Raw genomic sequence first — 60,948 nt, 5'->3', positions numbered from 1 at the left:
CGAAGTCTTTGGGACGGGGCTAGAACAGTTAAGTATGGGGTAGAGCATTCCGCGAACGCGAGTGGCCTTTTTGGTGATGTTTTGGACGTGTTTATCGAAGGTGAGTCTGCGGCCGATTGTAACGCCAAGGTATTTTGCGTGATTGGACCAGTTCACTGGATGATTGTCGAGTATTAATGGTGGGATGGGTGAAGTATTTGAACGTCCGAAAAGGATACCTACAGTTTTAGTCGGGTTTATTTTGATTCTCCAGCGACGAAACCATGTAGTAGCTAGGTTGAGTTGTTGTTGTAATTGTATGGCTGCGCGTTTCGGGTTTTTGTCGAATGTAAAGAACATTGTTTCGTCAGCGAATAGTGAGAGATGAGCTTTTGGAGTTGTTGGTATATCGTTTATGTACGTCAAGTAGAGAGTAGGAGAGAGGCAGGATCCTTGAGGGACACCTGCGAGTATGTGTCTGATGGACGAGAATGAGTCTTCGATTTTTGTGATGAAAGTGCGGTCAGTGAGAAAGGATTCGATGATTTTAACGATTTCAGTCGGGATGTTGAGTTGAGATAGTTTGTAGAAGAGACCTACGTGCCAGACTCGGTCGAAGGCTTTCTCTACGTCAAGAAAGATGGAAGCGGTGTTTACGTTGTTGTTAAAGTTCTGGCTGAGTTGGTGAGTTGGTGAGTAAGTTTGGTCAGTTGAAGAGTGGTAGAGTGTTCTGGTCTGAAGGCAAATTGTTCTGGGCGGATTTTGTCACGGAGATTGTTTTGCAGGTGAGAGAGGATGATTCGTTCATAAATTTTGGATAGGGAGGAGAGCAAAGCGATTGGTCGGTAACTTTCAGGTAGTTTGTGGTCTTTGCCTGGCTTGGGAATGGAAATTATTATTGCTTTTTTCCAAGCACGTGGAAAGTAACAAATTCTGAGGGAGCAGTTGATAATTTGTGTTAGGGATAGTAGAATGTTATTGGGTAGAAATTTGAGAGCAGTGTTGGTGATGAGGTCATCACCAGGGGCTTTCTTTTTGTGGAGGTTGTTGATGATATTTTGGATTGTGCCAGGAGTGGTAAATAGGTTGGATTTAGTGATTTTAATGTTTTGTAGTGAGTTGAAATGTGCAGTTACTTCAGGGAGGTCGGGAGCCAGGGTTTGGTTGGAATTGAAGTTCGAGAGAGTCGCCTCATGAGACCCATTTGGGCCAGTCAGCGGGTGGAATGCTGGGCGTTTGTTTAGTTTGTATATGGAACCGTCTTGGTGGTCAAGTGAGTTAAGAAAAATGTCCCACTGGTCAGTTTTGTGAGTTTCGAGTAAAGTTCTGATTAGCGAGATTTTGGCGTTAAGTTGACGTTTGGTCGGGTCACGGTTTCTCTGCCATTGACGACGTAGCTGATTTTTTTCCGTTATTACTAGTTTTATGTAGTCGGGTAATTGGAAGGATGAGTTTTTATGTCTAGGGGTAAATACGCTAGCTGCGATCGCGTGTTGTAGATTTTTAGTTAGACTGTCGATTGCCGAATCGATTGACTGTCTGTTGTTGATCGGACGTTCGGTTAGGTTGGCAAGTTTGAGAGGATTGTTTTGTATTTTGTCCAGTTTATGAAGTGGTTAGTAATTGGAGGGGACGATGATACCGGAGTACACATGGTCTCCAGAAGAATAGGGTTGTGGTCAGAAGATAGTTCGTTGAGGTTGTCGATTTGGGTAGGGTACGGTAAACGAACGAGAGCGATGTCGAGTATGTCGGGTCTGTATCGAGAGTTTGTCGGGAAGTGTGTGGTGGATGAGGGAGCTGTAATGGTATAGTCTGATTGTTGAACGTGGTCAAAGAGGACGCGGCCGGCAGCGTTTGTCGAGTGGCTAAACCACAGAAGGTGTTTGGCGTTGAAATCACCTGCCGAAATTTGCCATTCAGCACTTTGGGTTAGCAAATCTAAGTCGCGAGTCGTGAGTGTGGCGCTGGGTGGTTTGTATACCGCTGATATAAGTACTTCGTGGCCATTTATTTGGATAAGGAAGGAAGAGGTTTGAATGAGTGTGTTAAGGGTGGTAGGTTGGTGAATGATGCGTTGGTGAATTAGGACTGCCGTGCCACCGTGAGCAGGCGAGCCACGGATGAGTGGCAGATCGTTCCTGTAAGTGAAATAGTTAGGAATATGAAGTTTGGTAGAAGGGGATAGACGGGTTTCGTTAAGTAAGATTATGTCGGATTTGAGTAGAACTGCGAGGGAACGTAGTTCGTTGAGTTTGTGTTTAATACCGTTGGAGTTCCAAAATAGTATTTTTAAGTTATTCATCTTGAGGTGAGAGTATGGACAGGAATGTTTTGATTGTAGTTTCTATAAGTGTTTTCGGATCTTGATTGTTAGATAGTGCAGTCAGTAGGTTGGTGAGCAGGTTGAGAATCATTGATAAGTTAAATTGTGGGACTGGAGAAACTAAAGAAGTGTGCGCTGATTTAGATGTTGCTGCGGAGTAAGTCATTGCAGAGTTTTGTTGATGGGGAGGTGGTGGTGGTGGAGTGGTCGGGATTGGCTGTGAGGGATGTTTGTTGGACGGAGTTTTGGTTCGGTGATGGAGATACCTGCTGTTTTTGGGCCAAGAATTGTGGGCAGCCTCGAAAGTTTGCCGTGTGTGGACCACCACAGTTGCAGCAAGTCAGAGCTTGTTCGAGGGTTTTGGGGCAGACGTTGGCAGTGTGGTTTCCAGCGCATTTAACACATCGTGGCGGGTGACCACAGTTTCGGGAACCATGGCCAAAGCGTTGACACGAGAAGCACCGGGCAGGGCCGGAGGGTTTTAGAGGTTCAACCGAGATTCCCAAGTAAAATAAATTGGTAAAGAGAAAAATGTCCTTAGCAGTCGGGTTGGCGGCGATGTGCACAAGACATCTTGGCATAGGCTTTTCCGGGGTGCCAAAGCGGCGGACGAATTTGACGGAATAACCCAGGGACTCAAGTTCATTCTTGAGTTCGTCCGGAGTTATGTCGTTCGGAATTCCCTTCAGAACAACCTTGAGGGATCGTTCCTCGGGGAGAGAAAAAGTGTGGAACTCGGTCCCATGTTTCAGTAGGGTGCTTTGGATGAGCTGGAATTGGGTCGCATCGGCGGCCTTTAAGGTTACTCGTTCGCCGGAGGACTTAGCCGACAGGGAGCCCGGTTGCAAGTTGGGTAGAGAGAAGATTGTGGGCGCGACCTTACGCCAGAAAACGGAACTCAAGATGATGGGTGGTGGTCTTGAGATTGGTGGGGATTTGAAAGGAGTTTGGGTGTTGGTTACCGCAGAAAGCAATGTGTCTGTTGAGTGCACGGAAGTTAGCAAGGACAGTAAGCGTTGAGTCGAATCGCTCGAGTCAGAGAAAGAGTCTAAGGTTTCAGAGTCGGATGTTTTTGATGGAGTTGGAGAGGGGGGAGCAGAACGTTGACGTGCAATTTTAAGTGAGTGGTTGGTAGGGGGGTTACCCCCTTTGCGTTTTTTGCCCATGTGTGATGGGCGTGGGTGTGTTTTTTTGTGAGGGGATGCTGTGGCTATGTGAGGGCGCGGCCCCACGACAGCTAAAACGGAAGGACGTCGCTTCCGCGACGGCTTACTTATGGGTGCTGGTGCCCTGTTGGAGAGCGGTGAAAACGGCTGTTTGAGTTGAAGGTTCATGGTGTGAACCGTGGGCGCTGGAGCCCTGTTGGAGAGCAGTGGGAACGGCTGTTTCGAGGTTGTAGGTTCGTGGTGTGAACCGTGGGCGCTGTTGCCCTGTTGAAAGCGGTGAGAACGGCTGTTTAAATGTGGACGGGTTCACTGGTGTGAGCCAGTGGGCGCTGATGCCCTGTTGAGAGCGGTGAGAACGGCTGAATGAAGGAGCTGCCAATGAACGCTGGTTGCGAAGTAGTAGTTGGCTGAAGACGTCTTAACAGGATAACTGTTGGCTGGATATGATTAGTGATTAGTGATGTGATGTGTCGATGGTGTGGAAACGTCCGGTAAATAAGCGGTCTGCCGTACCAACTAGTAAACTGTCCGCTGCCGCCGTGTATAGTACTGTTTACTAGTTGTATGGGAAGTCCTGTAGTTCATTCACTTTTGGGGTTGTTGACTTGGGGAGGGTGTCGTTAGATTCGTCTGACTCTCCCCTATATGTAATTCTTATTGTTTTTGTTGTACTGTTACCTAGTTATTGTCCCTAACGTTAGTTTGTGTGACTTGTGCTAGCATACTGTCCACTGATTGGTGGTTCTGAAAAGGACCGTTTTTATGTGGTGACGGCTACTCCGTTACACGTTTCTGCAATAATAAATATTTTTTCGCTGATTTTTATATTAATCGATGGAGTTTAATCTACCTAATATTTTGATTTACGGTTTATAGGTTTTAAATCCTTTTTGATTTAACTACAGCTCGTCCCGTCTACAATTTGTATTATATTTCAGCACCCGTGGTGGTGGAATTCCGTCCTGTTACTTCAATAATTTATATTTTTTGCTAATTTCTTACCAAAAGATAGTGTATAGTATACTTAAGTTTTGGTGTAAGTTTCATAAGTTTTAATTCATTTTTTAATTAACTACAGCTCGTCCCGTCAAGATATTGACCTAATAACGCGCACCAGTGGCGGTGGAATCACTTCCCGTTTCTGCTATAATTTAGATTTTTTCGTAATTTTTTTACCAAAAGATAGGGTATAATATACTTAAGTTTTGGTGAATGTTTCATAAGTTTTAACTCATTTTTAAATTAATTACAGCTCGTCCCGTCTACACTTTTGACTATATTTTAGCACCTGTGGTGGTCGAATCCCGTCCCGTTTCTTCAATAATAAATATTTTTTGCTGATTTTTTAACAAAATCTACTTAAATTTTTGATATACGTTTCATAATTTTTATATTAGTTGATGTATTTTAATTTACTTTAAATGTTGATATACCTTTTATAAGTTTTAAATCATTTAGGACTTAATTGCAGATCGTCCTGTTCGATATTTTGCCGTAACCTGTAATTCTGTACTGTTTTCACAAGAATACATATTTTTTGTTAATATATTTTTGGTTAATCTATGTATTTAATTTATAATTAAGTAATATATTTATTAATATAATAGTTTTATATTTAAAAATATTAAATATAATATTAGTCGTAATTAGAAAGTATTTTTTTCGCTGGGCATGTTCAGGCAACACTATTTTTGTTATCACATGTGCAATGGAATCGGCCCCGTCCCGTCCCGGGTTTTAGTATTACCCGTTTAAAATATTTTGATTTAAACATCTCAACTCTGTATAAATATAAATATGATGGTAGGGACTCTATGTGTATGACTGGTTTAGTTATTTTTCATAGTTGTATTCACTATTCTATTAAATTCATTATTCGGTAAAATTAGTTGGCAGACCTATTTTTTAGTATTAAGTCATAACTACAAATTACAATATAATGATAAAAGTAATGACTGGGAAAAAAAACAATTTTTTGTGGTGGGGCCACGAATTAAGATATATATCTTAATTCGTGGGTGGGGCTCATCAGTCGGGGAAATATAGGGAAATTTTGATATCAATAATAGGGATATTTAAAAAAATGAGTTGGCATCTCTGAACCCAATCAATGCTAGTTGAACTATAACACCACTACACACAGGTCGGTCGGTGTGTGAGTGAGCACACGAAGTATTTTGGTGACCAGGCACCACAGCCTATTATTCTTTGTTCCCGGCCCGTACGGCGTACACCCATGTTTCAGATCATCAGTATTGCGGTCCTGGTACGGAAATAAAAAAGAGACTAGATCGCGGTGAATAGGATAATCTCATTGGATGCTGCTTGTCGTGATCACGATATTGTGTATGCAACGAGTAAAAATTTAGACGATAGACATAAAGCTGATAAAGTGTTAGAAAATCGTGCTCGGGAGAGATTTTTATCAAAAGATACTCTTAGATAAACCTATGTTTATTAATCCATGATCGTATCGTACAATATGTACCTTTTACTAGAGAAGTAAGAAAAATTGTGTAAATTTAGACGATAGACATAAAGCTGATAAAGTGTTAGAAAATCGTGCTTGGGAGAGATTTTTATCAAAAGATACTCTTAGATAAACCTATGTTTATTAATCCATGATCGTATCGTACAATATGTACCTTTTACTAGAGAAGTAAGAAAAATTGTGTAAATATAATTCAGAATTAATTTATAACAATAAAAGATCTATTATTTAATAATTTGTGTTCATTGCTTGAAATAATTATTTAAATTTAAAGATTTGGTAAAAAAATTTGGTACACGTCAAATATTTTTTGTGCAAGACGAAAATACGTGGACAATCAGTGTGTAATCTCTGTATTGTGTTACACGATAAAATAAAAGTCTTCAAGGGGCACATTCCCGCGAAAGAGCTGGATATGAATATACGAATAAATATTAATGATATTATACAAAACTAGAAAATATGTATCACACTATATGAACCGTTATAGTTATAATTATAATTCAAAATTACATTTTTTAAATGTAAAACTTGAGGAATCACTTTCTCGAAAAGTATTAACATTTCTGAAAATATTTTTATGGGTAAATTATTTGAGGTAATTATATGATATATAAAATAAACTTTTTTATCATAAAATTACACTTAAATATTTTTATCTTCATAATTTTTAAGTTATAATTTTTTTTATGGACAACATGCAAAGGTAAAATTTTAATTTCATATTTCGATACAAAGTACAAAACAATTTTCAAAAGAGTAGTTTCAGTTTAGATTAGCTGAGTTAGATAGTAAGCTAGATAATTTACTATTGTTATTTCGAATAATATACAATTTAAATAATATAATAATAGAATGCAAAAATATTTGTCTCCAAAATCCTGAGCTTGTGGAGAAACAAGAGTTCTTAATGTTTCTTAATTTTATAATAAACTTATCTACACCGTACTAAAATTCAAATACAAAATAAGTGATAGGTCATAATGTACTAATGTAGTATACAAGTAAAGTTTAAAAAAAAAATCTATAATTAAGAATTTTGTTTTAAATAAAAATATAGGGAAAACTAATTTTGTTAATAAATAATAAAGCTGTGCTGTACACAATAATAAAGTAATAAATAAAACACAAATCATCGTTTTAATTATTTTTTCAACGTATTATATTCATTTTTAGATTCTGAGCTCCTTACACAAACTACATTATAATTTGTAAAACTGTGATTTGACCTATTGTGACTTAACTATGTTGTACAGTAGGCTAGACCAGTGTTCTTACATGGTATTGTATATTACAAGTATTGAGTACATTCAATATGAGTACCTTCTCCTATCGTGACAAAAAAAGTAACTAAAATAGATACACTATTTATAAATGGGAGAAAGAATAGAACAAATCCATTAACCAATCTCAACAGAGTTAAAACAACTATTCAGCCGACATTCTCCATCAACACCCCAAGAAAGTATTTACGGGACTTCCATCAACCAACTCGAAATAGGATATAAATATATTATATATATATATAATACATACTCACCTATACTTATTGAATAGAGAGAAGATCCTCGCATTTACTAACGCTTTTATGTTCATCTCACAGTCAAACATATCTTAGAAGAATGCAGAATATACGAACAGACAAGGAGAATAATATTCAGAATCTCTGACAATCTAGCTGAAACATTATACACAGTGCAAACAATGTCTCCGAACTCATACTATTCTTATTTTCCTCGTCTTATGTAAGAATATTAATAATTTTACGTCCAATGACCGTATCCCATAAATACCACAGACAGATTAAAAAACTTAGTTTATTTACAATAGTGAATAACTAAATAAGTCATGGTAAGTAATTAAATACACAAAATATAATCATAACACGAGAACGTGACTGTATCGTGATTTTTGTATTTGTAAATGTCCATCTGTGTATAGGTAAAAAAATCACCAATTGAACATTATTTAATACCAACATAAAAGGTACTTTGAACAAGATCATTATCTAGTACTTATTATCCAGATCAAATATTTCCTGAATGACAAATTATGTTGTTTAATATTTTTTTCGTGAAGAAAGTATAGAATCGTGTTTCAATCATGGTTTTTTTTTCTATAAATGTCAATGAAATTTAGTTCATTGGGTCAAAAAGCTTGATACCTGAATACCTAATTAACGTTATCATGGCTTTTTTATCGTGCCTACTACTTTTTTTTGAGTAGTTAATACGTTTGTGTTATTGTTCATATTAGTCATCCACAACAATACCTTTTTACTGTAGTGTGTTTTTTTGTTATGTTCATCGTAGAATGGCAATGAATTGCTAAGAAAATTGCACCTGAACCAATAAATAGTATCAAATAAAACACGTTGAAGACGCCATAGGCATTTTAAACAGATGTATAATCGTGGCCTAAGATAATATGGCAAGCAAATACCAGTTTTCGACAAAATCAGCTTTAATTTTTTTATGCGACCGTACAACGAATTGCCATAGATGTATAGAAACCGTTATAATATTGCTAGTTGTTTTACTAATTTATTAATCAATACTGGCGTACCGTAGAACGCTCTGAATAGATTCACGGAATATTAAGCTGGTTAAACTAAATCTGAATATTTTAAATATTGCATTATAAATCAGAAAATCGTAGAATTTTTAAAGAATCTATGATTAATAACAAACGATTTTTAAAAGAAGGTGGACGTATGGGTACCGCTCACTGAACACAGTAAAAAAGGTACTGTCGTGGGTTACTCGTAGTGTGTAGTCTCACTTGGAGGTGGTGAACAAGTGTTTTAAGATTCAAGATGAACGATGAAAATGTTTGAGTATTGAACACCAATACACTGAATATTAAATAACGAATTTAACAAAGTTTGAATCATACAGAGTTGACATTTTTAACGTACAACGAAATTCATTGTCGATATGCGATAGGTTATATATTTTTATTTCAGTTTTTTTAAATGGTGTTCTGGACTTCCGCGTCACTTAATATTTTGATGATAAATCTATCTCTAGCTTTACACTTCATATTTTCATATAATGCTCTTACAGCCTGAGCATTTGCACTCTATCTAGTATTTGATTTGGATTTAGGAACTGGACAGTTTTTTTACTAAAGTTTTTTTTTAAATATCCCAGCGATGGGTAGATACGGAGAAAAAATTGTAAAGATCTTGTACACAACCGAAAAATGAAACTGCTTCAATGCAACAATCTACAGCAGATTGTCCAACGATATTTAGCGAATGTGCAATACACGGGATGTAATCAATAAATTAATTGCACTTTTTTATTTCTGCTTGCATACCTGAATAAGTCCCGCTAATGTTGCTAGCGTTGTCATAGCTCTGTTCACGACAGTTTTCTATGTTAATATCATTATCTTTTACAAAGGTCGAGTAAACACGGAGGAAGATATGCACCAGTATGGCTAGTTATACGAATACAAGTAATAAAACGTTCTACTGAACCATCGTTATTTACACATTATATTACATACTAATTGCTAAAACATGATCTCCTTTTTTCACGTCGATTTCCGAGGGTTCTGTAAACATTTCACAATCATCACACATTATGTTTTTATTAGAAAAAATAATAAAATAATAACAATATACTATTTTTCTAATCGGCGAATAAAATAATCAAAGAGATATAAAAGAAAATAATTATGTTTATGTAGATGAAGAGAAGAGACGAGTGAACAGTTGCAACGATGACAGTGACTAATTTTATAATAAATATACATTTATATTAGGATACAACTATAATTTAAAAATGTGTTTGACACGATTATTATTTATGTTCATTATATTTAAAACAATGAATTTATTTTAATTTGTAGTAATATATTATTTTCATTATACATATATATTATATATAAAATATATACAGTGCTCAAACAGGGGTTTTGATATTTAAGATGGCCATTTATGTTTATAAATGGTTTCTTTTGGTTTTGTGAGAATTGTGTAAAATTTGATTTGTATATCGGTTGCAATTAGTTAATCAGGCAGATCAGTTACAGGCATACATTAAATATAATTTTAGTTAGAGATAGATTATTTATCATCAAAGTATTAAGTGACGCGGAAGTCCAGAAAACCATTTGAAAAAACTGACATAATAATATATAACCTATCGCATATCGACAATGCATTTCGTTGTACCTTAAAAATGTCAACTCTGTATGATTCAAACTTTGTTAAATTCGTTTTTAATTATTCAGTGTATTGGTGTTCAAAACTCAAACATTTTCATCGGTCATCTTGAATCTCAATGATTAATTAGGTATTCAGGTATCAAGCTTTTTGACCCAATGAACTAATTTCATTGACATTTATAGAAAAAAAACCATGATTGGAACACGATTCTATACTTTCTTCACGAAAAAAATATGAAACAACATAATTTGTCATTCAGGAAATATTTGATCTGGATAATAAGTACTAAATAATTATCATCACCCATAATGATCTTTTTCAAAGTACCTTTTATGTAGGCATTAAATAATGTTCAATTGGTGATTTTTTTACCTATACACAGATGGACATTAACAAATACAAAAATCACGAAACAGTCACGTTCTCGTGTTATGATTATATTTTGTGTATTTAATTACTTACTATGACTTAGTTAGTTATTCACTATTGTAAATAAACTAAGTTTTATAATCTGTCTGTGGTTTTAAAAATCGTATGTAATTAATCATAGATTCGAATAAACGAACAGACAAGCAGAATATTCAGAATCTCTGACAACCTAGCTGTTCAGACCCAAGCACTAGAGCGCGCCAGATAATTCGGATAAAAAGAACGTTATCGATTCCGGTCACGCCTGCGCCGCTATCACCGGTATACGACTGTCCTGCTCGCGCTATACAGTCGTAGTCGTGTGTTGTTGTCGATACTTGTCGCAGCTGTTACCGACCCGTCTCGTTATTATTCCAATGCGCAATAGTGTGCCTTTAAAAAACCGCGTGTGCCGCCTTTGTCGATTCGCCGTAAAATCGGTGTGTAGCCGTGTCTTTTGTGCCGTCGCCACAATTGTTGGTCCTTAGCGTTACGCGTAGATAACGTCTTCGTGTGTTGTTGTGTCGCCGCCATTAGCGTCCGTTACGCACACGCACGTTTGTTTGTGCTCGGCACCTTCCGCCGCCTTGTTGTTATGTCACAGGCGCGGATAGATGCGCGTCGTTGAAATTCGTGGCTCAGCTTAAATCGTAATTTTACCGGTTCGGTTAATTTTTTAATTCGACATCACCGTGTACACTTGATACCCACGTGTTTGGATACGTCGTACTCATTGTCCACCGTCGGTACGTCGCGTAGTGCAAGTATACACCTCCGTATGGGAACAAGTGCTCCGGTCAACTTCAACCAGGTCAGACGTATCATACCCATACTGTTTATTATTTGATAATTGTTATCAACGCTGATACGCAGTTGTTTGTATTATTAATTTCATGATTTAATTTTTTAATTATTTGTAATTTGTGTAGGACTAACATAGTAATAAGTTATTCTCATGTATTCCAATGAATGAAATCCTATATGTACAATAAATTTATACAGTCCACTATTCAGGATATTTTGTCGTTTCTTATTAATTTTATACATATATATTATTAAGACTCAATCAGGTTTTATTTACCAGCAAATAGTTGAGATACAACCGTGTTCATTTGAATCGGCTATCATGACTAACCATTTGGTCCTTCGGGCCGGATGCTTTGTGTAATTTTAATTAATTAATTTGTCCGTCTTATCTTGCTTGCTCTTTATTCCTTAAAAATCGTGTAATATGGGAAGGCCTAAGCGTCAAGATTTGGACAATGCTGCTGATAGTAAACGGTCGTTAGTTCGTGCTCGTGCATCGCGGGATGCATCGTTGCGGTCAATTAAAAAAATAAATACTATAGCCGAAGAAGTTAAATTAGATGTTGATCGTCGCGCATTATTTGAGGCTCACTATTTGTCATTGAAACGGTTCGTTGATCAATTTGAGTTAGAACAGCAAGCAGTATTAAATGCCCTTGTTGATTTAGATAATGTAGTCGAGTTTGAAAATGTTGATGCTGTTGTCACTGATACTATGGAAGAGGTATGTGCAAACATTCAACTTATTGCTACTGGCTTCCATAGCACTTCTGTTAATGTGACTGCAGATAATAATGTTTCTACTGGTGCACGACAAACAGCACAGGCAATTGTGTTACCAAAAATTGAATTGCCAAAATTTGATGGTAATGTCCTGGGTTGGGTATCGTTTCGTGACATGTTTCAATCACTAGTTCATGACAACCCTGATATTTCTAATATTCAACGTTACCATTTTTTAATTTTAAGTCTGTCCGGTCCAGCACTTACAGTAGTGAAAGCGATCCCTTTGACGGCTGATAATTATATCATAGCTTGGAACGCATTGAAACAGTCGTTTGAAAATCAAAGACTATTAGCTTCGGCACACATTGACAAATTGTTTTCATTTGTGCCATTGAAAAAAGAATCATTGTCGTCACTGTCGTCATTTGTTCATGTATTCACTGAAAATGTCTCTGCTATTAAAGCACTTGGTGTCAAGGACCTAGCTGGTTTTATTTTGTTTCATATTGGTGCTCGTGTAATTGATACAGAGACAAGGCGACTGTTCGAAGCAAGTATTGAACAAAATGCAGTCCCTAATTTAGATATTTTATTACAATTTGTCGCACACAGATGCAAAATTTTAGAAAATGTGGGAACGTCGGTTGGAACTAATGACAAACCTGACAGCACTCTTAAAGGTAGTAGTAAGAAAAACAAAAGTGGCTCCCTTGGCAAAACTTCACTGTCAGTGTCTTCTACATCCACAACATCAAAATGTTTATTTTGTCAACACGAACATCAGATTTATCGTTGCTTTGTATTTAAACGCAAACCAGTTACAGTACGGCGCAAGTTTGTGAGCGATCATAATTTGTGTTTTATATGCTTAAAAACGGGACATAGTGTTGGTTCTTGTACTGCTTCTTTTACATGTAAAAAATGTGAAGGTCGTCATAATACACTGTTACATATAGAAAATGTCGGTACAAAAAATAACAGTGAGACGACACAGAAAGAGAAGTCAGATGTTCAGTCCTCTACGTCCAAACCTGTTGAAAATAACACTGTGTTCGCAGGTACGATAGCGACACAAGCAACTGTAGTGTTAGGTACTGCGGTTGTTCGTATACAAGATGACACAGGTGTTACTCATCAGGTTCGAATTTTATTAGATAGTGGGTCACAGGTTTCGGCCATTACTGCAGGTTGTGCCACCAGACTTGGTCTTAAACGCACCAGGAGTCATGTAGAGGTAGTTGGCCTCTCTCAACAACCGGTGTCCAAGGTAAAAGGTGTTACTCAGTGCGCGTTTTTTCCGCTTCAGTCAGATCAACCACTGTTTAAAGCAAATAATGTTATAATATTGTCCCAAATTACTGGATTAATGCCAATGTGTTCACTCCCTGCTACGGTGCGCACGCGATATCAACACCTAGTACTAGCTGATCCGGAATTTGATCATCCTGGCACCGTGGACATGTTAATAGGAGGTGATTTATACCCGATGATTTTGCAGCCCAAAGCGGACATCATCCATACGCCTGGATTGCCGTCAGCAATGCACACAAATCTCGGTTGGATAATTGTTGGTTCACTCAGGGATCCTACTTCATTACCTCTGATGTCGTTGACTATTAGTGCAGTACCAGTCCTGAATGAAACGTTGCAACGATTTTGGACGGTTGAAGAGCCGACTGCCCCAGTACACTCGACCACCGAAGACGAACGATGCGAGGAGTGGTTCTGTAAAACAGTGTCACGGGACACATCAGGCAGATTTTGCGTTGCTCTCCCTTTTCGGTCTACAATAGAAGTTCAAGGTAATCAAAATCAGGACTTGAGTACGGCTAGTGGTCTTGGTTCTTCGCGTGCGATGGCTCAAAACCGGTTGTTTAATATTGAACGTCGCCTAGCAAAGGATCCTGAACTATATTCCGCGTATCGTGACTTCATGGATGAATATCTGTCGCTCGGTCACATGCGCCTAGCTGAGAAACCAGGGAAGTATTTTATCCCACATCATGCGGTTGTTAAACGGCAAAACGAAAAATTAAAAATTCGGGTAGTCTTTGATGCGTCGGCCAAGTCATCTTCTGGTTTATCACTTAACGACTGCTTGGCAACTGGACCAAAATTGCAGAGTGATATCACCGACATATTACTTCGTAGCCGTTTCCACAAGTTCTTGTTCATCGCAGATATTGAGAAAATGTACAGGCAGATCCGAGTCAATGATGCAGATTGTGCGTATCAACATATACTTTGGCGAAATTCGCCCACTGAAGAAGTCAAAGAGTACGAATTATGTACTATCACTTATGGTGTCAACGCAGCTCCGTTTTTGGCAATCAGATGTTTACACCAACTGGACTCGGAAAATGGATCTGAATTTCCTTTGGCAGAAAATTTGTTGGTTACATCAACGTATGTTGACGACATTGTGGCAGGTGCTGGTACCGAAAAGGAAGCTCTGGAGCTTCAGGATCAAGTCATATCCCTATTACGCAAAGGTGGGTTCCATTTACGAAAATGGGCCAGTAATTGTGAGGCAGTATTAAAAGGTATAGCTGCTGAAGACCGCGCAATGGACCCATCCTTTGAACTTAAAGATGACCAATCAGTAAAGGTATTAGGTTTACATTGGATTACTACGTCGGATGCCTTAGGCTACCACATTAACATCAACAAAGTCGAACCAACCAAGCGCACCATACTTTCAACCATCGCTCGTCTATACGATCCTGTTGGAGCGTTGGGCCCTGTGGTATTCTGGGCCAAGTGCATTATGCAAGAATTGTGGATAGAGAAATTAGATTGGGATGCTTCGCCTTCGTCCGACATAATCGATAAATGGCATAAGTTCACAACTGAACTACCTGCGTTATCTTCCTTCTCACTCTCTCGTTATATCAACGCATGCTCATCAAAGACCATACAGTTATTGGGTTTCGCGGATGCTTCTCAAAAGGGATACGCGGCGGTGGTCTATATGAGAGTCATTGATATGCAGGATGAGGTAACGGTGCATTTTCTTACGGGTAAAACAAAAGTCGCCCCTCTTAAGGCATCACAGACGGATGAGTCACTGACAATACCACGGCTAGAGTTGTGTGCCGCCTTGTTACTTGCGCGACTGCTGTCTCATCAACTCTTCGTGCTTCGTGATATCGTAACGATAGATTGTGTTCGAGCATGGAGTGATTCTACCATTGTCTTGGCTTGGCTTAATGGGGACCAAAAGCAGTTTAAGATATTTGTTACTAATCGAGTGGCGAAAATTCGCTCTCTGCTGCCACACTGTGAATGGTCTCATGTACGATCATCGGATAACCCTGCAGATCCTGCATCTCGAGGCATGCTGCCAGAAGAACTTCTTACCAATCGATTACATTTAAATGGTCCAGAGTTTCTGCAAGATCCCAATTGTCAGTTTTCAAGTTTGATGCCGAATGAGTTTTCACCTGAGCAACTTCCAGAGATAAAAACCTCAGTTAAAAATGTTTTATTTGTTCAGGACAGTATCCAGCCTTCAGACATGATCAGTCAATTTTCAACATTAACAAAAATGCAACGTGTGTTAGCGTACTGTTTTCGTTTCGCCCGTCGTCGAAATATTCCGAAGAGCAGTGGACCAATCACTCGGATGGAATACGAACGTGCCATGAACGCAGCTATTTTATGTACGCAAATGACATACTTGTCGGATCTACAAAAACAGATACAAAATCAAGGTTCCATAACTCCGACAACGATAGCCCAGCTAGCTCCTTTCATCGATTCGAATGGAATCATTCGAGTTGGCGGAAGATTAAAACGGGCGCTATTAGACGAAAATGCAAAATATCCAATTCTTTTGCCTCAAAAAACACATCTAACAGAATTAATCATTCGACATTTTCATCATATCTCGTTACATGGAGGATCAAGATTGGTACTTTCGATGATCCATCAAAAATTTTGGATTATTTCTGGTCGAGCAGCTGTCCGTAATATTACATATTCTTGTATTCCTTGCACAAAGTTTAGAAGTATAAACCCGCGACCTTTCATGGGGGATCTGCCAGCTGCTAGAGTTGTAGCGAATCGACCATTCTTTAACGTTGGAATGGATTATGGCGGACCTTTCATGGTTCGTGAAAGTCGACGTCGCGGTGCACGTACGAATAAAATATATTTAGCTGTATTTGTGTGCATGTCAGTGAAGGCTGTGCATTTGGAAGCCGTGTCAGATATATCCACAGACGCGTTCCTCGCCGCATTGGACAGATTCGTTGCTCGACGTGGAATTCCCGACAGCATGTACACCGATTGCGGGACAAATTATGTAGGTGCTGCAAAACAACTGAAGAAACTGTTTGATGAAGCTTCCAATCAGCATAGCTTATATGGTCGTATACCGTGCAAGTGGCACTTTAACCCACCGGGAGCCCCTCATTTTGGTGGGATATGGGAGGCTGCCGTCAAAAGTGCAAAAACCCATTTAAAAAAAGTGATTGGTGCCCAAGTATATACTACCGAGGAATTCACAACACTCATCACGCGAATCGAAGGCGTGTTAAACTCTCGGCCGATTGTACCGCTGTCCAGTGATCCAAATGATCTAAACGTGTTAACCCCAGGTCACTTTCTAATTGGACAACCATTGCTAGCACTTCCAGAAGAGGATGTAGTGAACACTCCAACCAACCGTTTAGGTCGTTGGCAATTACTCCGTCAAGCTCAACAATCATTTTGGCGTCGATGGAGCCACGAATATCTGCATACACTACAGGGGAGGCAAAAGTGGTTTAGGCAGACACCAAATCTAATGGTTGGCGATCTTGTAGTTATCAACACACCATCACGACCACCCATGTCCTGGCAGATAGGTCGAATCATTGAGGTTCATCCAGGGGAGGACAACATTGTGCGTGTAGCGACCGTTAAAACCCAAGAAGGCACCCTCAAACGTCCTGTCATCAAGTTGGTAAAACTTCCAGTTGATCCAAGACCTTAAGAGGGCTCCCATATTACCGATATCCTTAACATTTTTCCTTTGTATATACACATTGTAATTATAATTATAATTTTTTTTGTTTGTTTGTTTCTTATATGTACTATGATACAGTCTGACCGAGAAATGTTTTTTCCTTTTGAAAGCATGCTTTCAAAGGGGGGAGGATGTTCAGACCCAAGCACTAGAGCGCGCCAGATAATTCGGATAAAAAGAACGTTATCGATTCCGGTCACGCCTGCGCCGCTATCACCGGTATACGACTGTCCTGCTCGCGCTATACAGTCGTAGTCGTGTGTTGTTGTCGATACTTGTCGCAGCTGTTACCGACCCGTCTCGTTATTATTCCAATGCGCAATAGTGTGCCTTTAAAAAACCGCGTGTGCCGCCTTTGTCGATTCGCCGTAAAATCGGTGTGTAGCCGTGTCTTTTGTGCCGTCGCCACGATTGTTGGTCCTTAGCGTTACGCGTAGATAACGTCTTCGTGTGTTGTTGTGTCGCCGCCATTAGCGTCCGTTACGCACACGCACGTTTGTTTGTGCTCGGCACCTTCCGCCGCCTTGTTGTTATGTCACAGGCGCGGATAGATGCGCGTCGTTGAAATTCGTGGCTCAGCTTAAATCGTAATTTTACCGGTTCGGTTAATTTTTTAATTCGACATCACCGTGTACACTTGATACCCACGTGTTTGGATACGTCGTACTCATTGTCCACCGTCGGTACGTCGCGTAGTGCAAGTATACACCTCCGTATGGGAACAAGTGCTCCGGTCAACTTCAACCAGGTCAGACGTATCATACCCATACTGTTTATTATTTGATAATTGTTATCAACGCTGATACGCAGTTGTTTGTATTATTAATTTCATGATTTAATTTTTTAATTATTTGTAATTTGTGTAGGACTAACATAGTAATAAGTTATTCTCATGTATTCCAATGAATGAAATCCTATATGTACAATAAATTTATACAGTCCACTATTCAGGATATTTTGTCGTTTCTTATTAATTTTATACATATATATTATTAAGACTCAATCAGGTTTTATTTACCAGCAAATAGTTGAGATACAACCGTGTTCATTTGAATCGGCTATCATGACTAACCACTAGCTGAAACATTATACCCAGTGCAAACAATGTCTCCGAACTCATACTATTCTTATTTTCCTCGTCTTATGTAAGAATATTAATAATTTCACGTCCAATGACCGTATCCCATAAATACCACAGACAGATTATAAAACTTAGTTTATTTACAATAGTGAATAACTAAATAAGTCATAGTAAGTAATTAAATTCACAAAATATAATCATAACACGAGAACGTGACTGTTTCTTGATTTTTGTATTTGTAAATGTCCATCTGTGTATAGGTAAAAAAATCACCAACTGAACATTATTTAATACTTACATAAAAGGTACTTAGAACAAGATCATTATTTAGTACTTATTATCCAGATCAAATATTTCCTGAATGACAAATTATGTTGTTTATTCTTTTCGTGAAGAAAGTATAGAATCGTGTTCCAATCATGGTTTTTTTTCTATAAATGTCAATGAAATTTACCTAATTAACGTTATCATGGCTTTTTTATCGTGCCTTCTACTTTTTTTTAAGTAGTCAATACGTTTGTGTTATTGTTCATATTAGTCATCCACAACAATACCTTTTTACTGTAGTGCGTTTTTTGTTATGTTCATCGTAGAATGGCAATAAATTGCTAAGAAAATTGCACCTGAACCAATAAATAGTATCAAATAAAACACGTTGAAGACGCCATAGGCATTTTAAACAGATGTATAATCGTGGCCTAAGATAATATGGCAAGCAAATACCAGTTTTCGACAAAATCAGCTTTAATTTTTTTATGCGACCGTACAACGAATTGCCATTGATGACGTATAGAAACCGTTATGATATTGCTAGTTGTTTTACTAATTTATTAATCAAAACTGGCGTACCGTAGAACGCTCTGAATAGATTCACGGAATATTAAGCTGGTTAAACTAAATCTGAATATTTTAAATATTGCATTATAAATCAGAAAATCGTAGAATTTTTAAAGAATCTATGATTAATAACAAACGATTTTTAAAAGAAGGTGGACATATGGGTACCGCTCACTGAACACAGTAAAAAATAAGGTACTGTCGTGGGTTACTCGTAGAGTATAGTCTCACGGACAACCCCGGCGGGATGGCTATAATACAATATAATCGACCGTGTTCTGACTGACTCGCTGACTGATCAACGTAGATCCTCGAGATGATAGCTCGAGGCTTGAAATTTCAAAGATACCCTCGTACCACCATGTAAATGTAAACTAAGAAAGCATTTTCTGAAATTCGCGTTTGGAGGTGGTGAACAAGTATTTTGAGATTCTAGATGACCGATGAAAATGTTTGAGTTTTGAACACTAATACACTGAATATTAAAAAACGAATTTAACAAAGTTTGAATCATACAGAGTTGACATTTTTAACGTACAACGAAATGCATTGTCGATATGCGATAGGTTATATATTATTATGTCAGTTTTATCCAAAAATATTATAAAGAACATTAATATGTGGCCAAGACTTGATAGCTTTTCTCTTGTTTTTCAAATGGTTTTCTGGACTTCCGCGTCACTTAATACTTTGATGATAAACCCATCTCTAGCTTTATATTTCATACTTTCATTGTTTCCATTGAGTTGTAGACTTCCAGACAAACTTTGTTAGCAGTTTGAATATATGTATAAACTATCTGATCCCGCGCGCTTTGTTGCCTTCACAAAATTACAATTATTAAAAACCTCGATCATTTGAAATTAGAGGGGCCTAATTGGGCATAAGGAGTAAAAAAGGTGTTAACTACAAATTAAAAAAAATTCATTGTCTTAAATTTTATTTATGAACATCAATAATAATCGTGTCAAACACATTTTCAAATTATAGTTGAATAATAATATAAATGTATATTTATTATAAAATTAGTCACTTCTCTTCATCTACATATATATAATTATTTTCTTTTATATCTGTTTGATTAATTTATTCACCAATTAGAAAAATGTTATATTGATATTATTTTATTCTTTTTTCTAATAAGAACATAATGTGTGATGGGGGATGATGATAAGAAACTGATTACAAGGTTCCTTATAAATTGTTCTAATAGCTAATAATAAATATTAAATATCTATTGGTGCAATTTTTTTTAAGTACCTATTTATAGTTCTAATTTTTACAAAATTTCTCAAAATCTTGAAAATATTCAATTATTTTGTAGTTATGAATTATAAAATATTCGATTCCTATACCTAAGAATTTAAAATGTATAACAAGGAATAATTATTTCATACAGTAACCAAAATCTAACTAAAAATCTTATATAAACACAGTTATTTTTTACAGACATTTTAAGTTCAAAGTCAGACAAATTGTTTTATTGAAACCAATAGAATAACAAGGAAAAATCAACTAATCAGAAGTGGAGAACTACTACATTGGCCTGAGGTGAAGGAGAGTCGCAAACTGAATAAACTAACACAACTGTTATGATACCTATCTATTTTGTTGTATTATTTTCTAGAATTGTTTATGAATAATATTGAATATACACAAATTATGTTTGCTTAGTAACCCTTTAAATATCAAAACTATAATCCATTTTATATTATTCTTATTTTCAACGCTGTGAATATTATTAATTTATTGTACCTACAAACATGGTGAAAAAAAATAATATGTTAGCTATATTACTTGTGTTAAATGTTATTAGTTGTATATACGCTAATAGTAAGTATCCATATATATTTTTTTACCATACATGATATATCATAGATTAATATTAATGGAAAATCATAGGTATAAAAATATAAAATAAATAATTGTAATTATAATTCATAAACTGTTATCCTAAAGAAATAGTAACCAAATAATTTTCATTTAACAGATTAACGCCATTTTGCGACAAATAATATTATGTGATTATGAATTTTCCCCTTCATTTTATCATTTTATCATTGGTAAATAAGTCGCAAAATGATGGTATAGCATACCCATTATATTATGTTGAGCCTTACCTGCGGTAGATCGCATCTCGATGTGCTCTTTGTACGTAAGTGTATGATTTAACTCTAAAGCATCAAAGTTATACCAAGTTTGTCGTTTTTACTTAATTCCACCTACGTTGGACTAATACAATCAATTAATACAAAATCCTAACCTAACCTAACCGTACTAAAATCCTATGAATAAAAAATCAAATTTAACCCTTTTTAAATTAGCCTATCTTCTCCCCAGAGGTCTAATTTACACACAAACATTCATTTATATATATATATATATAAATATATATATATATATATATTTAATGACAAAAAATAAAAATACAAATCAACAAACATACCTGATTAACCAATAGCAACCAACATATTATAATACACTATTATTATTTTAATATGTAACAATAAACTAATTTTTTTTTTTTATTTAGTTGATTTTTTTCTGGAAAAATGGTGCCACTATTATATTTTTTAAATCCAGATTTTCTACTTTTCCGGTGGATTTTCTTAAAATTTTCTTTTATAAGAACCTTGTCCGGATAATTACAAACACAACAAAAAAAGAATCAGCCAAATCGGCCTAACTGTTCTCTACTGATGAATTAAAATACATTGTTGACACCATTTTTATATAATATTGAATAGATTTATATATTTTAAATTTTAAAGATGATTGATGAACATGAGAATTTAATATTTTTAGTAGCTATAGGTATAAGCAATTTTATTGCTATTCATCATTTTTGAAATACACATTTTTTTTCTAACCATTATCGTTATTTTATAGATAAAATTATAATAATTATTATATCAGTATATTATACGTTATTATATTTTAATTTACAAAAATCTTAGAGAATCACTCACCCACATAATATTATATTTCATCGTTTTATAGGCGTATAGGTAGTAGGTACGACACGAAATTTTAGTTCAGGAGAACTAATTCTCTATTGTTAACTTTAATTGACTCATTATCAAACTTTGCGGTCGAAATATTATCCGGGTGACTGGGTATTTTGGAAGGATCTCATTAGTGTTTTAATTGTTAAGTGATTTATAAACATTACAACGTATTACAATATCAAAATGCTTGTAACTCACATTAATATTTAAATAACAATTAAATCGTTTAAGTTGACCTTGATAATATTGTTATAATATTTACATTTGATAATACTTAAGTCAATCTAATCTAATATTAAACTTAACATCAAAAAATTGGTTTTGCTTAACACAAATTTATGCACGTTGAGTCTAGATACCTAATATATTTGAAAGTGGGTTTGATGTCCTTTTCAAAGCCAACCATATTACAACCTCGCCTTTTTTTAATTGTAACATTTAATTATTTTGCATCAAGGTGGGAGATGTCTAGGTAAGTATTATTATATCATACTTAACAACATACCCATAAATTACATATGTATATACAGTGACTTCCAATCTAATCATAATGTGATCACCTTTTACTGTAAAGGTACTTAGAAAGTTAGTTAGATCTGTGGCCTGTGGGAGAAAACCGTACAAACCGTCACAATCCACAATTAGAGCATGTCGCTGGAAAATTGTTAGATATGCCCTGAGACACACAGAAAAGTTGCATAATATCATATTAGAGGGTATGATTGAAGGGAAGAGAACTTCAGGACGTCCTCGAAACTCTTATATAAGACAAATTAAATGTGATACAAGAGTCAATACTTTTAAGAAGCAGGAAGCTATATATTATATTTATTATGTAGATATAATTTACCTTAATATGCCGCAAAGAAATAAGAAAAAATATTGGGCGGACTGACTGAACAAGCCCGCGCGCACACTTATTAGTTTTTATGCATTTATAGAACTAATAAATGAAAAAAAATAGATAACTATTTCTATAGGATATGTAAAAGAAACACAGAGTGATAATTGAATCACATACACAATGGCATTGTATAATAATATATTTATTATATTTTATAATAACTATAACAGCTGATAATTTAAAAAAATTGTAAATATTCGTTGTTATTTGAAACATCATATTATTACAGATGAAATGAAGAACGAAGAACTCGTGGATGATGGCCCAAACGGTTAGTATTTAATTTAGATTTTTGAATATTAAAAATATTTTCAATATTATGACATTCACCGCTTATACTTATTACTCTGATAATATACTAAATATTTTGTGCACCTAAAATATAAAAATGTGGGTAAGTGGATGTCGCTGTGCTGTACTATAGGTTACAAGTGGGTCACATCAGTATAATGGATGATATGAAATTTGAATTCAATTATATAATCAATGTAATCATTGTATATGAAAAACGATTCTGAGGGATGACTGTTTGTCAGTGTGGATATTTTATATTACATTTATATTGTTATTCCTTATTAGTTATTATTACTGAAAATGTCCCCAAACATCTCAAAATAATTTAAAAATGTTATGATATATAGAAAATGCTAATATATACATTTAGTGAAAATTTCATACATCTAAGGTCATTTGTTTTAGAGTTGTTTTAAACGTGTTATAAACAAAATGTTTTAAACATAACCAGCCAGCGGTTCATAGAGTTTTGTCCAAAAAAATATCTAAAAATATCTTCCTTATTTGAGTGTCTGAAATATGTCTATATTTATTGGTTATCCGTCCACTGTTACTTGCATAATAGTAAAATCGTTGTGCTGACCATAGATATTTCCATGGCTTGAAACCGTTGTTAATTTAATCGGTTAGGTAATTGGGCGTTAGCGATAACCGAAATTTTTTGGATACCGGTTACCGGTATTATACCGGCCCTGCTGTTAGCAGTAACCAATTACCGGTATACTATATTTAAAATTTCAGGTTGCCGTTAACTGCTCCCAAAAAATTTCGGTTACCGGTAACCGTTTGAATTCAGGTTTTCTAAAAAAAACGCCTTTGTACCCGTATAATACAATATTCGTGTTGTTATAGGAATCAAGCTATTTTTAGATTTCCCAGTACAATATATGATGAGGGAGACCGGGACTATCGACTATCGACTATCGAGTAACCGTCATTACCAACCAAGATATTTTATATGTGAATAGGTAGGTAGGAAATAGAAAAGTAGAATACCAATTAATTGAATTATTATTACAATAATTTAGACTAGGGAAAAAAACGAAGATACAATAGTATGATTTAAGAATATTTTTAAGAAGTTATTATTTATTAAACCATTAGTAGCTACGAACGTATAATCATTCATGTGGCTAAAATAAATTAAATATCTAATTATTATAGTTCATACGTAACGGTAGTCAGTATTTATAAATACCGGTAATCGGTTCTTAACCGGTTAAAACAAATTTCGTTATTATAACGTTTTATGTTAGCTGAAAATTTGTCACGGTAACCGGTAACCGATAACCGGGAGTACAAATAGGTTTATAATAACGGTTACCGATTATAGGTTCCCCAAAATTCTGGGAAATTACCGGTTTCAAGCCCTGGATAATTCTGTCAATATTTCGACATTCGACAACCGCCAATGCACACGTATTACGTATACCTACCTAATTTACCATTTGCAGTTTAAAGATATTCTTTTGGATAAAGGTAATTTTAAATTGTAAATAATTCAATAAAGACATTCAATGCAGTTTATGAAAAAAAAGTATTCATTAGACTTATTAATTAATATGGAATTATTGCATTAAGTGCTATTGTATTCATGTATACAATATATTATATCCTCGTATTTATCAGTAGGTATCTAAATAGTAAATAATATGTATACATATGTTTTATTTCAATATATATACAAATAGTAATCTTAGGCAGACGGTTGTGGACGGCACGGCGGCGGACTGTACGGCGAACGTATTGACATCTATTGATATTGTTTGTGCTTGTTAGCTGCTGTTCGATAGTAGTCAGCGATGCCTTAAGCCAGGAAATTGATATTTGGTGATTGATAACTTACGCTCAAGGTGTATAATTGATATCAATGCACCTTGCTAGCGCTGTACGGCACGCGCCACTGATAAATGGTACACTCTGATGACTGATATGCTAACGTTACAATTATTATAATGTGTGATTTACACTGCAGCGCAAACAGATATCGTGTATTTATTACAAATTGATATATTATATAACCAAAATAACAGGTGCCATACTTCAATCAAATTTCCCTCAAATATGCATTCCTTCCAATGGGCTTACTTAAATCACGAATTTTTACCATAACTCGAGTATTATAATTTAGGGTTTACCACGCGTGCTGATTGCAATGTCAAAGTTCAAAATATCTGTAAGTATACATTCATTATTTATAGTTGTAAGGTTCATGCCACATTATTATTATTATTATTATTATTATTATTATCTTTTTTATATTATGTTTGTGGTTTTTCATCAGTAGTTCGTCAACCGTCGAGTAGTGAATAATGTTATATAATAATTTTATAGTTAGTTTATTAAAGAGTCTTTATCTTTAACTGATATTCAGTTATTTATTTCGGATATATCATATATAATAATATACGGTTCTGCTTAAATGAAACGATAACATAGTTAATTCATCATTAAAAAGGTGGATAAGTGGATGTCGCTCTGCTGTACAGTAGGTTACAAGTGGGTCACTGTAATGGATGGTGTTAAATTTGAATTCAATGATATAATATCATTGTATAAAAAAAACGATTCTGAGCGAAAACGGTCAGTCAGCCTATGATTTTACCGAGTATATTTGATGATATTATTGTGAATAAAGTAATTTATATATAACCTATTTACTCTGAGCCTTGTTTTAAATTTTCAATCTTTAGCCATAAAAGTTAAACATTTTATACATTTTTAACCACAAAATAATTAATAAATTATAAATTTGAACTTTAAATGCTTATAATTAAAAACTGTGACTAAGAATTTTTAATTTTTTTCATGTGCCTTTGAAACAATAACCTAGGAGCCTTCTATTAAATTTTCAAGCTTTTTTACGCAACAGATAAAATTTTATTGATATTTATAGAAAAAAAAACTAAAAAAATTGAAAACTGACAATGACCGTAAACAGCTCAAAAAAGTCAAAATATTTTCAAAATTTTATGGTGTATAGAAAATGCTAATATAAACATTCAGTCAAAATGTCATGTCCCTACGGTCATTTGTTTTAGAGTTACACCAATAACCAAAATCGATTTTCTCGAAAACAGATTTTGCGTAAAAATTCCCGTTTTTCCTTAATTTTTCTTTTGTTTTTCATGTCGCTTGTGAAAACTACTGGGAAATTTTTACTTTTGACCCCCCAAAGTACCAACTAGATTCACTTTCCTATCAGAAAAGTTACTATTGAAGAAAATCCAAGCACTTTTACTGTCCTAAAAGGTGATGACAGACACAAAAATAAAAAAAAAATAAAAAAAAAAAATAAAAAAAAAAATAAAAAAAAATAAAAAAAAAAACACACATCATTGTAGAATCAATACATTCATCGCTTCGCTCAGAATCTAAAATGTATCACGATGAATGATGAAAGACAATACACTGACATTTAGATTTTTGCATCAGTGCTAATTGGCATCATATCATTATTAACTAAATTCATAATTTACTATTTTATTACTGCATTAGGAAAATAATATACCATATGACAATAACTTTATACATTATATAATTCTTCAGTGTGATTACTATTGTGTTGTTAATAGTGCAACTTTTGAATGATATGACCGATTGAGTTAAAAGACAAAAGTAATAAATTACTTGTCTTGGAGAGCTCCATGTCCCTGGCTCCCCCACTTTCAAATTTTAAAACAAAATTATTTCCATTCGTATGTGCTTTGTTTGTGCTGGTTTGTGCTTTTAATTCCGTTGTTTGTGCTCAACTCATTCCAGAGTTATATTCACCTTACGAAGTAGGGGGGCTAGGGACATGCTTAACCCCCCTCCTACACTTTGGAATTTCGGAATAAAATTAACTCCATTCGTTTGTGCGGGTTTGTGCTTTTAATCCCGTCGTTTGTGCTCAACCCCTTCCAAAGTTATCCAAATTTGAGAGTTGGGGGTTAAAGTGTAATCCCAGGTACTCCCCTTTGTATTGCGAATCTGATCAAAACTGTCCACATAATCATTTTTACATCTATGGTGTTTAGATGTAAAACAATTGGTTTGCCAGAAAAACCCATAAACTCGTGGATTCGAAATTTTTTTTTTAAGTTTGTGCTATTTCTGGAAAAAAAATGTACGACCCAACAAATGGACTTACAGCCTATTACTAAGGCTGTACCAGTTTGGATCATTTTTATATTTTTGGCGATTGTCTGAATAAAGTATAATATACAGAATGAAAAACTGAAAAAGTTTCCCGGGTGAGGTCCTCACACAAGGATTTTGAGATTGATGACGAAAATAAATATTAATTGCCATTGGTCACTCGTGCAGATGACATGCATCATGCATCAACCCTTCATGGCCTTAAATAACAATATTTTTTTTTCTTAAAAGTTTAAACAAATATGAGTGCTGAGTGTATGTTTGTAGCTTATATATACTAAAAAAAGCTGGAAAAGTGGGTACCGCTCTGCTGTACAGCAGTTGTCGAGCATATCATTGTAATAGAAATATCATATTTGAATTCAATAATAAATTATTTGAAAAACGTTTCTGAGCAGAGACTTTGAGTCAACCTAACATACTTGTATAGATAATCAAATTAAAAATTAAAAAAAAAAATATTAAAAACTGAAAGTAGGTATCTCATGGCTATAAATAGCTTCACTTTTCAAATTAACTTTATTTTTGAAAGGGGTGGATAAACTTGTCAGGAATCTTTTATTCAAATATCTTATATAAGCTATGAAAATAATTTTTTTATGAATTTCTAACCGAAAAATATTTTACAAAATTAGAAAAATTCATTATTCATTATATATAGCAGATAATTTTTAATATTTTACCATTTACGGAAAGTGCTAATATAAATATTCGGTGGAAATATCAGGATTCTACTGCAATTCTTTTTTTAATTACAACAGTAGCAATCAGAGTACTCATCCTTCTGGTAGAAATGTTTTATACAAGAAAAAAAAAAAATAAACATCATTGTAAAACCACTAACTATCTCGCTCCGCTCAGAATCTAAAACATTGTAAAATAGTGCAAACAATATTGGTCGACCGCAATCGTGTTTCAAACTTGAGACATTCTGTACTTAAATACATAGACGTGCCACTGTAAAAACAGGCTTGTCGCTTAAAAAATAATTATTATTATTGAAACCATTTATAAACAAAAATGTCCATCATAAATCTCATAATCACTGTTTGAAAACCTCCCTGGATTGGAATTTACTATCTTCTTCCCTGCAGAGGTGTAAATGTGTAATCTATCTCTGTAGAACATTTCATCGCAATTGGTCCAGCCGTGTAAGAATGCATAAAGGACACACGCACACAAACAAACATTTTTTTATATATAAAGATTATAATTATTACAAATTATACCACATCTACAAATTTTTACAAATATATTTATAAAAAAAAAATAAACCTTTGGCACGTGCAAGTAGAATACGTTAGTATTATATTATATTTTATTCATATTGAATTATTTGTATTGCTTAGTGAATAGTGGTAATTACATCAGCCGGTATGGTAAGTACGTAATTGTTGTTAATGTTGTATCTAAATAAAAAATGATACGCTAATAAAGTAACAATAAATTGCCCTAAAACGGGTGCAACACGATCGCGCACTTTACTCTTAATTTTTCGATACTCGTTACCTATACCGAAGCCAAACCTGGGCAAGTTAACCAATTTTTTTGGTATAAAGTAAAACAAATTAATAACAAATGCACAGACTATATTATTTTATAAATTATACAACTATTTTAGATTATTTTTGTAGCTGTACCTTACATACAGATCAAAATTATATATTTGCAGTATAATTTAAATATTAGTATTTATTTATCTTTATCCTTTATCATTAATCTTTCCATACCGATACCTATACCGAAGCTAATGTATATTATTTCAGAATATGTGCGCAGTTATATAGGTCATTGTCGAAGATGTAATAATTATTAAACTGATTACAATACATAAATCTGACACTTAAATATTTAATAAAATATTTTATAATTCAAGGCTGTTGAAAACGGGTCGTTTTATAGTCATTTTTTCGTGCATTTAGACCAAACGGAAAAAACAAATTTACCTGCATCCAGAAGTCCAATTTTAATTTTTAAAAAATATTTGAATTGCTTATTCTCTTTTCTAGGTTATGTAAGAGAAATGGAGTTTAGAATTTTTGTATTGTTCAATTAGTATATAGTACCAAATTTTGTGTTTTATTAAGAGAAATAGATTTTTGAATTTTTTTTTTAAAAATTCACAAATTCTTTATTGTAACTGAAAAAAAAAAATCGAAAATCCATTTCTTTTAATAAAAAAATTAATTTGGTACTATATACTAATATAACAATACAAAAATTCGAAATCCATTTCCTACATAACCTAGAAAAGAGAATAAGCAATTCAAAATATGTTTTCAAAAGTTTATTAAAATCGGGCTTTTGGTACTGGCAGCAATCCTCTTCCGCTTTTTGGGACTTTCTTGTTGAACCTTTTTTCATCGCAAAATTTAGTATCAGTCACATTTAACTTAGCTATAGTTTATCTTTAATTACATAAAGCGTTCGGGGAACTCACGCACACTAATAAGTAATAACCATTGATCAGTCATTACACACGCAATCACACATCACTTACGAAAGATTAGAAGATTAGAATATTGCCTAAATCCAGCTCCTTCAAAATTGGACCACTTTCAACAGCCTTGAAAGCAGGGCCTTGCACCCAAATTATTCAAAACCCATAACATCCCTAAAAACCCTTAAAAAATAAAACATCCGAAACCCATATAGCCAATTAACCAAAACCCAAATAAAACATTCTGATTAACCCGAAACGCGAATAATTTTTAGGAATTTATACATTATTATGAATAACAAAGTCATTTTTTTTTTGACCGACATTTATTAGGAGGCTTACTAGCTCAGCTCATCTAAAGTTGTATTTATTCTAGACTACTGAACACAGAGAACCCGTATTAACCTGTATTGTCCCGAATAATAACGGTTATTAAAACACGAACGTTTGTTAAATTTTTTATTCCGGTGTTTGAACACTCGAATACATCTAGCACCCAAAACCCGAAGAAATAATTTAGGTGCTAAGCCCTGCTTAAAATACGCACTAAGTAGTATAAATACCAATAATTGGTTCAATAAGTAAATTCAAGATAAAAAAGAAAATTAATTAATGTCAAACTGTTTTATATTTTTTTTTAGTCGGTTTCATATCGCCAATTGATTTTTGTACTAGAGAAATTGCAAACACAATATGATTTAAAATTGAATATATTTTTTTATTGTATACAATATACATATTATAAATTATAATAAATAAGTACAATTATTAAGTTTGCGTCTCGCGTTTTATTGCCGTAAAGCCGAATTTTACAAAATTTACCACATTAGTTTTATCTACTATAAAAAAAACTAGAAAGTTTATCAAAATTATAACCACACCAGTGTCATAAAGACAAAAAAAACTCTTAAGGTTACATAAAAAGAAATAAAAAAATACTAAAAAAAACAATTGAAAACGTTGTGTTAATCTAGACACTTTTACACGTAAAGATAAAACCACAGATTTCTATACTAAACTATATAGAAATTAGAAATATATAGAAATCTGTGGGTCAAACATACGCCACCGTTCCGACTTCGGATCTATGACGTCACACGCATATTTTCAAACGCCTGTATCTCATTGAATAATGAATGTTGAAGTGTGAGACCCACACCATATTTCTTAGATAATGGCATACTTTAAATTTAAGTAAACTTAATTTTAGTGTTGTGATGTCGGCGATAGGTACGATCAGTTTTGGATTGTGTGCAACCACTTTCTGTCGTCGAATGGAGTATACTTGCCATGAGCTGATTACGGACAAAATTTTATTGAACACTTTATTAAAGTACCCGTTTTGCCTATACAATACGCTGGGCAATATATAATTATGTCACAGACCGGATTTTGCATAATATAATGCATGTTCATATTTTTATAAGCAATTATCTACATGCAGTAAATGGGTTTTCATCAATCATATACTTAAATAAATAATATTACAAATTTTTACTTTGCATATTTTTGCATAGAACGTATACACTATAGGTATTAATTTAATCTAATTTTGTTTTTTCAATATCGAATAAATTGTATATTTTTTCATTTTAATTCATTTTTATTATCATTATATAATATAATATTGTAGTTTATATTTTTTTTCATAATTTATGTTTTGGATTTTATAACTTTTCAATAAATAAACAGCCGTAATAATTAAAAATTAGTTTACATGTTTTGCATTTTTTTCTTGCATATTTTGAGTTTTTTTACAATTTAAATTGCATACAAATCCGGTCTTTAATAATATGTGTTTGAGCACGAAGTATATAAAACAATTGATATATTGCTATAATGCTATAGGCTATAGCATTATTGCCCTGGGATAAATGAAACAGTGATGGCAATCCACCTTCAACGAATAGTAATTAATAACTATATCGCACCAATTCCGAACAGAATTAATTAATAAACAAATATACGATTATGATGTTAATATTGTTGATAGCAGGTCAACTAAATCGAAACAAGATTACAAAAGTTGGTAATTGCTATCATTAAGACCGTGTCTAGACCAAAGAAACATATTTTGTCGTGAAACAATGTTTCTAATTACCCGTCATAAGTGGTAAGCCATTGTGATATTTAAACATTAACAATAATATTTTGTTTTATATTCTTTAAAAATTAAATCCCTAAAATAAAATATTCCTAGTAATATTTTGACGATAAGTTTACAAATGTTACTTATGGATAGGTACAATACCTATTTAAAAGATTATAAAATAAAAATAAAAATATTTCGTATGATCAATACGTCAATTGTATTAATACTTAACATAATATTATAATAAATTGTTTTAAATAGTGATATAAAACAAAATAATATTATTGTTAATGTTTGAAAATTATTTATTATAGTAAAAATTGTTTTATGATAATTATATATGTACCTTAAACCTGGTGTATTTTTGAAATTAAATATTAATAATGTGGTAATTGTATTGTAGTCTGTGGATCATTTTTCCTAGGGTCTGGGATTGTTTTCTTCAAGGGTATTTACAGAAGGTTTTTATTCCATAATTCATTGTCTATACATGCATATTAGTTAAATATTATGGAAAAATAAAAACAATAACTATAAATTAAAGAAAAAAAATGCAAATGAAAGAAAATTTAAAAAAAATATAGAGACTTATGTTTCAATATTATCATTGAGTATAGGTTACATATTCTCTGAACTTGAAAAAATAATAAAATATCTGATTTATATTTTTATTTTTTCACACAGTTCGCTAAACAAAAAAAATTAACCGAATAAACAGTGTATTCAAAAAATCAATCACTGACACTATCTCAGTTTAATATATTTTGAAAATATAAAAAACAGTAACTATACTATGGTCTATGCAGTTAAAAATTAAATGAAAATGAAAACATAGGTACTAAAAGAAAATAGTCAAAGAACTGATTATTATTGCCGATATTTATGAAGTAAAATAAATGTATAAATATATAGGAAAATATATATTAAATATAAAAAAAGCGGGTAAGAGGATGTTGCTCTGCTGTACAGTAGGTTACAAGTGGGACAATGTATAATGGATTGCATTAAACTTGAATGCAATGATTTAATATCATTGTATAAGAAAAACGATTCAGTCAGCCTATGATATTACCAAGTATAAAAGTATATATGATGATATTATTGTGAATAAAGTAAATTATATATAACTTATTTACGTGGAACCTTGTTTTAAATTTTCAATCCTTAGCTGTAAAAGTTTAAAATTTTATAAATTTTTAACTTCGAAATAACTATTAAATTTTTAATTTTGTAAAACTTCGAACTTTAATAGCTATTAAAAAAATTGTACCTATATATTTTTAATATTTTCAACTGCTATTGTAACAATATATCAGGAGCCTTGCATTACATTTTTCACGCTTTTTTGTCCAACAAACTAAATTTTATTGATATTTATGGAAAAAAAAACTAAAAAAATTTAAAACTGACAATGTCACTGAAAATGTCAATGAAAATTTACTGTTGAAGAAAATCCAAGCACTTTTACTGTGCTAAAAGGTGATGACAAACACACAAAAAAAAAATAACTAATAAAAAATAAGTAATATCAATTATGCATTCATCGCTTCGCTCAGAATCTAAAATTCAACAAAACTATATTTTTGTGGTAGGTATTTATGTTTTATACAAACATATTATTTATTTATAATTTATATACATTAAAATAATGTTATTTTTATTAATGTTATTAGATCCAAATATTTAATTTTTAACGAATTTTGAACTCTCAACTATGGTACTTCGATGTTCATGATTGCTATCAATTGAATATTGTTCCTTGTTTCAAATACGCCAGATTTATGTCATCAATAATCATTAATAACTGTAATAAAATCTTACTATTTTCATAATCGTTCCTAGCTACGGTTTTGTCCAAATTATGTTTGCATGGGAAAAATTCGAAATATTACGTTTTATCCAAATACCGTGATCAGTTCTCGTTTTTACGAGGGTTGTCTGATTTTGACTTTCGTTCGTCACACATATTATTATACACAATTTGTATACGCATTTCTAAAAATACTGTGAATATACTTTTGATGTATGGAGGTCGGCATCACTCACCCTTTTCTCATCGAGTCTCGTTGATCGGATATCCGGCTACCGAACATTTTATCTTCATGTTTTCTCCAGCCACGGCCGTGATCTTGTTCATCGGTCTCACGTACGGATTACCTGCAGCAGGTTGAATACAATAATTTTACGAACGTATATAGATTGAAGTATATAGAACAAACTAAATTGTATTGATATTTATAGAAAAAAAACTAAAAAAATTTAAAACTGACATTGGCCGTAAACAGTTCAAAAAGAATCAAAAAATTTTCAAAATTGTATGATGTATAGAAAATGGTAAAGATAGACAAACTTATGAGGAATCTTGTATTTTATTTTCAAATCTTGGATTTAAAAAGAAAATATTTATGAATTCTCAACTGATTTTTCCGTGCAGTTTTTTCAATATTTGAACTTTAAATAAAAACTGTGACTAAGGATTTTTAATATTTTTCAAATGTCCTTGTAACAATATAGTAGGAGCCTTGTATTAAATTGTCAAGCTCTTTTACCCAACAAATACAGTTTTATTGACATTCATAGAAAAAAAGACTAGGTAAGATAATTGAAAACAGAAAATGTTCCTAAACACTTAACAGTTCAAAAAAAAAATCAAAATATTTTGAAAGTTTTATCGTATATAGAAAATTCAAATATAAAAAATCAGTGAACATTTCATGTATATACTTTCATTTGTTTTGAAGTTACACCAAAAACCAAACCAGATTTTGTCAAAAACCGATTTTGCGTAAATATTTCCGTTTTTCCATAATGTTTATGTTGTTTTCGCTGCGCTTTTGAAAACTATTGAGAATTTTAACTATTGGCAATTTAAAATGTTTACCTCCCAAATGCACCAACTAGATTCACTTTCCCATCAACCAAGATACTGTTGAAGAAAACCAAAGCAGTTTTACTGCCCCAAACCGTGATGACAGACACAAAAAAAAAAGTAAATAATAAAAAAAAACATAGGTACTTCATTGTAAACTAAACACATTCATCGCTCCACTCAGAGTCTAAAATACAATCAATACTTATAAATTACTATAAATTAATCAATTATAAAATATGTTAATAACATATTTGACGACCGCCTATCTAAACTTTATAAAAAAAAAATAATAATAATAATAGAAAACGTTCAAAGATTACATTTAGCTAAAATCAGAATAATATTATTATAACCTAACTTAACCGTCAACCATCATAATCAATAAAATTAATTGAAATTGAAAGGTTTAAAAAATGATCGAAAACATTTTTGACTAAGAATAATTTGGAATTTACGAGTATAGACTAAAAACAGTTTATAAACTATGCTTTAGATAAAATAATTTTAAAGTTGAAACAATCATGTCTACAGACATCAATAAAATTTAATTTAAATGTGGAAAGTGTATACGAATAAATAATTACACAGGAAGTGTAGAACATGGTATTTAAAACTTTCAATATATTTGTAATTCATCTGATTTTAATAAAATATTAAATAAAATGATTAATACAATATATTTAGTTGAGGTTGACACGTTTGTATACAAAAAATCCGGCTGGTCGCTTGTAAGAATTGTTAGATTACAATTAAGAATTATCATGGTAAATCATCTCGAAGGAAATACTTAATTCCATCTAAGACTAAAAGGTTTTAATATTCTATACTATACAAGTTAAATTTAGGATAAAATACAACAGTATTATAATTATTTTCATTGATTAATTTGCCGTTTCATAATTTATATATGTATTACATTTAATTCTGTTTGTATCCATTCGAGCTTCATTATGTGTGCATTTGATTGTTCTATATCTTGTATTATTATAGTATTGTATAATTTTTGATATTGTATTATACCAGTTCCCTGTACCTGTTGCAATAAAACGTGTATAATATATTTTATTTTTAAGTATTGGATCACTCGTTCTGCGATTGAGCATTTAATAACACTGTATGAACTGTCATGTTTAATTTTGTATTTTTTCATTAAATCTTGAAATTAATGAATATTATAAAATTTTGTACCATTATCATCTGTCTGTAAAAATGTTGGATTAGCTTTTTTCCAATATATTAAACATTCCTTTTGTACATTATTTCACTGATTTATTTTTCAGCGGTTCCACATAATATTTACTATGTGTATCCATAACAAATAATATAAATATGAAACTATAATTTTTTTTTAGAATGAGATTGCACATCCATTAAATCAGCTTGCCAGAGTTCGTCAATAAACCGTGTTACCACACTACGTCTAGGAAATATTTTTCTCACTGGTCGATGAAGTTCATTAGCTAATAGCTATACTCTCTAAAGTGGTCATTATACTATAATATTTCTCTCACAGAGTTCTTCTAAAATAGATATACTTTCATTATTAACACCAATATTACCAACACTTTGTGATGATGCCAAAAGATTTTGAAGAATTGATTGTATAAAATAAAAAAAAAATATGAATTGTTTAATAAGTATTGTAAGTGATGCATACAATTATTATTGCAAATCTTGTATTACAAATTTAATACAAAGTATAATTTAAATCCCTTTTAAGGTTTACATACTTCCAGACTTAAGTATATAACACACAAAATAAATGATTGTTCTAAAAATAGAATTATGCCTACATATATATCTTTAAATTTTTAACTTAAGGTGATTCCTTAATCTTCATATTTTTTAAGTTATAATTTTTTTTATGGACAACATGCATAGGTAAAATTTTGATTTCATATTTCGATACAAAGTACAAAACAATTTTCAAAAGAGTAGTTTCAGTTTAGATTAGCTGAGTTAGATAGTTAGTTAGATGATTTTCTATTATTATTTCGAATAATATACAATTTAAATAATATAGTAATAGAATGCGAAAATATTTGTCTCCAAAATCCTGAGCTTGTGGAGAAACAAGAGTTCTTAATATTTCTAAATTTTATAATAAACTTATCTACACCGCACTAAAATTCAAATACAAAATAAGTGATAGGTCATAATGTATGAATGTAGTATACAAGTAAAGTTAAAAAATAATCTATAATTAAGAATTTTGTATTAAATAAAAATATAGGGAAAACTAATTTTGTTAATAAATAATAAAGCTGTGCTGTACACAATAATAAATTAATAAATAATACACAAATCATCGTTTTAATTATTTTTTCGACGTATTATATTCATTTTTAGATTCTGAGCTCCTTACACAAACTACATTATCAGTTAAAAAATATTTAAAATATACACATAAGCATTTAAAGTTCAAGTTTTAAAAACATTTATCAAATTGAAAAATTACAAATTATTCTCTAGTTAAAAATGTAAAAATGTACAATTTTTATGGCTAAAAATTAAAAACTTAAAACAAAGTTACAAGTTAGTAGTTGTTACTGTAACCGAAAAAATCAAAAAATATATAAATAAAGTTTTTTTTTAGTTATTTTAAATTCAAATTTGGACGAACTTAGATTCAAAGTAGAAAACATATTAACTGCGAGTGGATAAATAAGCAAGAAATCGTCAATAACGTGAATTTTATTTGTGATTTAAGTGAGCTTGAATATTATAAATTTTGATTTATTTAACTATAATATGTAAGAACTGTGATTTGACCTATTGTGATTTATCTATGTTGTACAGTAGGCTAGACCAGTGTTCTTACATGGTATTGTATATTACAAATATTGAGTACATTCAATATGAGTACCTTCTCCTATCGTGACAAAAAAAATAATTAAAATAGGTACACTATTTATAAATAGGAGAAATAATAGAACAAACCCATTAACCAATCTCAACAGAGTTAAAACAACTATTCAGCCGACATTCTCCGTCAACACCCCAAGGAAATATTTACGGGACTTCCATCAACCAACTCAAAATAGGATATAAATATATTATATATATATATACTACATACTCACCTATACTTATTAAATAGAGAGAAGATCCTCGCATTTACTAACGCTTCGATGTTCATCTCACAGTCAAACATATCTTAGAAGAATGCAGAACGGACGGACAAGGAGAAAATTCAGAATCTCTGACAACCTAGCTGAAACATTATACCCAGTGCAAACAATGTCTCCGAACTCATACTATTCTTATTTTCCTCGTCTTATGTAAGAATATTAATAATTTTACGTCCAATGACCGTATCCCATAAATACCACAGACAAATTATAAAACTTAGTTTATTTACAATAGTGAAGAACTAAATAAGTCATGGTAAGTAATTAAATACACAAAATATAATCATAACACGAGAACGTGACTGTTTCGTGATTTTTGTATTTATAAATGTCCATCTGTGTATAGGTAAAAAAATCACCAATTGAACATTATTTAATACCTACATAAAAGGTACTTTGAACAAGATCATTATTTAGTACTTATTATCCAGATCAAATATTTCCTGAATGACAAATTATGTTGTTTAATATTTTTTTCGTGAAGAAAGTATAGAATCGTGTTCCAATCATGGTTTTTTTTCTATAAATGTCAATGAAATTTAGTTCATTGGGTCAAAAAGCTTGATACCTGAATACCTAATTAACGTTATCATGGCTTTTTTATCGTGCCTTATACTTTTTTTTGAGTAGTCAATACGTTTGTGTTATTGTTCATATTAGTCATCCACAACAATACCTTTATACTGTAGTGTGTTTTTTTGTTATGTTCATCGTAGAATGGCAATAAATTGCTAAGAAAATTGCACCTGAACCAATAAATACTATCAAATAAAACACGTTGAAGACGCCATAGACATTTTAAACAGATGTATAATCGTGGCCTAAGATAATATGGCAAGCAAATACCAGTTTTCGACAAAATCAGCTTTAATTTTTTTATACGACCGTACAACGAATTGCCGTAGATGTATAGAAACCGTTATAATATTGCTAGTTGTTTTACTAATTTATTAATCAAAACTGGCGTACCGTAGAACGCTCTGAATAGATTCACGGAATATTAAGCTGGTTAAACTAAATCTGAATATTTTAAATATTGCATTATAAATCATAAAATCGTAGAATTTTTAAAGAATCTATGATTAATAAGAAACGATTTTTAAAAGAGGGTGGACATATGGGTACCGCTCACTGAACACAGTAAAAAAAGTACTATCGTGGGTTACTCGTAGAGTATAGTGTTCTGACTGACTCGCTGACTGATCAACGTAGATCCTCGAGATGATAGCTCGAGGCTTGAAATTTCAAAGATACCCTCGTACCACCATGTAAATGTAAACTAAGAAAGCATTTTCTGAAATTCGCGTTTGGAGGTGGTGAACAAGTATTTTGAGATTCTAGATGACCGATGAAAATGTTTGAGTTTTGAACACCAATACACTGAATATTAAAAAACAAATTTAACAAAGTTTGAATCATACAGAGTTGACATTTTTGACGTACAACGAAATGCATTGTCGATACGCGATAGGTTATATATTATTATGTCAGTTTTATTCAAAAATATTATAAAGAGCTGTAATATGTGGCCAAGACTTGATAGCTTTTCTCTTGTTTTTCAAATGGTTTTCTGGACTTCCGCGTCACTTAATACTTTGATGATAAACCCATCTCTAGCTTTTCATTTCATATTTTCATGGTTTCCATTGAGTTGTAGACTTCCGGACAAACTTTGTTAGCAGTTCGAATGGTTCCACGACAAAATATCCCGGTAAAAATATCCCGGTAAAAATATCCCTAAACCAAAATATCCCCGACAACATATTCCATGACAAAATATCTCGCGTAAAAATATCCCCGACAAAATATAATATAATAGATGTTAAAATACATGGATGTTTTTTTCATTTTACCCAGTGCTTATGGTGAAAATTGCAATCGTGTGGATTATAGAATAGGTATTCTACAGACGCAATATTTTCCCACGAAATAAAAAAATTATCGGCTCTCGCTTTTGTACCCGTTGATAATGTTATTTTTGCATTTGAAGAACTAATTAACTCCGACTACTACGTAGATAATGAAGAAGAATTACGAACAGTTGTTGATTATTTTGAAGACACGTGGATTGGGAGACCAACACGTGGTGGTAGGCGAAGAACGCCTACTTTTCCAATTAAAATATGGAATATGTTTGATGCTGTAATGGAAGGCTCTCCCAGGACAAATAACTCAGTAGAAGGATGGCACAGAGCGTTTAATTCTGCACTGACAGCTAACCATGTAACAGTGTGGAAGTTCATAAATATGTTAAAGCGAGAACAAGGTCTGCAGGAGGCCAAAATGGAGCAGCAAACAGCTGGTGCACCTCAACAAAAAAAAAGGCGAAAATATAAAAATTTGGACGAGCGGTTAATTGCTGTTGTAAAAGGATATGAGGAAACTAATAACAATAAATATTTAAAATCAATAGCACATAACTTAGTATTATAATAAGTAAAAGTATAATAATTTTTGACGGAGAACATACCATTTTCATATATTTTTAAAAATGTTTTAATTAATTTTTTGTATTATATAAATGTATTAATATCTTCATGTAACTTATATTATAAAAATAAGTGTAATCATTTTTGGCGGAAAACATACCATTTTAATATATTTTTAAAAATATCTTAATTTATTTTTTGTATTCAGTAAATGTTATTTTAATTAATAAGTAATAATAACGCGGGATATTTTGTCAAGGATATTTTTACGCGGGATATTTTGTCATGGAATATTTTGTCGGGGATATTTTGGTTTAGGGATATTTTGTCGGGGATATTTTGACCGGGATATTTTTACCGGGATATTTTGACGTGTCACCAGTTCGAATATATGTATAAACAATCGGATCCCGCGCGCTTTGTTGCCTTTACAGAATTATAATTATTAAAAACTGTGATTGTTTAACTGTTTTTGACTTGTAACTCTCTGAAATTAGTGAAACTAAAAAATTAACTAAAATTATATTTAATGCATGCCTGTAACTGATCTGCCTGATTAACCAATTGGAACCGATGTACAAATTAAATTTTACACAATTCTCACATAACCAAAAGAAACCATTTATAAACATAAATGGCCATCTTAAATATCAAAACCCCTGTTTGAGCACTGTATATATTTTATATATAATATATATGTATAATGAAAATAATATATTACTACAAATTAAAAAAAATTCATTGTCTTAAATTTAATAAACATAAATAATAATCGTGTCAAACACATTTTTAAATTATAGTTGTATCCTAATATAAATGTATATTTATTATAAAATTAGTCACTTCTCTTCATCTACATAAACATAATTATTATTTTCTTTTATATCTCTTTGATTCTTTTATTCGCCGATTAGAAATATGGTATATTGTTATTATTTTATTCATTTTTCTAATAAAAACGTAATGTGTGATGGGTATGATGATGGCGAAATGTTTAAAGAACTCAAAATAATTTGCTAATTTTTGTTTTTTGATAAATTATAGGTTTTATATACAATATCTGAGTGTTACGGCCGTACAGGGTAACCAAAAAAAATTAGTTTTACTACTTTGCTCAACTAATCTTTAAAATATCTAATTATTATAACTTACTACCCGTTCGAAATTCCTACTCGTCATATATATAATAATGTGTGCTGTACGTGTTTTAGTGGTCATATGATATTTATTTATATTAATACATTATACACAAATCGTATTAATTTTTTTTTCGACGTAATATATTCATTTTTAAATTCTGAGCTCCTTACACAAGCTACATTATCAGTTAAAAAATATTAAAAATATATAGATAAGCATTTAAAGTTCAATTTCTGACAACATTTATCAAATTGAAAATTTACAAATTATTCTCTAGTTAAAAATGTAAAAATGTACAATATCTTAGGCTGACAGTTAGTCCCCGCTCAAAATCGTTTTTTGAATACAACGATATAATATCATTGAATTCACATTTATTTTAACACAATCCATCAAATTTACCCACTTGTAACCTACTGTAAAGCAGAGCGACACCCAATTTTTTAATATTGTAAGTAAAATTTTTATAGAATTATACATTTTTAATTTTAATAATCTATGAATTTTATAATAGCTCACTACGGATACAATTATTATGCATTTATGCCTGGTATTCTTGTTGGTTGTTATCTCGACATAATATCTTAGATAAATTCAAATTTTAAATTATATAGGTGCGTTGATAATCGAATGAAGCATTCCAACTCCTAAATGATTTAAAGTAGAAAACATATTAACTGCGAGTGCATAGATAAGCAAGAAATCGTCAGTAACGTGAATTTTATATGTGATTTATGTTAGCTCGAACATTATACATTTTGATTTATTTAACTATAATATGTAAGAACTGTGATTTGACCTATTGTGATTTAACTATGTTGTACAGTAGGCTATACCAGTGTTCTTACATGATATTGTATATTACAACTATTGAGAACATTCAATATGAGTACCTTCTCCTATCGTGACAAAAAAAGTAATTCAAATAGATACACTATTTATAAATAGGAGAAAGAATAGATCAAACCCATTAACCAATCTCAACAGAGTTAAAACAACTATTCAGCCGACATTCTCCATCAACACCCCAAGAAAGTATTTACGGGACTTCCATCAACCAACTCAAAATAGGATATAAATATATTATATATATATATACTACATACTCACCTATACTTATTAAATAGAGAGAAGATCCTCGCATTTACTAACGCTTCGATGTTCATCTCACAGTCAAACATATCTTAGAAGAATGCAGAACGGACGGACAAGGAGAAAAATCAGAATCTCTGACAACCTAGCTGAAACATTATACCCAGTGCAAACAATGTCTCCGAACTCATACTATTCTTATTTTTCTCATCTTATATAAGAATATTAATAATTTTACGTCCAATGACCGTATCCCATAAATACCACAGACAGATTATAAAACTTAGTTTATTTACAATAGTGAATAACTAACTAAATCATAGTAAGTAATTAAATACACAAAATATAATCATAACACGAGAACGTGACTGTTTCGTGATTTTTGTATTTGTAAATGTCCATCTGTGTATAGGTAAAAAAATCACCAATTGAACATTATTTAATACCTACATAAAAGGTACTTAGAACAAGATCATTATTTAGTACTTATTATCCAGACTACTCAAAAAAAAGTAGAAAGCACGATAAAAAAGCCATAATAACGTTAATTAGGTGTTCAGGTATCAAGTTTTTTGACCCAATGAACTAAATTTCATTGACATTTATAGAAAAAAAACCATGATTGGAACACGACTCTATTCTTTCTTCACGAAAAAAAGAATAAACAACATAATTTGTCATTCTCATGGGCAACCCCAGCTTCAAGATAGCTCGAGGATTGAAATTGCCAAGATACCTTCGTACCATGTAAATGTAAACTAAGAAATCATTTTCTGAAATTCGCATTTGGAGGTGGTGGACAAGTATTTTGAGATTCAAAATGACGAATGAAAACGTTTGAGTTTTGAACACCAATACACTGCATATTAAATAATCGAATTAAACAAAGTTTGAATCATACAGAGTTGACATTTTTAACGCACAACGAAATGCAATGTCGATATGCGATAGGTTATATATTTTTTTATCAGTTTTGTCCAACAGTTATTATAAAGAACATTAATATGTGGCCAAGACTTGATAGCTTTTCTCTTGTTTTTCAAATGGTTTTCTGGACTTCCGAGTCACTTAATACTTTGCTGATAAACCCATCTCTAGCATCATATTTCATACTTTTATTGTTTACATTGAGTTGTAGACTTCCGGACAAACTTTGTCAGCAGTTTGAATATATGTATAAACTATCTGATCCCACGCACTTTGTTGCCTTCACAGAATTACAATTATTAAAAACTGTGATTGTTTAACTCTTTTTGAGTTGTAACTCTGCAATTAGTGAAACTAAAAAATTAACTAAAATTCGATTTAATGCATGCTTGTAACTGATCTGCCCGATTAACCAATTGCAATCGATATACAACTTAAATTTTACATAATTCTCCCATATCCAAAATAAACCATTTATAATCTTAAATATCAAAATCCCTGTTTGAGCACTGTATATATTTTATATAAAATATATAATATGTATATAATATATATGTATAATGTAAATAATATATTGTAAGACACCATACGCAGTACCGGATTAAGTGTTTCATTGGCATTAAGCAAATAAATCAGATGTGCCTAATTGGCCATAAGGAGTAAAAAAAGGTGTTAACTACAAATTAAAAACATTTCATTTTCATAAATTTTATTCATGAATATAAATAATAATCGTGTCAAACACATTTTCAAATTATAGTTGTATACTAATATAAATGTATATTTATTAAAAAATTAGTCACTTCTCTTCATCTACTATATTATTTTTTTTTATATCTCTTTGATTCTTTTATTCACCGATTAGAAAAATGGTATATTGATATTATTGTATTCATTTTTCTAATAAGAACATAATGTGTGATGGGTATGATGATAAGAAACTGTTTACTAAGTTCCTTATAAGTTGTTTTAATAGCTAATAATAAATATTAAATATCTATTGCTGCAATTTTTTTTAAGTACCTATTTAAAGTTCAAATTTTTACAAAATTTTAGAAAATCTCGAAAATATTTAATTATTTTGTAGTTACAAATTATAAAATATTCGATTTTTATAGCTAAGAATTTAAAATATAAGACAAGGATTCTCATGAATAATTCAATTAGTAACCAAAATCTAACTAAAATTCTTGTTTAAACTGAAAAATTTTTATGAATTCTCAACTCAAAATATAAGACAAGGAATAATTATTTCACACAGTAACCAAAATCTAACTAAAAATCTTATATAAACACAGTTATTTTTTACAGACATTTTAAGTCCAAATTCGGACAAATGTTTTTATTGAAACCAATAGAATAACAAGGAAAAATCTACCAATCAGAAGTGGAGAACTACTATATGGGCCTGAGGTGAAGGAGACACGCAAACTGAATAAACTATCACAACTGTAATGATACCTATCCATTTTGTCGTATTATTTTCTAGAATTGTTTATGAATAATATTGAATATATACAAATTATGTTTGCTTAATAACCCTTTAAATATCAAAACTATAATCCATTTTATATTATTCTTATTTTCAACGCTGTGAATATTATTAATTTATTGTACCTACAAACATGGTGAAAAAAAATAATATGTTTGCTATATTTCTTGTGTTAAATGTTATTAGTTGTATATACGCTGATCGTAAGTATCTATATATTTTTTTTACCATACCATGATATACCATAGATTAATATTAATGGAAAGTTATAGGTATAATAATATAAAATACATTAACCAATAGCATCCAATATATTATAATACACTATAATTATTTTAATCTGTAACAATAAACTAATTTTTTTTTTTATTTACTTGATTTTTATCTGGAAAAATGGCGCCACTATTATATTTTTTACATCCACATTTTCTACTTTTCCGGTGGATTTTCTTAAATTTTTCTTATAAGAACTTTGTCTTGATAATTACGAACACAACAAAAAAAGAATCAGCCAAATCGGCCCAGCTGTTCTCAACTGATGAATTAAGATACATTGTTGACACCATTTTTATATAATATTGGATAGATTTATATATTTTAAAATTTTAAAGATGATTGATGAACATGATAATTTAATATTTTTAGTAGCTATAGGTATAAGCAATTTTATTGCTATCTCATAATTGTTGATATATACATTTTTTTTCTAACCATTATCATTATTTTATAGATTAAATTATAATAATTATTATATCAGTATATAAGTTATAATATTTTAATTTACAACAATCGTAGAGAATCACTCACCCACATAATATTGTGTTTCATTGTTTTATAAGCGGGGTATGTAGTAGGTACGACAGGATATTTTAGTTCAGGAGAACTAATTCTCTTTTGTTAATTTTAATTAACTCATTATCAAACTTTGAGGTCGGAATATTATTTAGGTGACTGGGTATCTCGGAAGGATCTCATTGGTGTTTTAATTGTTAAGTGATTTATAAACATTACAACGTATTACAATATCAAAATGCTTGTAACTCACATTAATATTTAAATAACAATTAAAGCGTATAAGTTGACCTTGATAATATTGTTATATTTACATTTGATAATGCTGAAGTCAATCTAATCTAGTATTAAAATTAACATCACAAAATTGGTTTTGCTTAACACAAATTTAAGCACGTTGAGTCTAGATACCTAATATATTTGAAAGTGGGTTTGATGTCCTTTTCAAAGCCAACCATATTACAACCTCGCCTTTTTTTAATTATAACATTTAATTATTTTGCATCAAGGTGGGACTTGTCTAAGTAAGTATTATTATATCATACTTAACAACATACCCATAAATTACATATGTATATACAGTGACTTCCAATCTAATCATAATGTGATCACCTTTAACTGTAAAATTATCTCTATATATGTATAAATAATAAAAAAAAATATTGGTATAAATAATTGTATTATAATTTATAAATCATATCAGAAAAACTAGAATCTAAGGTTAGAAACGATTAAAACCAACAATCGTATACAATAAAATAATTCAGTAATGTACCTACTGTATTAAAAAATCAGATAGCTTGCATTATAAAACGATGAATCACTGCTAACGCCCAAATAAAAAGAAGAAGTCCCACAATGGTGTAAGTTATCACCCAAACTTTTTAATTGCTACATAATGGCATTGTATAATAATATATTTATTATATTTTATAATAACTATAACAGCTGATAATTTAAAAAAATTGTAAACATTCGTTGTTATTTGAAACATCATATTATTACAGGTGAAATGAAGAACGAAGAACTCGTGGATTATGACCAAAACCGTTAGTATTTAATTTAGATTTTTGAATATTAAAAATATTTTAAATTTTATGACATTCACCGCTTATACTTATTACTCTGATAATATTATACTAAATACTTTGTGCACCTAAAATATAAAAATGTGGGTAAGTAGATGTCGCTCTGCTGTACTATAGGTTACAAGTGGGTCACAGTATAATGGATGATCTGAAATTTGAATTCAATTATATTATAATCAATGTAATCATTGTATAAGAAAAACGATTCTGAGGGGTGACGGTTTGTCAGTGTGGATATTTTATATTACATTTATATTGTTATTCCTTATTAGTTATTATTACTGAAAATGTCCCCAAACATCTCAAAATAATTTAAAAATGTTATGATATATAGAAAATGCTAATATATACATTTAGTGAAAATTTCATACATCTAAGGTCATTTGTTTTAAACGTGTTATAAACAAAATGTATTAAACATTAACAATCCTGCCAGCGGCTCATAGAGTTTTGTCCAAAAAAATATCTAAAAATATCTTCCATAGGCGACTGTCTGGAATATGTCTATATTTATAGGTTATCCGGCCACTGCAACTTGCATAATAGTAAAATCGTTGTGCAATTCTGGATAATTCTGTCAATATTTTGACATTCGACAACCGCCAATGCACACGTATTACGTATACCTACCTAATTTACCATTTGCAGTTAAAAGATATTCTATTAGATAAGGATAATTTTAAAATGTAGATAATTCAATAAAGACATTCAATGCAGTTTATGAAAAAAAAGTATTGATTAGACTTATAGATACATAGAAATATAATATTAGGTGAAACAGAAATCTACTATTCAAACTTCCAAGAACATGCTCCATCTTCTCGGCTGAAGCAATTGCAATACTCGAGGCATTAAAAATAATATTACACGAAGACCACCCAAAACATATTATATTTAGTGACTCCCTAAGTACCCTCACCAGCATTAAAAACCAATTCCATCCTGGAGATATCGCAATAAAAATTCAAAATAAACTAAACGAGGCCTCAATTAGAAACAAACATATCACGCTCATGTGGGTTCCCGGACATTCGGGCATCATTGGTAACGAACTAGCAGACCAACAGGCTAAAATTGCCACCTCAAACTCGGGAGTAACAGTATTACCAGGGCTAACATACGATGACTTAAAATCCCATATTAGTGAGATGTCCAACGACAAATGGCTTCGGTTATGGAAGCAACAAACTACCAAACTGAACACAATTAAAAGTTCCATTAACCGATGGATTAACAGTTCTTTAAAAAGGAAAGAAGAAATAATATTAAACCGCCTGCGCATCGGACATACTAGACTTACCCACGGATACTTAATGGCCAAGGAAGAAGCTCCTTTATGTGATACTTGTGGTTTAAGATTGTCCGTGAAACACATTTTTACGGAATGTTTCAAGTACGAACAAGACAGACAAAAGATCGGAATCGACGCGACACTCGGCTCCGCACTGGGACCAGAATCCGAGGACAACAACAAGATAATAAACTTCCTAAAATCAACTAATTTATATAACTCAATTTAAATATTATGTTCTTTTTTTTTTTCCACAGTTTATAGTTATTAGAGTACGATAGCATAATGAACCCCTATTGTTATTAACTTTTGTGCCACCATAGCTGTAACTAATGGCCACAGATGCCGGGTTGTTTATAAGATCAATAAAAAAAAAAAAAAAAAATATTAGATGTTATTCGATTATTAGATGGACTGTTATTTACTTTAAACTTTAAAGTGTTTTATTTCAATATATATACAAATAGTAATCTTAGGTAAAAAGTTGTGGACGGCGCGGCGGCGGACTGAACGGCTAACATATTGACATCTATTGATATCGTGTATTTATTACTAATCGATGTATATTATACATGCCAGCTGAGATTCCTTTTCATGCTAAAACATGCAATAATTGTACGTGCGCAGCCCATAACGAAAATGCGTCTCAATGCGATCATACCTATATATTTAGCAATGATATTACCAAAATAACAGGTGCCATACTTCAATAAATTTCCCTCAAATATGCATTCCTTCCAATGGGCATAAATCAGGAAATCTTACAATAACTCAAGTATTATAATTTTAGAGTATATCAATCATCTTGGTTGGCGTGCCAAAGTTAAACATTTCTGTAAGTATACATTCATTATTTATAGTTGTAAGGTTCATGCCACATTATTATTATTATTATTATTATTATTATTATCTTTTTTATATTATGTTTGTGGGTTTTTATCAGTGGTTCGTCAACCGTCGAGTAGTGAATAATGTTATATAATAATTTTATAGTTAGTTTATTAAAGAGTCTTTATCTTTAACTTATATTCAGTTCTTTAATTCAGATATATTAAATATAATAATATACGATTCTGTTTAAACGAGATGATTGCATAGTTAATTCAAATACGCAATAACCATACCTACATCATTAAAAATGTATCACGATGAATGATGAAAGACAATACACTGACATTCAGATTTTTGCATCAGTGCTAATTGGCATCATATCATTATTAGCTAAATTCATAATTTATTATTTTATTACTGCATTAGGAAAATAATATACCATATGACAATGCCTTTATACATTATATAATTCTTCAGTGTGATTACTATTGTGTGCAACTTTTGAATGAAATGACCGATTGAGTTAAAAGACAAAAGTAATAAAATACTTGTCTTGGAGTGTGGTGTTTATAGCGTTTTTTATCAACTTCTATAGGTAGCAGAAGGGTATCAAAGATAAATTCACGCAAATCGAACATTTTGTTATTTTATTTATTTATAGGGTTGTAATTGGTTACACATTAACATTGTTTAAATATTATGACAAAATATTTATAATTTAAAATTAAACGCTGTTCGTTGGAATTGCCATTGGTTCCTTGTGCAGATGACATACAAGCATCCATCAACTCGTTAGTCCCTTTATGGCCTAAAATAACAATAATTATATCTTAAAAGTTTAAACAAATATGAGTGTTGAGTGTATGTTTGTAGCTTATATATACTAAAAAAAGCTGGGTACCACTCTGCTGTACAGCAGTTGTCGCAGATATCGTTGTAATAGAAATGTTATATTTGAATTCAATAGTAAATCATTCGAAAAACGTTTCTGAGCGGAGACTTTGAGTCATCCTAACATACTTGTATAAATAATCAAATTTAAAAATTTAAAATAGGTATCTCATGGCTATAAATAACTTAACTTTTCAACTAACTTTATTTTTCATAGGGGTAGATAAACTTGTTGAGAATCTTTAATTCAAGTATCTTATGTTAGCTATGGAAATAATTTTTTTTATGAATTTCTAACTGAAAAATATTTTACAAAATTAGAAAAATTCATCGTGGCTATAAATTGCAGATAATTTTTAAAATTTAACCATTTACGGAAAGTTCTAATATAAATATTCGGTGAAAATATCAGGATTCTACTGTAATTCTTTTTTGAATTACAACAAAATATCTAAAATCAATTAATGGGAATTCGTTAATTTACCACCAAATATTAAAATATCAAATATTAAAAAATTTTAAATTCAATCGCTCATGAAAAATTAATATTACTTTCCGGTAAACATTTATTTGTTTGTTGAAGGTAGAAAAACTTGTGGGGAACCTTTTGTTAATATTACTAATGTTAACTATAAAAAGGTACATTTTTATGAATTTCTAACAGAAAAGTAATTTGCGAATTTTCGAGATTTTGATTAATGTTGTCAAAATTTGAAAAGTAAATACATATAAAAAAAAAAACAGGTAAGTGGATGTTGCTCTGCTGTACAATAGATTGTATTAAATTTGAGTTCAATGATACATATCATTGTATTCGAAAAACGATTCTGAGCGGAGAGAGTTTGTCAGTCTGGATATTTTATATTGTTATTATATTTTATTATAGCCTGTATGTTAAATTTATATTATAAATTACAACAAAATAACTAAAATCGTCATTTTTATTTTATTCGTTTCTATGGTGATAAACAAAGCGTTAGAAATTAATATCCCATTTTTAACGGTTTTTTATAATATGTCGGTGGTTTTTCCCGTGGCATTAAATAACTATTGAGGGAAATTGAAAAATTACCTTTCTAAAGTACCATCTTGATCCAATTTGCTAAAATATAAGATACTATATGTTGAAATCGAAGCACTCCTTCTGGTAAAAATGCTGTATACAGGATAAAAAAAAAAATAAACAAACAAACAACATGGGTAGTAAAACCACTAACTTTCTCGCTCCGCTCAGAATCTAAAACATTTTAAAATGGTGCAAACAATATACCTAACCTAACCGAAATCGTGTTTCGAACTTGATACATTCTGTACTCAGATGAGCCACTGCGAAAACAGGCTTGTCGCTTAAATAATAATAATTATTATTAAAACCATTTACAAACAAAAATGTCCATCATAAATCTCATAATCACTGTTTGAGAACCTTCCCGGGTTGGAATTTACCCTTTTTAAATTAGCCTTCCTCCCAGAGGTGTAAATGTGTAATCTATCTCTGTAAAGAATTTCATCGCAATCGGTCCAGCCGAGTAAGAATGCGTAAAGGACACACACAAACATTTATTATTATATATTATAAAGATTATAATTATTAGAAAATATACCTATCACATATACAATATTTTACAAATATATTTATAAAAAAAATAAATCTTTGGTACGTGCAAGTGGTGCAACGCCACGCCGGACGGGACAGTTTTATGTATACGTTAGTATTATATTATATTATATTCATATTGAATTACTTGTATTGCTTAGTGGATCATGGTGGTTACGATGGCGATTTTGGTAAGTACCTAATTGTTGTCAATGTTGTATCTAAATAAAAAAATGTTACGCTAATAAAGTTAAAAGTAACAATAAATGCCCTGCAACACTATCGCACACTTTATCCTTCATTTTCCAATACCGATACCTATACTGAAGCTAATGCATATTATTTCAGATTATGTGGCTAGATATATGAATTATTGTGAAAAAAGTAATAATTAAACTGATTACAATACATAAATCTGACACTTAAATATTTAATAAAATATTTTGTAATTCAAGGCTCTTGAAAACAGATAATTATTTAGTCATTTTTCGTGCAGTTAGACCAAGTGGAAAAAACAAATTTAACTACTTCCAGAAGTCCAATTTTAATTTTTGAAAAATATTTGAATTGCTCATTCTATTTTCTAGGTTATGTAAGAGAAATGGATTTTCGATTTTTTTTTCAGTAACAATAAGTAATTGTGCATTTTGAAAAAAAAAAATTAATTTGGTACTATATACTAATATAACAATACAAAAATTTCCATACTCCATTCCCTATATAACCTAGAAAAGAGAATAAGCCATTTAAAATATGTTTTCGAAAGTTTATTAAAATCGGGCTTTTGGTACTGGAAGCAGTCTTCTTCTGCTTTTTGGGACTTTCTTGTCGAACCTTTTTTCATCGCAAAATTTAGTATCAGTAACATTTAACTTAGCTATAGTTTATCTTTAATTACATAATGCGTTCAAGGAACTCATGAACACTAATAAGTAATATCCATTGATCAGTCATTACACACGCAATCACACATCACTTACGAAAGATTAGAAGATTAGAATATTGCCTAAATCCAGCCCCTTCAAAATTGGATCACTTTCAACAGCCTTGAAAGCAGGGCCTTGCACCCAAATTATTCGAAACCCATAAAATCCCTAAAAACCCTTAAAAAATCAAACACCCGAAATCCATATAGCTAATTAACCAAAACCCAAATAAAACATTCTGGTTAACCCGAAACGCGAATAATTTTTAGGAATTTATATATTATTATGAATAACAAAGTCATTTTTTTTTTTGACTGACAATTTTTGGGAGGCTCACTAGCTCAGCCTATCTAAGGTTGTATTTATTCTAGACTACTGAACACAGTGAACACCCCTATTAACCTATATTGTCCCGAATAATAACGGTTATTAAAACACGAACGTTTGTTAAATTTTTTATTCCGGTGTTTGAACACTCGAATACATCCAGTACCCAAAACCCGAAACCCGAAGAAATGATTCAGGTGCTAAGCCCTGCTTAAAATACACACTAAGTAGTATAAGTACCAATAATTGGTTCAATTATTAAATTCAAGATAAAAAAGGAAATTTAATTAATGTCAAACTGTTTTATTTTTTTTTTTTTTAGCTGGATATATAGAGCCAATTGATTTTTGTACTTCAAAAATTTAATAATACGAGTGATTTAAATAAAACTTGCATAAATATATGATTTAAAATTGAATATATTTTGTTATTGTATTCAATACTAGCTGATCCTGCTGGTACTTCGTTGCCCGTAAAATGTACCAATTCTATATGACTCAAACTTTGTTCAAATTCGTTATTTAATATTCGGTGTATGGTGTACGGTGTTCAAAATTTATCTTAACTTTTCTGTTGCCCGGAATAAAAATTCTGATTTGCAGCAGTATATTATCAGGTAGGTAGATCGCGGACACCGTGCTGTTTGTACGTAAGTGGTAAGTATATGATTTAACTCTAAAGTATCAAAATTGTACCAAGTTTGTCATTTTTACTTAATTCCACCTACGGAGGATTATATAATCAATTAATACAAAAGCTTAACGCAACCGTACTAAAATCCGATGAATAAAAAAAAACAAATTTAACACTTTTTAAATTAGCCTATCTTCTTCCAAGAGGTCTAATCTACACACAAACATTCATTTTTATCTATACTAATATATAAAATGATAGCGTTTGTTTGTATGTTTGGGACAAACTCCGAAACTACTGAACCGATTTCGAAAATTCTTTCAGCAATACAAAGCCACATTCTTTGTGAGTGGCATAGGCTAATTTAAAAAGGGAAGTGATCACAATCAAAATTTTTATTTTTTAATGGTTGCTATGGGTTATATATATATATAGATAAAAATAATTGTGTAGACGTTATTGTTGTTTTTGGCCTCGGGCGACGAGGATAGCCCCACTGGAAACCCGACTTAGCTAACGCCCGAACGGTAACAGTGCCCGTCGAGCTGTGTGACGTGCGTCCGGCCGACGTGCGCGGGTACCTCGAGTGCTCGCGCCCGCCGGCCGCGCGTTCGCGACATATGTGGATGGCCTCGCGGGGGCTGCTGGGAGTAGCGCCTTAGTAGAAGGGGGGTTATTTACTTGGGGTCGAATCCAGCGCTCGCCGACGCGGTTATACGAAACCCACCGATCTATCTCGTACGAGAGTAGCCGGCGGGGGACCGTCAGCCTGGCGCCAGGGCGCCCTGACGTAACCCGTCGGAGGGATGTTTCCGCGTCACCCAAAGGCGTGAAGGAGCCGCCCTCGAGACATATGGCTAATGGTGTAAAAACCCCCGAGGTGCCGGCCTTATAACTCCCCGTCACACAGTGGTTAGTAATGTTGTTTTTGGCCATGTCACCAGGTGTGCACAAGAGGCCATAACTCCGGAACCACTTATCCCACAGCGTAAAAATTTCACAGAAACTATCTACATATTAATCTTAATATGTCCTGAAATCGAAATCGGTTTGGTAGATCTTGAGTTATAAAATTTATTCAAAATGTACACTTATTTATATATATATAGATACATATTATAAATTATAATAAATAAGTAAAATTATTAAGTTCGCGTCTCGCGTTTTATTGCCGTATAAGCCAAATTTTACAAAATTTACCACAGTAGTTTTATCTACTATAAAAAAATTAGAAAGTTTATCAAAATTATAATCACACCAGTGTCATAAAGACAAAAAACACTTAAGGTTATATAAAAAAAAATTAAAAAATAGTATCTTTAACGATTGAAAACGTTGTGTTACTCTAGACACTTTAACACGTAAAGGTTAAACCACAGACTTCTATACTAAACTATATAGAAATTAGAAATATATAGAAATCTGTGGGTCAAACATACGCCACTGTTCCGACTTCGGCTCTATGACGTCATACGCATATTTTCAAACGCCTGTATCTCATTGAATAATTAATGTTGAAGTGTGAGACCCACACCATATTTCTTAGATAATGGCATGCTTTAAATTTAAGCAAACTTGATAGTGTTGTGATGTCCTAAAGTGGATTCGGCGATAGGTACGATCAGTTTTAGATTGTGTGCAAACACTTTCTGTCGTCGATTGGAGTATACTTGCCATGATCTGATTATGGACAAAATTGAACACTTCCTTAAAGTACCTATTTTGCCTATACAATACGCCGGGCAATATATAATAATTATGTCACGAACCGGATTTTGCATATAATGCATGTTCATATTTTTATAAGTGCATATTTTACATAAAAACGATGTTTAATTTATAAATTTAATTTTATAATTGTATGTAAAATTTTTATGTATACATTTTTCCACAATACAAAAATTGAAATATTTTTATAAATATAATACGTTTCCGTAATAGTTGGTGGGTAGGTAGGTAGGTATTCATTGCATACTGGTTTTCCTATCATATTATATTTTTATCTTATCGATTTTGTCTAACATTATCGACTCATCGTCAGTACTACAGAATACGAATAAATAGACTGACGACTGCAGTAGGTTGAAGCGTACATTCGGCAATAGTCAATGACCAACGTATTATAAAAACGTGTGCATTTTAAATAACATTGTTTGTAACAAGCGTTGATGTGGAACAAAGTTTTTCTGCATATTATCACAAACCACCGTCATAATTTAACCAAGGTCAATATGGAATATATTATTGTTACTTATGTTTTTTCCAATATCGAATACATTTTTTCTTTTCATATTAATTCATTTTTATCATCATTATATAATATAATATTGTAGTTTATTTTTTTTTCATAATTTATGTTTTGATTTTGTAACTTACCAATAATCCAATAAATAAATAGCTGTAATAATTAAAAATTATTTTGCATGTTTTGCATTTTTTCTTTGAATATTTTTTTTAGTGCATGTTTGCATGCAAATTTTACAATTTAAAATGCATACAAATCCGGTCTTTAATTATGTGTTTGCGCACGAAGTATATAAAACAGTTGATATATTGCTGCAGGCTATAGCTTTATTACCCGGCGTTGCCCTGGGATAAATGAAACCGTGATGGCAATCCACCTTCAGCGAATAGTAATAAATAACTATATCGCACCAATTTCGAACAGAATTAATTAATAAACAAATATACGATTATGATGTTAATATTGTTGATAGCAGGTCAACTAAATCAAAATAAGATTACAAAAATTGGTAATTGCTATCATTAAGGCCGTGTCCAGACCAAAGAAGCATATGTTGTCGTCGTCGACAATGTTTCTAATTACCCGTCATAAGTGGTAAGCCGGTGCGATATTTAAACATTGACAATAATATTTTGTTTTATATTCTGTAAAAATTAAATCACTAAAATAAAATATTCCTAATAATATTTTGACGATAAGTTTACAAATGTTACTTATGGTCTATGAATAGGTACAATACGTCAATACCTATTTAAAAGATTATAAAATAAAAATAAAAATATTTCGTATGATCGATACGTCAATTTTTTTAATACTTAACATAATAATATAATAAATTATTTTAAATCGTGATATAAAACAAAATAATATTATATTGTTTATGTTTGAAAATTATTTATTATAGTAAAAATTGTTTAATGATAATTATATAGATACCTTAAACCTAGCGTGTTTTTGAAATTAAATATTAATAATGTGGTAATTATATTGTAGTCTGTGGATCATTTTTCCTAGGGTCTGGGATTTTTTTCCGGAATCGTTCTTCAGGGGGGTTTTATTCCGCAATTCAATGTCTATATTATACACATATTATAGTTCAGCGCATATACTGAAAAATAACGTATAATAATCTTACCGGTGTACCGACATGGAAACATACATCGTTTTATTGTGATTTAGTCTGTACTCTGTAGATTTATAAAAATAAAAATTGACTACTTTATATGTTTAGGTATGTGTATGGATCATGGTTGAAATATACAGGTTATTGCAGCATATTGACTCGGATTGTTATCATCAGAACCAAAATGGCTACGTAAATTGATATCCATCGTGTACCTTATATTTTAAGGCACGATGTAGAGAAGAGAAGGTGATAACACTCCGCGAATAAAGTAGCACAATTTTTGACGGCAAAAATTTAGTTAACATGAATACCGCTAGGCACCGCCACATTACTTGAAGGCCGGTTATATTAATTATTTGCTATTATGGTGTATTAAATATAGACCAGACTAATGTATTGTATAAATATATTCACGAATTCAATAAAATAAACATATAGATATAGATATCCAGTCATAACAAATAGTATTTAAAATATAAATCCCTTCCCAATATTGTTCAAAATGTATTAGAATTATTGTAAGAACTATGACTGTCCATTTAAATGTCTACTATTGAATGTTAAGTTACCGAACAATAAATATTATATTAATTTTAGATTCTGAGCGAAGCGATGAATGTATTGATTTTACAATGAAATGTGTGTTTTTTTTTTGTTTTTTTTTATTTTTCTGTCTGTCATCACCTTTTAGGACAGTAAAAGTGCTTGGATTTTCTTCAACAGTAACTTTTCTGATAGGAAAGTGAATCTAGTTGGTACTTTGAGGGTCAAAAGTAAAAATTTCCCAGTAGTTTTTAAAAGCGACGTGAAAAATAAAATAAAAATTAAGGAAAAACGGGAATTTTTACGCAAAATCTGTTTTCGAGAAAATCGATTTTGGTTTTTGGTGTAACTCTAAAACAAATGATCGTAGGGACATGAAATTTTAACTGAATGTTTATAATTGCATTTCCTATACACCATAACATTTTCCAAATATTTTGACTTATTTTGAGCTGTTTACGGACATTGCCAATTTCCATTTTTTTTTAGTTTTTTTTTCTACAAATATCAATAAAATTATCTGTTGAGTAAAAAAGCTAGGTATTTATGGTTTATACAGACATATTATTTATTTATAATTTATATACATTAAAATAATGTTATTTTTATTAATGTTATTAGATCCATATATTTAATTTTTAACGAATTTTGAACTCTATGTTCTCAACTATGGTACTTCGATGTTCATGATTGTTCATCAATTGAATATTGTTCCTTGTTTCAAATACGCCAGATTTTTGTCATTAATAATCATTAATAACTATAATAAAATCTTACTATTTTCATAATCGTTCCTAGCTACGGTTAGGAATTATATTTTTAAATTATGTTTTGCATGGGAAAAATTCGAAATATTACGTTTTATCCAAATACCGTGATCAGTTCTCGTTTTTACCGGGAATTTCTGAGGGTTGTCTGATTTTGACTTTCGTTCGTCACACATATTATTATACACAATTTATATACGCATTTCCAGAAATACTGTGGATATACTTTTGATGTAGGTATGGAGGTCGGCATCACTCACCCTTTTCTCATCGAGTCTCGTTGATCGGATATCCGGCTACCGAACATTTTATCTTCATGTTTTCTCCAGCCACGGCCGTGATCTTGTTCATCGGTCTCACGTACGGATTACCTGCACCAGGTTGAATACAATAATTTTACGAACGTATATAGATTGAAGTATATAGAACAAACTAAATTGTATTGATATTTATAGAAAAAAAACTAAAAAAATTTAAAACTGACATTGGCCGTAAACAGTTCAAAAAGAATCAAAATATTTTCAAAATTGTATGATGTATATAAAATGGTAAAGATAGACAAACTTATGAGGAATCTTGTATTATATTTTCAAATCTTGGATTTAAAAAGAAAATATTTATGAATTCTCAACTGATTTTTCCGTGTTTTTTCAATATTTGAACTTTAAATAAAAACTGTGACTAAGGATTTTTAATATTTTTCAAATGTCCTTGTAACAATATAGTAGGAGCCTTGTATTAAATTGTCAAGCTCTTTTACCCAAAAAATACAGTTTTATTGACATTCATAGAAAAAAAAGACTAGGTAAGAAAATTGAAAACAGAAAATGATTTTTCCGTGTTTTTTCAATATTTGAACTATAAATAAAAACTGTGACTAAGGATTTTTAATATTTTTCAAATGTCCTTGTAACAATATAGTAGGTTAGGTTAGGTTAGGTTATGTCAAGCTTTTTTACTCAACAGATAATTTTATTGATATTTGTAGAAAAAAAAACTAAAAAAAAATGGAAATTGGCAATGTCCGTAAACAGCTCAAAATAAGTCAAAATATTTGGAAAATGTTATGGTGTATAGGAAATGCAATTATAAACATTCAGTTAAAATTTCATGTCCCTACGATCATTTGTTTTAGAGTTACACCAAAAACCAAAATCGATTTTCTCGAAAACAGATTTTGCGTAAAAATTCCCGTTTTTCCTTAATTTTTATTTTATTTTTCACGTCGCTTTTAAAAACTACTGGGAAATTTTTACTTTTGACCCTCAAAGTACCAACTAGATTCACTTTCCTATCAGAAAAGTTACTGTTGAAGAAAATCCAAGCACTTTTACTGTCCTAAAAGGTGATGACAGACAGAAAAATAAAAAAAAACAAAAAAAAAACACACATTTCATTGTAAAATCAATACATTCATCGCTTCGCTCAGAATCTAAAATTAATATAATATTTATTGTTCGGTAACTTAACATTCAATAGTAGACATTTAAATGGACAGTCATAGTTCTTACAATAATTCTAATACATTTTGAACAATATTGGGAAGGGATTTATATTTTAAATACTATTTGTTATGACTGGATATCTATATCTATATGTTTATTTTATTGAATTCGTGAATATATTTATACAATACATTAGTCTGGTCTATATTTAATACACCATAATAGCAAATAATTAATATAACCGGCCTTCAAGTAATGTGGCGGTGCCTAGCGGTATTCATGTTAACTAAATTTTTGCCGTCAAAAATTGTGCTACTTTATTCGCGGAGTGTTATCACCTTCTCTTCTCTACATCGTGCCTTAAAATATAAGGTACACGATGGATATCAATTTACGTAGCCATTTTGGTTCTGATGATAACAATCCGAGTCAATATGCTGCAATAACCTGTATATTTCAACCATGATCCATACACATACCTAAACATATAAAGTAGTCAATTTTTATTTTTATAAATCTACAGAGTACAGACTAAATCACAATAAAACGATGTATGTTTCCATGTCGGTACACCGGTAAGATTATTATACGTTATTTTTCAGTATATGCGCTGAACTATAATATGTGTATAATATAGACATTGAATTGCGGAATAAAACCCCCCTGAAGAACGATTCCGGAAAAAAATCCCAGACCCTAGGAAAAATGATCCACAGACTACAATATAATTACCACATTATTAATATTTAATTTCAAAAACACGCTAGGTTTAAGGTATCTATATAATTATCATTAAACAATTTTTACTATAATAAATAATTTTCAAACATAAACAATATAATATTATTTTGTTTTATATCACGATTTAAAATAATTTATTATATTATTATGTTAAGTATTAAAAAAATTGACGTATCGATCATACGAAATATTTTTATTTTTATTTTATAATCTTTTAAATAGGTATTGACGTATTGTACCTATTCATAGACCATAAGTAACATTTGTAAACTTATCGTCAAAATATTATTAGGAATATTTTATTTTAGTGATTTAATTTTTACAGAATATAAAACAAAATATTATTGTCAATGTTTAAATATCGCACCGGCTTACCACTTATGACGGGTAATTAGAAACATTGTCGACGACGACAACATATGCTTCTTTGGTCTGGACACGGCCTTAATGATAGCAATTACCAATTTTTGTAATCTTATTTTGATTTAGTTGACCTGCTATCAACAATATTAACATCATAATCGTATATTTGTTTATTAATTAATTCTGTTCGAAATTGGTGCGATATAGTTATTTATTACTATTCGCTGAAGGTGGATTGCCATCACGGTTTCATTTATCCCAGGGCAACGCCGGGTAATAAAGCTATAGCCTGCAGCAATATATCAACTGTTTTATATACTTCGTGCGCAAACACATAATTAAAGACCGGATTTGTATGCATTTTAAATTGTA

General features: G+C 31.4%; 1 protein-coding gene across 4 annotated transcripts; it reads left to right on the top strand.

Annotated features, from left to right (window-relative positions):
• The first annotated feature begins 10,748 nt into the window (after nucleotides 1–10,748).
• LOC132947470 (uncharacterized) lies at nucleotides 10,749–30,567 on the top strand. Of its 4 annotated transcripts, none has more exons than XM_061017774.1 (7): nucleotides 10,749–20,842; nucleotides 22,475–22,489; nucleotides 23,151–23,192; nucleotides 25,347–25,391; nucleotides 28,705–28,734; nucleotides 29,122–29,142; nucleotides 30,437–30,567. In XM_061017774.1, the coding sequence occupies exon 1, from the start codon at nucleotides 11,779–11,781 to the stop codon at nucleotides 17,056–17,058; it is 5,280 nt and encodes a 1,759-aa protein (XP_060873757.1). In that variant the 5' UTR covers nucleotides 10,749–11,778; the 3' UTR covers nucleotides 17,059–20,842; nucleotides 22,475–22,489; nucleotides 23,151–23,192; nucleotides 25,347–25,391; nucleotides 28,705–28,734; nucleotides 29,122–29,142; nucleotides 30,437–30,567. The 4 variants fall into 4 exon arrangements, with proteins under 4 accessions (XP_060873757.1, XP_060873756.1, XP_060873759.1 ...); XM_061017773.1 differs by having other exon boundaries at nucleotides 29,122–29,157; XM_061017776.1 differs by having other exon boundaries at nucleotides 28,705–28,738.
• The last annotated feature ends 30,381 nt before the right edge of the window (nucleotides 30,568–60,948 follow it).

This window comes from Metopolophium dirhodum, chromosome 6 (genome assembly GCF_019925205.1).
Source record: "Metopolophium dirhodum isolate CAU chromosome 6, ASM1992520v1, whole genome shotgun sequence".
NCBI classification, from domain to species: domain Eukaryota; kingdom Metazoa; phylum Arthropoda; class Insecta; order Hemiptera; family Aphididae; genus Metopolophium; species Metopolophium dirhodum.
Note: the sequence above shows the minus strand (reverse complement) of the source record. Positions and strands in the feature narration are given on the sequence as shown.

Excerpts from the sequence above, each read along its gene's own strand:
- LOC132947470 (XM_061017774.1), top strand. The coding sequence starts at position 11,779 with ATGGGAAGGCCTAAGCGTCAAGATTTGGACAATGCTGCTGATAGTAAA.